This window comes from Haliotis rufescens, unplaced genomic scaffold, assembly GCF_023055435.1.
Source record: "Haliotis rufescens isolate VD_foot unplaced genomic scaffold, xgHalRufe1.0.p SCAF_6, whole genome shotgun sequence".
In the NCBI taxonomy this organism is placed as follows: domain Eukaryota; kingdom Metazoa; phylum Mollusca; class Gastropoda; order Lepetellida; family Haliotidae; genus Haliotis; species Haliotis rufescens.
The window spans coordinates 21,513,877-21,585,965 of record NW_025964334.1 but is presented as its reverse complement, the minus strand read 5'-3'; the positions used below and the strand labels follow the sequence as shown (position 1 = coordinate 21,585,965).

The 72,089-nt window shown below is 39.1% G+C and overlaps 2 protein-coding genes across 2 annotated transcripts; one reads left to right on the top strand and one right to left on the bottom strand.

The window, feature by feature from the left end:
* Positions 1–26,667: 26,667 nt before the first annotated feature.
* On the bottom strand, positions 26,668–40,457 carry LOC124150774 (microfibrillar-associated protein 1-like). Its single transcript, XM_046522841.2, has 10 exons — positions 40,109–40,457; positions 38,103–38,337; positions 37,472–37,601; positions 35,945–36,010; positions 34,197–34,327; positions 32,524–32,632; positions 31,127–31,287; positions 29,707–29,866; positions 28,252–28,341; positions 26,668–27,699 (listed from the first exon to the last, which is right to left on the bottom strand). The coding sequence occupies exons 1-10, from the start codon at positions 40,173–40,175 to the stop codon at positions 27,526–27,528; spliced, it is 1,323 nt and encodes a 440-aa protein (XP_046378797.1). The 5' UTR covers positions 40,176–40,457; the 3' UTR covers positions 26,668–27,525.
* Positions 40,458–42,527: 2,070 nt separating this feature from the next.
* Positions 42,528–65,291, top strand: LOC124150773 (membrane-associated tyrosine- and threonine-specific cdc2-inhibitory kinase-like). The gene is made up of 16 exons (XM_048385809.1): positions 42,528–42,777; positions 44,702–44,831; positions 45,623–45,720; positions 47,459–47,541; positions 47,676–47,801; positions 49,253–49,328; positions 50,312–50,434; positions 53,315–53,409; positions 55,048–55,154; positions 56,352–56,455; positions 56,890–56,931; positions 58,122–58,287; positions 58,416–58,515; positions 59,499–59,603; positions 62,090–62,237; positions 62,681–65,291. Exons 1-16 carry the CDS (start codon positions 42,688–42,690, stop codon positions 62,711–62,713), a joined length of 1,626 nt encoding a protein of 541 aa, XP_048241766.1. The 5' UTR covers positions 42,528–42,687; the 3' UTR covers positions 62,714–65,291.
* Positions 65,292–72,089: the final 6,798 nt, after the last annotated feature.

The window sequence follows — 72,089 nt, the reverse complement described above, 5'->3', positions numbered from 1 at the left end:
CCCTTATAACGAGCAAACACAATTCTTTGTGAGGCGAAATGTGATCTTTTATTCTCTATTTGGTTGGGTAATCTAGGATATAGAGCATTTATCGATTGCAGTCCTTCCTGTGTGTTTTGACAAACATGTACAGCAAAATATAGTTCTCAGATTGAATTAAATTATTTTAGAAAGAATTGTTTAATGAGTGTTTGTCGCTTAGGTCGCTATGTGTGGCTTAGTCAGCCTCAAAGTTGGATGTGCTTTGGTTAGTTCGTTTATGACCCGTGAGTGAGTGAGTATGGTTTTACGCCGCTTTTAGCAATATTCCAGCAATATCACGGCGGGGGACACCAGAAATGGGCTTCACACATTGTACCCATGTCGAGAATCGAACCCGGGTCCTCGGCGTGACGAGCGAACGCTTTAACCACTAGGCTACCCAACCGCCCCCTTATGGCCCTTGAACAGTATTTTAGTGTATCACGGTGTGTCAGCTCGGTGTAGGAAACAAGCTCAAAGTGATGCAGGGTATTTTTTTTTCAGTTATTGCTTCCAAACGTGCATTTTTGTCTGTGAAAGGATGAGGCAAACACATTAATTTGTTTCACATCCATCAAACAATAATTTTGACTTGCAAAACCTGATGACGAATTATTTTGTCTAGTTTTTGTGGAACAAATTATTTGTGTCCCAAAGCCAGCATTGTTATTCCGTAGACAGACAGAAAGCTAGATCAACAAAATGTAACTGCTCTTGTGCAGTGAAACATCGCTATTTGATCAAGTGGGGTAAATATATTAAAAAGGAAGGAGAGGAATTCTTATGACGCAGTAACTTCCACTCGTTAACACACATTGAACACACAGCGCTTACAACACACATTGAACACAGCGCTTACAACACACACTGAACACACAACGCTTACAACACACACGTTGAACACACAGTGCTTACAACACACATTGAACACACAGCGCTTACAACACATATTGAACACACAGCGCTTACAACACACATTGAACACACAGCGCTTACAACACACACTGAACACACAGCGCTAACAACACACATTGAACACAGCGCTTACAACACATTGAACACACAGCGCTTACAACACATTGAACACACAACGCTTACAACACACATTGAACAAACAGCGCTTACAACACACATTGAGCACACAGCGCTTACAACACACATTGAACACACAGCGCTTACAACACACACTGAACACACAGCGCTTACAACACACATTGAACACACAGCGCTTACAACACACACTGAACACACAGCGCTTACAACACACACTGAACACACAGCGCTTACAACACACATTGAACACACAGCGCTTACAACACACACTGAACACACAACGCTTACAACACACATTGAACAAACAGCGCTTACAACACATTGAACACACAGCGCTTACAACACATTGAACACACAACGCTTACAACACACATTGAACAAACAGCGCTTACAACACACATTGAGCACACAGCGCTTACAACACACATTGAACACACAGCGCTTACAACACACACTGAACACACAGCGCTTACAACACACATTGAACACACAGCGCTTACAACACACATTGGACGCACAGCGCTTACAACACACATTGAACACACAGCGCTTACAACACACACTGAACACACAGCGCTTACAACACACACTGAACACACAGCGCTTACAACACACATTGAACACACAGCGCTTACAACACACATTGAACACACACCGCTTACAACACATATTGAACACACAGCGCTTACAACACACACTGAACACACAGCGCTTACAACACACACGTTGAACACACAGTGCTTACAACACTCATTGAACACACAGCGCTTACGACACACACTGAACACACAGCGCTTACAACACACACGTTGAACACACAGCGCTTACAACACACATTTAACACACAGCACTTACAACACACACACTGAACACAGCGCTAACAACACACATTGAACACACAGCGCTTACAACACACACTGAACACACAGCGCTAACAACACACATTGAACACACAGCGCTTACAACACACATTGAACACACAGCGCTTACAACACACATTGAACACACAGCGCTTACAACACACATTGAACAAACAGCGCTTACAACACACATTCATATGTAAACTAGAATTTAGAGGTTGATTTACGAAACAAAAAGGTTTCAAGTCTTGTCTTGACCTGTCCTGTGATAGGGTTGTTCTGGGTGATTGGACGGCTGTTAACTGCACGTGCATTCCATGCAAAACGTGACATCTGACTGCCAATGTAAAAACACGTGACATAACCCCGACAAGAATAACTGTGTCACGACAAACGACTTGGACTTGCGTCACTATGTTGTCGACCTGCTGAATGCCATGAAGATGGAGAGAAAAGCTGACGTCCCGTTTTATGGCTGATTCATGTCCTGTGTCAGTTGGGCTGGAGGTGTATTTCAAGTGTGTGAGTGGTTGTTGTTTTGAGTCAGAGTAAGCAATAATCTTCTATGGTTGTCAATGATTGGGCGTCCGCTAAATCAGTGGTTGATATCGTGAGCAACAGTCCAAGCAGTAAGAGCACGGGGGTTAGATCCGACATTCTGACCACCAGATCACCACGTTAGTCTGTTCTTGCAACCTCCGCAAGCGCTGGGGTGTCCGGGTTAGAATTTGTCCCCAGCAACCTATGCTGGTCGTAAGACGCAACTTAATACATCGGGTGGTCAGGGGATTCGGTTGATGGTGTGTCTTAGTACCCCGGCTCGTGGATCCTTCGCCAAATCTATCACTGGATTGTCTGGTCCCGATTTTATTATTTACAGACCAACAAAGAAACAACATAACCGATAATGATTGTTGGATTGTCCTTACACTCAGCGGGTTATACTAACTTTGACTCGGAGTCTCCAAGAGCAAATTAACAATAAGAAGGCACAAATGGTGAATGTTAGCTGTGCAGAGTTGCGTCCCTTGGGCACGCCTGAATCCTATGATTGTGGGGTCGAATCCCGGTTATGTTTCTAGGTTTGTCAGCACCATACCCGTGCTCATGGGTTTCACCGAAGTGGTAAACATGTGAGACCTGCATACTTCGAGCTTTCCTCCCCCATTAAGCTGACACATCGTGTTGTAACTGGAATACTGTTAAAAGTGGCGTTAAACACAACTCACTCACGCACTCACTGATATCATGGGGGCTGTTGGGTAGCCCAGTGGTTAAAGCATATGTTCTCGTCAAAGCCTCGGGTTCGATTCCCTACATGGGTAGAATGTGAAAAGCCAATTTCTGGTGTCCCCCGCCAGGATAGTACTGCGTATAGCCATTCTCACTCACTCACTCACTCACTCACTCAACGGCAACGTCATATATCTGGAATATTGCTGAGTGCGACCATAAACAGTAAATATAAGTTGTCATTGAAAGGGAATAACAAGTAAAGGGCAGATAGCTTTGGACATTATATGAATGGACAACTGATAGTCGGTGATGACACCAGGTGTTCGCGTTTCATCAACGTTTCATCAGGATATTCTAATGCCAATACTGAGCTACAATAAATGCCATCAATAAAATGTTTTAGCTATCATACTTACCCAGGAGACCTAGCCTGCGGTATCAAAATTTTAAGGAGTGAGTGAGTGAGTATGGTTTTATGCCGCTTTTAGCAATATTCCAGCAATATCACGACGGGGGTCACCAGAAATGGGCTTCACACATTGTACCCATGTCGGGAATCGAACCCGGGTCTTCGGCGTGACGAGCGAACGCTTTAACCACTGGGCTACCAGACCGCTCCAAAATTTCCAGGAATACTAGAGCAAATGGCGCACTATAACAACTCTTCCGCTCAACTTCAGAACTTATCACCTTCCACTCAAGCTTAAGACTAACTTACAATATATGTCAAATCATTCTTATCGTGTCATGCTGTCTCCAACAGCGCTTATGAGCAGTAAATTGTACTAGAATTTAGCGCTGTATAAATGTTTAGTTGTTTTTGTTGTTGTTGTTGTTGTTGTTGTTGTTGTTGTTGTCAACATGCCAATGGCCATAATGACTCTTGGTGAGTTAAATATTTGTTCCGCTGTATGATGTCATCAATCCCCACCCACGTTTATGGCTGACATGTTCCATTATCCCATACTTCCTAAAGTCTTCCGCCGTCAGGATCTTGGTAATCTGCAAATTGATTGGATTATTTCGGAATAGTACGTACCATCATCTATCTAGATTACCCGGAAGTGACGTATCAATGATAGCCGCAGCAACGGACAAGATGTATAAAATAATGAACGTATTGCTGGTCAGGTCAACTTCTTTGGGAACATAATTTATTGAGACAACGAAAGGATGTCGATTCAGAGATAATTAATGAAAGATAAGATTACAATGTGCTTCCGTCAACAGAAGTTGCACTAAAGCTGGTGAGATGCTGTGGAAACACAACGCTAAGTGACACGGAGTGACAGACATAGAGAATCGCACTAAAGTGTCTTTTTTCGTGTTTTATATATCTACATTGGTTGATTAATACAGACAAAAGATATGTTTGAGTCTTTATATGCTGGATATAAAACGACATGAGGGTTAAAGGGTACACAAAATAGGTCATCTAGACTAGCAGATGTCATTCATTCATTCATTCATTCATTCACATTCTCATTCATTTACAGCGTTCCTGTTTATCTAATCTGAAAGTGTTATGGCACATCTACTCGCAAGAAAATTTCTAAATGCACTAATTTATTTGATGTTTGCTTCCTGGTACCGCTTCGAACAGTATTCGAGTTATAATACGACGTGTCAGCTTGATGTGGAAGAACTCCCAAAGTGATGCAGATCTAACAATAGTATTGAAATAGTCAAGAATTTAATATGTTGACAAATGCTGCTATTCTGTACATATCTGTGTGACGTCACACCGTGACATACCATGCCTTGACGTCACTACGATTAGGCTCCAACCCAGTCACGTCAGGAATACAGTATTCCGCTGTAGACAAGTGTCATAGGGCAAACCATTTCAATACTTTTCTTTAAAACGTATCTAAAATATCTAATTGTTTCAATATGTTTCAAAAGTGCACCAAAATTCTATCCCCTTGTATACAGCAAACATTCGGCGTATCCCCTCTAATCACAAGCCCCCTCTAGGCAGGACCCTTAATCCCAAGCTCTATCTGTAAATGTCAATCTACACCTCTTACGTCGCCGGATGTTACGTATGTACACATACCATTCGCCACCACTCGCCCCTTTCCGTAACGATTCGGCTTGTCCCGGAATAACACAAGTTGGTCACGAATGTACACATACGTGGGTCACTGACCTTGCACCACGTTACGTAATTCCTCTATCTACAAAACCTGACTGACATGGTGAATCAGGAGACGGGCCCAGATCATCGACAGATGCGGACGGATTGTATGGCTAGTCGTGGCGTCGGCTACGGCCGCCGTCTCACCGTCGACAAGGAGAATCGCCGTCCGACTTCCCACCAATGTGCAAGTCTCCGCACCGGGAACACTGACCACTCGGTCCCGGTGTGCGTTCTGTCACGTTATTATCAACCTGTACTCATTCGACTCATTCAAACCCATCATCAATAACTATGTCTACCGTCATCTTAAACTTCACCCCTGAGTTTTAACTTCCGTCATGACCCTGAGCTACCATTCGAGGGCGAAACGTATGCTCTTTGACACAAGTACAAAACCCCTTTTATGACGTCTCTGTTCCAGATGGAGGATCTATTTGAAGAGTGTGAGTGAGTTGGGTTTAACGCCGCTTTTAACAGTTTTCCAGTTATATCACGGCGTGTCAACTTAATGTGGGAGGAAAGCCCGAAGTGATGCAGGTATTAGACGTTTACCACTTCGGTGAAACCCACGAGCACGGGTATGGTTCTGACAAACCTAGAACAAAAATCGGGGCGAACCGGGATTCGAACCCACAATGCAAGGGACGCAACTCTGCACAGCGAATCGCGGCGCCTTAGATGACTGGGCCACCGGTGCCCCCAAGCGTATAAGTGCCACCTTCTAGAAAAATGACATTACTCACATCTACGTAAAGATACTTTCATCTATGTATGTGATATTATAATCGTGCGTATGGTTACTCAGACAGTGATATTGTCTTCTGAAGTTGCAAAGCTAGTTGGATATAGTTTATACACGCATTTGTATTAAGAATAAAGGTAATTATTTAATTACTGTTCATTTATTTAAATGTTTGGGAGCATGTTGGTCATATATTTTCATTTGGCCGTTTCGTAAATATTCAGTCGGTTAAATATTATATCACCAGTCTAGACTTAGCCTGGTGCTAGTCTCTGATCAGTCCCGTCGACACATTTAAATAAAGAGCTACATATGTCTTTTTAATGTTTAGATAGTACCACATTAAAGACATGTCAAGGTTGAAAGTCAAACAAATCAGGCACGATTAATTAAGCAAGAGGTAATATATAACTGATTCGGAACTATTGTCGATTACTAAAGTCGATAATTCGATAGTAAATGATGCTTCCTTCTACGTATACTATCATATACGTAGATGAAAGTATCTTCTCCGTATATGTGAGTAGTATCATCGACGTCGATTGAAGATATTTTGGCACTAACTCACTGAGACTGTGGCACTAATACGTTTCGTTTCCATAGCAACTATGTTTTTATTCTAGAGAAAGATTTTACGTTTTTACATCAGTTATTTAAGGATATAAATTATTTTTTTTGTGAATAAGGACTCTATGAAACGAATCGAAGCTGACTCAATTCTCTCGAGAGATTTCACCTGCTATTTTTTCTGCTCGTATTGTTTTCCCATGGACGTTTTCTATTTTCTTCTGTTCACGCAGTCAATCTACTTGGTACTCTGTTTCAGCGAACATAGCATTAGAATGTTTCCTATTTCAAATGAAAGGAAATTATTCACTATATTGCAATTGTTCTTAATTTGTCTTCGATCTTCCGAAATGCTTATACGAATGCTTGGGGTTTGGGGGGATTGGAATTTAGGGTAACCTAACAGAACTTTATTGGTAGTTAATAAAACAAACACTGCCATAAATGTCGAAAATTCTAAATTCTGAATGGTAAACCAAAGGTTTCAAGTCACAATAACTACCTATGATTGAAACTGCTGGTGTGACGGCCGTGACACCTCGGAAAGTAATATTTAAGGAAGGTAGTTCTTTCTCAATCATTTTCGGAAAGCATTTTAAAATAATACAAGGTTATCCTTCACAAAGTGCAGTTACTGTTTGCTGTTACTGCGATAGTCAACGTTTCTGTGGCAATAATTTTGGGACAGAAACAGAAAAAGAAACACTCAGACTTAGCTGCCAGAAATCTATGATTGGGTTCGAATCCCGGTTCGCCCCGATTGTGTTTCTAGGTTTGTCAGCGCCATACCCGTTGTCGCGGGTTTCACCGAAGTGGCAAACGTCCGAGACCTGCATCACTTCGGGCTTTCCTCCCACATTAAGCTGACACGCCGCGATATAACTGGAATACATTTGTTTTATGTCATTATGTAATCCCTCGTTACTCGAGGGGGCGGTCGGGTAGTCTAGTGGTTTAAGCGTTCGCTCGTCACGCCGAAGACCCGGGTTCGAATCCCGACATGGGTACGATGTATGTGGTGTCCCCCGCCGTGATATTGCTGGAATATTGCTAAAAGCGGCGTAAAACCATACTCACTCACTCACTTGTTGCTCGAGAATATCCATACCTAATGTTGAATGTATGGTGATAGTTTCTTGTGCGTATTAATACTTCAAGATAATGCAGTCATTTTTTACGCTTGATTTTTTTATGCACTCGCCCAATGCACGGCAGTTACCATTGATGAATAAATATTTGTCCAAACAAACAACAAATACCAAACAAACTACCAAACAACAAAAATATATTTTGACTTTGAAGATGTCACAATTAGAATCAGATCAACATTTTATACTAGTTTAAAAGAGTGAGTTGGTTGTTACGTCGCTTTCGGTAATATTCCAGAAATATTACCAGGTGGACACCAATAATGGGCTTCACATTTGTACCCATGTGGGGAATCGAACCCGGGCCTTTGGCGTGACGAGCGAACGCTTTCAACAATGGGCTACCCAACCACCCAAACTCGTTTAAGTACCAGAGACTAGTGGTTATCTGCTTGTGCGGGAGCCATTGACCTCGCCTTTATACTGTGTGCCTTTGGATGAGGCATGGTGTTTCATCACTATGGTTACTCACAGACGCTCGTTGCTCTACGGTAAATCACAGCACCAACCTATATGTAACTCATATTAGGTTCTATAGTTACTGTAAGTCTGGTAACAGGGGTCGTGTTGCGTTGGTGGTCTGCTGAAATCAATGCCACTGTCCTTTATGACTCCTATATTCATTAGCTCATCCGTTGCCATCCACACACATGTCAATGTACTACGCCAGACCATGTGTTTCGTCACCCAATATTGACTACTGCAATTAACCATAACCTTAAGTTACACACCAATTACAGAAGCCATCACTGCGGCATATAAACCAAGAACAATACTCCTCCCGTGATATTTGCACAAGGACCAGTTAGTTTAGTTACGAGATTCGTCGGCAAACATTGTTAAAGCCCCATACCTCAGCGTAGGATGGATGCGGCGAAGCGACTGATGGCGAGAATATGAAACCATTTCCAGAACAAAGCTATTTGTTGCATTGTGTCTGCGCAGTCGATGTCATCCGGGTCGTTTGTTCCCAAAGCGGCTGTGCGGGAAGGTTCGTATTTATTTAATACCCGTTGGTATGTCAATAGCGCCAAGGAACCTGTGAATGGAGTAAGTAGAAATATACACCTATTGCCCTTTCCCTTCTAACCAATTGAATCCCTCAACGCATCTAATATGGTTGTACATGTAAAAGCACTTGTCTTTCTCCTCGTTATAAGCATGAGGTTTGCGTTTTGTGTGTACAATTACGCGACGGCGTACTTTATGCATTAAATGTTCATATTACAATTTGAACTTGCATTAATTCATGAGGAAGTTCCTTAGCATATAAAAGGCTCGTTCATTTGTACACTACTTTCACACCATCCTATTCGGTTTTAGTGACAATAGATGGGTGGGGGGTCTTAGTTTCGCGTAGGCTGAAATGTTTTTGCGAATTTGATTAAGTAGTTTGAATTAATGAGGACAGTGTGAACCCCAGTGGTATTGTTGTTAAAGATAACTCTGTGTTGCTTAAAGCTTAAGTAAAAAAACGCAACATTCCATACACAGCGTTCACAATAGAATCGGTTACAGGGGATCTTCTTTAAAATGCTTTCAGAAATAATCACATTTATATTAAATATTAACGCCAGTTAACGAGGTTCTTAAGGTTTATTTACAACGACAGGAGGGATTAACGACAGCTACCAAACAACGTACAATTGTTCGCCTCTCCACTAATAATTGACTCAATTACGGGGATGGCCTAAATAACACATGAGAAGGCATTGGATGATGGAGACATGCCGAAATGATAGTGACGGAGAAAAGGATATCCATTTCAGATCTAATTCGAACTTGAAACCATTAATATAGATCTTCAAGCACGTCCTTTGAATAAAATATAATCATATTATTTAACCATATGATCCCGGGCTGTTTTATCAGTGATGTGATAGGATAATCATCAGTGCATGATTGGGATGTGAACCCTTATAGTGCGAATTTATAGCGGAATTATTTTGTTTTTTTGGTTAGCTTCTATACATGCATGTATCCATCATTTCTGTTTTGTTTTTTCTTATATTAAAACAAATAAAGCTTTTTTTTTATCAGCTACCTTTCTTTATTTAACTCTTTAAACAGTGTCAACGAGAATTCTGTTCGCCGACGGCTTGGTAGTAGGCTTTGTAGTGTTTTGAGCCAAGGCTCAGTCTCTCTGAAGTGTTTTGAGCCAAGGCTCAGTCTCTCTGAAGTGTTTTGAGCCAAGGCTCAGTCACTCTGAAGTGTTTTGAGCCAAGGCTCAGTCACTCTGAAGTGTTTTGAGCCAAGGCTCAGTCACTCTGAAGTGTTTTAAGCCAAGGCTCAGATCACTACCTCTAGGATGAGAACACTCCACACTCGTAGGCCATAATGACTCTCGGGCTTGAATCACTCGCCTTAATATTTCAAAGGTCCATTTTTAATTGTATGTTCTGGTATGTTTGTGTGTAGATTTATAGATTTATTGGAGACGTGTGTATTTGGTGTCGTGTGGTGTGCATGTTGCTTGAATGATACATGTGCCCATCCCCATCGTGTTGCGTCGCTTTCTTCGACATATGCATCCTGAACCGCTCTGTGCATATCGTCAAGACGTCGAGGATTGCATGTCGTATGACCACACATTTATTTCTCCATGCTTTACAAACTAACGAAAAAACGAACGGTTTTTCATTAGAACGGCCTCAATTCGGACTGATGAAAGCTTCTTGATAGTTATTCAAAGACACATGATTTTGATGCAGTCGGAATTGAACAATAGACTCTGCATGTAGCAGAGTGAGTGAGTGAGTTGGGTTTAACGACGCTTTTAACAGTATGCCGGTTATATCACGGCGTGCCAGCTTAATGTGGAAGGAAAGCCCTAAGTGATGCAGGTATCCGACCTTTACCACTTTGGTGAAACCCACGAGCACGGGTATGGTGCTGACAAACCTAGAAACGTAATCGGGGCGAACCGGGATTCGAACCCACAATCATAGGTTTCTGGCGTGCCCAAGGGACGCAACTCTGCAAAGCGAATCGCGGCGCCTTAGACGACTGTGCCACCCGTGCCCCCAATTTAGCAGAGATTTGTTAGGTTTGTTGAAAACGTTTTATCCTTTATATTTAAGACATTGTATAAAAAATCGTGTTGAACCAGTTATGTTTTGAGGTGTGTTTTCTAATGTTTAGTGATATGTTATTTTCATTTTATTTCTACATGCAAATGATTTGATTATATATGGTACCTTTCCTAGCGCGCGTGGGTAGTTTGGTTTGGTAATATGCGGTAAAAGTGCATGTTCCCTTCAAACAAACACAGGCAAACCTTTAAAAATGAAACAAGTGTTTGTGCATAATTTAAATCCCAAATGTACTTCGTGTGTAGAAACCGTAACAGACATCAATACTCTCTGTAAATGCGTTCTGCATGTACATTCTGAGATCTTACGCTTTCATTTCTTTTTTGCATTTTTTATTTCTACATCGATGGATGTTTATTTCATGAGTATTGATAACATCTGGTGTTACATAACGTATGAAATGTCTTGGTTTTGTTTGACACGTACATTTGATACAGTCCAGTGGGTGAGTGAGTATGGTTTTACGCCGCTGTTGGCAATATTCCAGCAATATCACGCAATTGGGATGGATTACATGCATTAACTAAGACAGCGAGCCTGACCACCCGATGCTGTTAGTCGCCTCTTATGACAAGCAGAGTCGCCTTTTACGGCAAGCATGGGCTGCTGAAGACCTATTCTACCCCGGATCTTTACGGGTCGATATGGTAAAGGAGTAGACATGTGACACGGGTCACCTTTATAAGGAACTGTTTGTATTCGGATTATTTCCTTGAAACCTGAATGCTTTCGACAGATGACAAATGTAACTGTTAAACTCTGTTGAAAAGAAGTGAAACGAGGTTCAGCTGAAGATCGAAACTACAGATGGTACCAGATAGTGGGAAACACGACAGAAGTGTGTTGATGTTACATGTATATTTACAATAGCATACACTGTTCAATTATGATATCCTATGACTTCAAGTATTATGAAATCAAAATCAAATATTTATTATATACTTAAGTGTAAAAGACTGAGTTTTCCGAAGATGAGGAAAGTGATATTTTCATTTCAGTGAACATAACACTTGATATTTCACTGCAGTGAACATAACACTTGATATTTCACTGCTGTGAACAAAACATTTTGACGGAACTATTGTCATACAAGAGTGACCTCCCCTCAAATTGTCTCCCTTTATTGATAGTCTCTGGCCGGTTCACCAACCGTTGACTTCCTTTTTATGTTGGTTCCCACTGACAAGGCAAAATAAGGACAGATGGTCACTCAAGGAGTTAATATCACCTCATGACGTTTGTTAATCTCTTCAAAATGTTCCGTTATAAACCGTAAATTTCTCACTTAACTCGTCAATCGAGACCTTTTGTTTCGCAAAGCGCCATTTTTGTTACTTGACCATCGTGTATTCTTTCGCTTCCAACAGCGGTCTCGGAAGTTTTCAAGAATATTATTTGTAAAAGTTGATCTTGTATATAATGATATCTATATTTATGAAACAGAATTCTCGCGACCCTAAATACTTTTTTTTACTTCTTTTTATGATTTTGCAAATACTGATCTACCTTTTAGTCGCAAATACAAGAGGTGGTGACCCGTCCCTGTGTGCTAGGTAGGGAGAATTTACGTTTCAATGTGTTACGTTTGTAATTAAATAATTAATTTTCCGGTAGACAACTACACAAAAAGTATATAATGAATAGGATATTCCACGTGTCTTGTGAAATATCATGTTTCTCTAATCGAGTGAAGGGAGAGGAGGAAATATCTCCTTTTCCCCCGTCACGAGACACATGATATATCATCTATATATTATCCGAGGGGGTCAATTTGAGCCCAACGGAGGAGTGATCTGAGCGCGAAATTAATCGACGCCCTGGCATCTAATAGAGGAAATACGGTAGTTTGTTCTCGGTGTGCAGGCAGCTTCACGTTATGGTCCAGTATACTAAGTAGATTATCTGTGGCCTCCAATGCTGGCTGTAGCCCGTTCCAGTGTAACTGTTACTCGCCCGCTATGAGTGAACTGTGTTCAGATACACTGACTGACTGTTGCCACCGAAAGTATATTTGCATCATTGTTTGCAAGAGTGAGTGAGTGAGTTGGGTTTAACGCCTCTTTTAACAGTATTACAGTTATATAGTTTAATGTGGGAGGAAAGCCCGAAGTGATGCAGGTCTCAGACGTTTACCACTTCGGTGAAACCCACGAGCACGGGTATGGTGCTGACAAACCTAGCAACATAATCGGGGCGAACTGGGATTCGAACCCACAATCATAGGTTTCTTGCGTGCCCAGGGGACGCAACTCGGCACAGCGAATCGCGGCGCCTTAGACGACCGTGCCCCCTTGTATGCAAGAAGTGAACACAATTCATAAATAATTAGGATTCACAATTCACGAGTCAAGGGTGAATATATATTAGTACTTAACGATAATTTCTAGATTGAAAAACATAATGAATGTTCATGTTTCATGAAAGTTTCTGCAATTAGCGAATTAAAGCTTCAAAATATTTTAGTGAAGTTTAGAAGGGGGCTACTAAGGTTGAGAAATGTGAAGGTAGGTGGTAAAAAATCGATATATGCAGTATAACCTGTCCTTCATGTGATCGAGGTAAAGAGGACGAATATCATTCTCTTCTTGTATGTGCTAGTTTTGATGGTGGAATTAAATATCTACCAAGGACATGCATTACTGATGTAAATATGCATATATTTAAAAAGATAATTGCCACAAACGATACAGAACAAATAAAATCACTGTGCCTGTTTATTTATCATGCATATGAAAGAGGAAATTATTTGTGAAACAAAGTTTAAAAATTACATATTTTGCCTCTACTATGATTGTTAACTGTTATTTGCATTTGAGACTATGGCCTTTATACTGAATAAAGGATTGATTGATATTTCATTGATAATGAAAGTTCATACAGGGAATTCCATTTGGACATGGACCACGTGTTAGTTTAGGTCTTCTAGTCTTTTGGTATATCTCGATGACTGTCTTTCAAGTTTAATGCTAATGGTGCGAACCTTCTTAATCTGTCAGCGCTAATTATTATTCAGTCGGAACTTGTGGGCAGCGGGCAGAGTTGCGAGTCTGGTCGCGCGCAGGGTTGCACTATCAGTTGCACAACATGAAGCTAGCGCAACGAATATTGACGTGAGACAAACTCGCACCGTGAGCTCTTAAAGAGTGAGTGAGTTTGGTTTTACGCCGCTTTTAGCAATATTCCAGCAATATCACGGCGGGGGACACCAGAAATGGGCTTCACACATTGTACCCATGTCGGGAATCGAACCCGGGTTTTCGGCGTGACGAGCGAACGCTTTAACAAATAGGCTACCCCACCGCCCCGAGCCCTTAAAAAAATATCCATATTCTTACGATGTGATGGTTATTATAGAATGAACAGTTTCACCCATTGTTCGTTATTCATATTTGATTGACCAGTGTTATCATCTGCAGACGAGGACATCAAGGCGAACTTTCAACAGGATATGGTTTCACTCTTCTATTGTTCTCGAAGTATTGTCACGTCTAAGAATTGTCATATGTTGTGTTTTAAATTGCAAATGAAAAACGAATTCCAAACTACGTCATTTAATAGCCAGCACCGTGTATCAGCGTTAAATATATATCGATAGATTAATACAGATTGATTAAATATATCGCGAAACAAATCCGACTCTAATAATCAACTGGAACCAGGCCATATATGGAAATGGATTTAAACGCCACTACCACTGGCACGTCTAAAAGTATATAAACACAATCTAAACACGGTTTGTGTATTGACAAAATGTTTCCTTTAAAATATAATAAACCTCCCGACCTATGTGTCAGTGCAGCCGGCTAGGTGGAGTAAATCCTCTTTAAAGCTGGCTGGGTGATAACACTGAGTATCTATCGGAGGTCCACGTCACGGAATATATGTCCCATATGACTTAATGGTGCATCGTTATTCATTATTTCGCTCTTGCACAAACAATATCACACGCGAGGATCATTATTCCCCGCAAACTTCACTAGTTGAATAAACAGTTTATCAAGTAGTTACATTCAAGACAACATGACAAACTATATCTAGCGTTCAATGTGTCGCTATTGTCTCGACGAGGGAATGGCGTAAGTATCCTGTCGGACAAAAGAAAGTATACAGAAAATTGGATTTAATAAAAACATTCCAACGTTATGGAAGCGTTACCAGGTTGAACACAGTTCCCGAAACACGGCAGACTTAAGATCCCAAACACAACCATGAAACCTATATGAAGTACATCACCATCGAGAAACCACTTCTTGCTTGTTTCATTTCAGCTACCATCAAACATGGGTGGATACTTTCTTTTGCCCGGCACTTTAGTATACTGTATGAATAGAAATAACATATAGTGTACCGACAATTAACTGCTATCGCTTTTAAATGTGGAATATATATTATTATTAACTGTGAGTGACTGAGTGAGTGAGTGAGTGAGTGAGTGGAGTTCAACGCCGCTTTGAACACTATCTACATGTCATCTTAACCCGGGAGGAAAGCCCGAAGTGAAACCCACGAGCACGGGTATGGTGCAGACAAACCTAGAAACATTATCGTGGAGAACCGAGATTCGAACCCACTATCATAGGTTTCCGGCGGGCCCAAGGGGCGCAACTCGGCACAGCGAATTCAGATAGACAGTTTCGAACTCCGAGCAAGTGTTCTACCTGGGCGACACACATGTACCCCAAACCTCCCTTTTGCCCAGTGTCCATTACCTATAACTTAAGTACTGGCTTCCATACCATCAGCGCTAATTACTGTTAAGTGTTGGCTTCCATTGTCTTTTGTTAATCACCTATCAGCCCCAATCATATATGTTGGCTTACTTTGTTAGCTTCTACCCTTTGGAATTTCCACCTTTTGTTATCTTATTTATTTTGTTGTCCTTACCTGTACATATATGCTGTCTGCCTCATGGCATTCGTTCACCCGATGAATGAGTAAGCATATACTCCGAATAATAAAGAAGTTGACATCCATATGTTCTCTTCCTCACATGTACATCTATCTGCTCCCAGAGACTGATAGTATACGTTGTAGTGGCACTGTGACGCCACGTATTTGCAAAATTCCATTCAACTTACTCAAGGAAATGTTGGATTTCGGCAACAAGGGCCCACTCAAAAGAAAAGGAGTATTGCTGAGTGTGACGTAAAACAACCTAATGCAACCTAGACTTCAATACGATCACCATTATTCCATGTAGACAAGACGAAAGGAAATCAGGGCTACAACAAAGTGGCTGTATGACAGACATCCAGTATATTGCTTTTACCTCTGTTCAGGGCTTTGTCTCTGAGCTCATCTGATCCGCTCGTCGTTCATTGATAATAATCTTTGGTGTGTCAGCATTTTACCCTGGGTGTCTAATGTTATCCCCAAGACACACGCACACAGAGTACCGGAGCCTGTTCCATTGAGTAATCCTAGCGCCGGGACAAGCTTTGCTGCTCAGGTTACTCTGAGTTTCCATTCTGCCCAGGAACAATTATATGGTATTGTGAGGGTCTATTATATCCAGGAACAAGTATATGGTACTGTGAGGGTCTATTCTGTCCTGGAACAAGTATATGGTAGTATGAGGGTCTATTCTGTCCTGGAACATGTATATAGTATTGTGAGGGTCTATTCTGTCCAGGAACAAGAATATGGAAATGTGGGGGTCTATTATGTCCAGGAACAAGTATATGGTACTGTGAGAGTCTATTCTGCCCTGGAACAAGTATATGGTACTGCGAGAGTCTATTCTGCCCAGGAACATTTTTAGTGATCTGGTCGTACACCCATGTATGTTCATTCATGAACAAACGCCTTCGGAAGCAATGTCACTCAATACGCTTCGAATGGCAACACTGATGGCACAGCCGGAGCATCAAACGTAAGTCTAGATATCTGTCCAGATAGTTTAAACTGACTTCATTTCACCACGCTTAACCTTTTACGTTATATCAAATTGATAGTCGCAAAAGTGGTCGGGTGCGTCACGCTCATTGGGACCCTCGATCCATCAGTAGACATTGCATATGTATAAAGGTCGATTATATATCAATGTCTGCAGTAGCTCGAGATCTATGCATAACTAATATAGAATGCAAAGCGAATTTAATGCGCGTGGCGATCTTGTTTGGTTTAATAAAGTGTGTGTAAACGTCTCTCGCTTTCGTGAGATTCCTTCGGTTATGCCTTGTATGAATGACGTCTCGCATTTTTTTATGAATGAAAAAAGTAGTCCCGGTGTGACAGAGGTCACGGTTATCCAATCAAAACGAATAAAACTAGGTCAACCTTGTACAACACACGTGTGACGTACGGATTTAGTATCTTACCACCTGTATCTTCACCATGTAAGGTAATAAAGGATATTCTGAAGACCGATTCTGCCCGGGAACAAGTATTTGGTACTCAAAAGGCCTATTCCCGCCGGGATAGGTACGGGAACAAATTTTGCCAAGAAACCTTACTGGATAGAAAAATAGTTATCCTTTGATTTCAGTCGACTTCTCATGGATATTGTGACTGGGGTGTAACACTTGACCATCTTTCCATGCAGAACATGAAATATAGGGAAGACCTGTCGCTTGGATGGAAAGCTTGTTTTGTACAGTAGTGTAATGGTTCTTCCAGCTGCACACCTTTGGGTAATTCACATATCACTGTGAAATTGATACCCCCAGCGCTTTATGAGCCTACACAAAACTGAAGTTGCAAGGAGATGTGAGTCATTTAATGGTGTTTAGTTACATTACTCTTACGAGAATAAACGGAAGGAGCTGGTAACTTGAAACTGTAATACTGTGTTCAAGTATGAAGCTATTTCTGATGATGTTACCATGTGCTCCTACATAGTCGCCATTTCCAAAATAGCGTCATGCAATCATTGTGTTGGATGTAGTCTATAAAGGATTGAATTACTTATTAAGTTGATTTTTTTTTGTTCAGTTCAGGAGGTACATAGTCATCGTATCACAAGAGGCATCAGATAACATGGTAAATGTCATGAGAAAATTGACGTCATATTATATGACAGTAAGTAACGTATGTAACGCTGTAATAAATGTATGAGATATCGATTAAATTAATCAGCCTACTTTATGGTTATTCTCCATAAATTTCACTTTTTAGTAAAAGAAATTATTGTTCTGTTTCTTCTTGCAAGGAAAAACACGATATCGTAAATGTCTTTCAGTATATTTCTGTATAATTTAAAACATGGTTTTATTCCTTTAAAGTGTGTTACGTAAATGTGTCTTTTTGCTGATATCAATAAGTGATTCCGTAAGAAGTTGTTTGTACCTCCAACATAGATATATTGTTTTGTAATAATAAAATGACCGAAGATACATTTACAAAAGCATTAAATTCGTCCCAGAATTCTTTAGCATGAGAACATTCTAAATATAAGTGGGCAATGTTTTCATTGTCTGAACTGCAAAATGAACACAGGTTGCTGTCAACCAAGTTCATCTTTAACAATACCGTTATAGTGTATATAATTTTGTATATAAATTGAATTGAAATTCTAATAGTTTTGTATCTAGTGAAGATTTCCTCTTTTGTGAAAATACATATTCCCAATTAATTTGATTGTTAAATTCTCGTTCCCACTTCCCAATTAGATGATGAAATAAAGTTATCATAAAATATACTTGAACCTTTGCTTGTCTTAAGTGAATCATGCCATGGAGGAGAAATGTTTAATTGCATTGTGTTTAGATTTGTAGCATCATGCACACAATCTCTCCATGGCTTAGGGATGTTTAAGAGCAAACAGTTATAACCTGATAAAGTACCTTTTATGCCATGCATCACTTTTAACTCAGGAAATGGAAGAAAGCCGTTCAAGTTACATAAATTCTTTCAATGGCAACCCCTTGTATACCAATTTTACAATAATAAAATCTGAAATTTACATTTATGTTTGCACGACAATGGTTGCATTAAAATTTCATTAACATTGTTTTCGTTTATTACGAACGTTTTTATATATTTGTTCCAAGCGTCTAATGTGTCTGCCCCAAATGGGTTAGTGATATGGAAGTGTTTTTGAATATTAGCGCCCAAACAGAAAATATATTAAAAGGGAAAGCCTGAAAGATGGTAGCGTTTTGGTTTAGAAATATATCGTTTGACACACGCTAAATTAAGTGAGTAAATAACCATTGTAATATCAACCATCTTCATATTTTCTAACTGGGTATCTTTCTTTCGATTACATATAAAGTTGAATATAAATGCTGTTTATTTAATATTTTAAAAAAAAACTCTTTTGGGGGATTTGGTAAAGCAGATAATAAATGAACTATAGTTTGTTTTTTTAATAAATTTTTATTCAGTATAAATGAACTATAGTTGACAATGCCAAGGTTTGTATTACGATTATTTTCCTTATCAATGTCAAGTTGAGTTTCCGCCAGTTTGAAAGAATTCTTTTATTTGTTTCCAGTCCTTTTCTCGTGTTGATAACCCAAAGGTTTTTCAAATCAGCGTTTAGTTTAATATCCCAGTACATCGAAATCTACGTTATGCCAGTCCGATGTTCAATCAGAACATCCCTGCCATTGAACCTTTAGCTTTAGCTTTGTCAGTATTAATTTGTAAGCCAGACATTCTATGGAGCTTGTTTATTGTTCTTACTGTTTCATTTAGAGACGTCGCAGACCCGTCTAGAAATAGTTCGGTGTCATCTGCATATTATATATATCTACTATATACGTGCTCACTTTCTCCAAGACTATACCTTTCATATTTGTATTATTTCTTGCCATTATACCTGGCATTTCTGCGACCAAATGAAACAAATATGGGGAAATAATATTAAAGTGGCAAAATATGGGATCTCCTTGTCTACATCTTCTTTCTTTGTCGAAAATGATGACAATTGACCGTTTTGTATAAAACAAGAAGTAGAGTTTGAAATCAAGAAATTACTCATATTTGCATATAAGTTCCAAAACCACTTTATCTAGAACATTCATAATGAATCGTTCAGAAACTGTACCAAAGGACTTTTCAAAATCAATAATATTAATAGGCCTCTCGGCTTTAATATGTTTGTTTCAAAGATGATGTCATATAGGAGTCGAATGTTACCTACCTGGGATAAATCCATTTGATTATCGTGGATAAGGAGATCCAGTGTCTTTTCATCCTATTTGTTATACAAGTGGTAATAATATTATATAAAGCATTTAAAAGAGAACTGGGCCTCCATTTTTTAATAAACGTCTATCGTTATTTGGTTTAGGGATGCATGTTATATAGGAGAGACACCAGAAATGGGCTTCACACATTGTACCCATGTCGGGAATCAAACCCGGGTCTTCGACGAGCGAACGCTTTAACCACCAGACTAACCGACCGCCCCGTCGGGTAAGATTGAAGAATGAACAGTGAGATTACAAAAAGACCTTCAAACGCCGGAAATAGAGTAGAGAGAGAGAGAGAGGGGGGGAGACAGAGAAACAGTCACGCACACTGAAGACATATTCACGGACACGCGGAGACTACACAGTCACGCACACACACACACACACACACACACACACACACACACGCACACACACTACAGAAGACTTCAGCTGACGGACGGACGTACCACCAAACCCGCCTGGTGTTCACCCCTGGTACTGTTCATGTTGAAATGCGGTTACATTTCCTTCAAAAAATGTCTACTTTACAAAGGCTACATAACTGACCAATGTAAACTGAGGAGCAAAAGAAACTATACCTCTCAGTTGTTTTTATCATGTTTGATCTTTGATTGAAAATATCTCAAGTTAGCGATTTTATATGCAAAACAATTACTGTACTGACGCTGTCAGCACTAAAAAAAAGTAGTTCCACATGTTTTTTGTTAAAAAATATTATTTGACATAAAACTATTAAAATTCTTTTTTGTGCATAATACATAACCGATGTTAGGTATCTTTGACATCTTAGCTTTGAAGAGCAATATATTTGCCTTTTTCGGGACAAATTTAAAGTATTTCAAAGATGGCAGGAGTCATGTGGTTACAATTTCATTTCTTACCCCAGTCTTCATTGAACCAATTTATTTTTACACAACATTACGCGGCCTCAGTTTACCCTTTTTTAAACTGTGGCAGGAATGAGTAATGGTTAAATAGAAATGATCAAACTTAACAACGGGTCTTTCAATTTTCAATAACATACAATACTAAGTCGGTATACTTTCTTTTGCCCCTCAGTTTAAAGTGAGTGAGTTTGGTTTTACGCCGCTTTTAGCAATATTCCAGCAATATCACGGCGGGGGACACCAGAAATGGGCTGCACACATTGTTCCCATGTCGGGATTCGAACCCGGGTCTTCGGCGTGACGAGCGAACGCTTTAACCACTAGGCTACCCGACCGCCCCCTCAGCCTAAAGGCAATATAAGTGCACTGCCAGCTAAGTAGAAAGGTTTATTCATTTTGTACAACCCTAATAGCTGCTTAACCAAAGAAGATCCTTCATATACTGACACACATTAAAAATGCATTATCGATATTTTTGTAATATTTTTCACCAAGGCCCAAAAAATCGAATTAACTTCATGTCTTTTGGAATGAGATGCCATTACGCGTTTTAGATATCGTTCACTTTTCAAAAGGATAAACTTGGTTAATAACTGAACTTTATACATTAAACACTGTGTTAATGAGTAAAATTCTGCTTGAAAACATGATGTGATTTTCATGATATGTTTCCAGGTAATAAAAGCTTTTCTGTGTTCCTCAAAACCCATTCCTAGACGCATTGTTCTGTTAACGGGCAATATATAAAAACGAATTAAGAAAATATGACATTAAACTGCCCTTTATCTTTGTTGACGAATATAAGTAATTATAGTATACTTCAGGTATTTTGGAGCTATGTCTTGTTATGTATGGTCTTTTTTCTAATATTTATTAATGATAATTTGACAAGGAATATGAGGGCGAATAAAAGAGAATTTTGTAAAAGAGACCCTTTTTAATACGAATGTATTGGTGCGTTCTTGTGCGAGAATATGTTTGTTCATATCCCACAAATTGATTTTTACTAATATTCTTAATGTCAGACTAATAAACGCGACAAAACCCTTTCCATATATATATCAAAGAGTAAAAGGGCAAACAAATGATCATAATTTTAACTTGAATGTATTGAAGCGTCCTTCTACCAAATGTGAGCTTTCTATAAATCTTTTTTCAAATAAATATTAATGTCAGCTTACTAAGGGATAAAAAAAGGGAGAATAGGTGATGACATTTCTTTTCAAAAGCAACTTGAACAATCGACTAGGACAAACAACGCTCTTCGTTCATTGGTCAAATCAGTGGAGTGAACAGAGCCGCTTTGAATGGTATTTGAGTTGCCTCACAGTATATGTTAGAAGTCACTGCCTTCGTGGGGCAGTTGATTAGAGACCTCAAGCTTCTGCAAATGATAATGACCAAATATTAGGGTTTCAATAAGGGAACATTTACACTTTATATGAAGCACAGTTACTTTTTCCCGTAAATATATGTTAATTTTGTATTACCTCTGCTTCGTTGAAAAGCCAGACATTCTGCTGCTTAGAGTGAGAGTGAGTATGGTTTTAATGCCTTTTTAGCAAAATTCCAGCAATATCACGGCGGGGGACACCAGAAATGGGCTTCACACATTGTACACATGTCAGGGATCGAACCCGGGTCTTCGGCGTGGCGAGCAAACGCTTTAACCACTAGGCTACCCGACCGCCCCTCTGCTGCTTAGAAGTAAAGAGCAAATGTGTTTAATTCCTAATCCCGGCCCCAGCAATAGGACAGGGTCTTTAAACAACTGAATCAAGATCTGGGTGCTCAGAAAAGGGAGGGGCGGTCGGGTAGCCTAGTGGTTAAAGCGTTCGCTCGTCACGCTGAAGACCTGGGCTCGATTCCCGACATGGGTACAATGTGTGAAGCCCATTTCTGGTGTCCCCCACCGTGAAATTGCTGGGATATTGCTAAAAGCGGCGTAAATCCATACTCACTATCTCACTCAGAAAAGGGGCGCATATTTTAAGAGTCATCATTTAGCCTGACTACAGGATCCTGTTTAACCCAGACAGACATGGGCTTACAAGACCTGATGGATTGGGTGTTCAGGCAGTGACTTGGTAGCCCCGAATACCTGCAAGATTGCTGATGTGGTGTTAAGCAATACTCACTCACCCGCAAACTTGGTGACTTGGCTGCATACCAAACATGTCACACTTGAATGTATTGAAGCGTCCTTCTACCAAATGTGAGCTTCCTATAAATCGTCTTTTTTCGAATAAATATTAATGTCAGCTTACTAAGGGATAAAAAAAGGGAGAATAGGTGATGACATTTCTTTTCAAAAGCAACTTGAACAATCGACTAGGACAAACAACGCTCTTCGTTCATTGGTCAAATCAGTGGAGTGAACAGAGCCGCTTTGAATGGTATTTGGGTTGCCTCACAGTATATGTTAGAAGTCACTGCCTTCGTGGGGCAGTTTATCAGAGACCTCAAGCTTCTGCAAATGATAATGACCAAATATTAGGGTTTCAATAAGGTAACATTTACACTTTATATGAAGCACAGTTACTTTTTTCCGTAAATATATGTTAATTTTGTATTACCTCTGCTCCGTACAAAGGCAGGCATTCTGCTGCTTAGAGTGAGTGAGTATGGTTTTATGCCGCTTTTAGCAAAATTCCAGCAATATCACGGCGGGGGACACCAGAAATGGGCTGCACACATTGTACCCATGTCGGGATTCGAACCCGGGTCTTCGGCGTGACGAGCGAACGCTTTAACCACTAGCTAGGCTACCCGACCGCCCCCTCAGTTTAAAGGCAATATAAGTGCACTGCCAGCTAAGTAGAAAGGTTTATTCATTTTGTACAACCCTAATAGCTGCTTAACCAAAGAAGATCCTTCATATACTGACACACATTAAAAATGCATTATCGATATTTTTGTAATATTTTTCACCAAGGCCCAAAAAATCGAATTAACTTCATGTCTTTTGGAATGAGATGCCATTACGCGTTTTAGATATCGTTCACTTTTCAAAAGGATAAACTTGGTTAATAACTGAACTTTATACATTAAACACTGTGTTAATGAGTAAAATTCTGCTTGAAAACATGATGTGATTTTCATGATATGTTTCCAGGTAATAAAAGCTTTTCTGTGTTCCTCAAAACCCATTCCTAGACGCATTGTTCTGTTAACGGGCAATATATAAAAACGAATTAAGAAAATATGACATTAAACTGCCCTTTATCTTTGTTGACGAATATAAGTAATTATAGTATACTTCAGGTATTTTGGAGTTATGTCTTGTTATGTATGGTCTTTTTTCTAATATTTATTAATGATAATTTGACAAGGAATATAAGGGCGAATAAAAGAGAATTTTGTAAAAGAGACCCTTTTTAATACGAATGTATTGGAACGTTCTTGTGCGAGAATATGTTTGTTCATATCCCACATATTGATTTTTACTAATATTCTTAATGTCAGACTAATAAACGCGACAAAACCCTTTCCATATATATATCAAAGAGTAAAAGGGCGAATAAAAAATGACAATTTTAACTTGAATGTATTGAAGCGTCCTTCTACCAAATGTGAGCTTCCTATAAATCGTCTTTTTTCGAATAAATATTAATGTCAGCTTACTAAGGGATAAAAAAAGGGAGAATAGGTGATGACATTTCTTTTCAAAAGCAACTTGAACAATCGACTAGGACAAACAACGCTCTTCGTTCATTGGTCAAATCAGTGGAGTGAACAGAGCCGCTTTGAATGGTATTTGGGTTGCCTCACAGTATATGTTAGAAGTCACTGCCTTCGTGGGGCAGTTTATCAGAGACCTCAAGCTTCTGCAAATGATAATGACCAAATATTAGGGTTTCAATAAGGTAACATTTACACTTTATATGAAGCACAGTTACTTTTTTCCGTAAATATATGTTAATTTTGTATTACCTCTGCTCCGTACAAAGGCAGACATTCTGCTGCTTAGAGTGAGTGAGTATGGTTTTATGCCGCTTTTAGCAAAATTCCAGCAATATCACGGCGGGGGACACCAGAAATGGGCTGCACACATTGTACCCATGTCGGGATTCGAACCCGGGTCTTCGGCGTGACGAGCGAACGCTTTAACCACTAGCTAGGCTACCCGACCGCCCCTCAGTTTAAAGGCAATATAAGTGCACTGCCAGCTAAGTAGAAAGGTTTATTCATTTTGTACAACCCTAATAGCTGCTTAACCAAAGAAGATCCTTCATATACTGACACACATTAAAAATGCATTATCGATATTTTTGTAATATTTTTCACCAAGGCCCAAAAAATCGAATTAACTTCATGTCTTTTGGAATGAGATGCCATTACGCGTTTTAGATATCGTTCACTTTTCAAAAGGATAAACTTGGTTAATAACTGAACTTTATACATTAAACACTGTGTTAATGAGTAAAATTCTGCTTGAAAACATGATGTGATTTTCATGATATGTTTCCAGGTAATAAAAGCTTTTCTGTGTTCCTCAAAACCCATTCCTAGACGCATTGTTGTGTTAACGGGCAATATATAAAAACGAATTAAGAAAATATGACATTAAACTGCCCTTTATCTTTGTTGACGAATATAAGTAATTATAGTATACTTCAGGTATTTTGGAGTTATGTCTTGTTATGTATGGTCTTTTTTCGAATATTTATTAATGATAATTTGACAAGGAATATAAGGGCGAATAAAAGAGAATTTTGTAAAAGAGACCCTTTTTAATACGAATGTATTGGAACGTTCTTGTGCGAGAATATGTTTGTTCATATCCCACATATTGATTTTTACTAATATTCTTAATGTCAGACTAATAAACGCGACAAAACCCTTTCCATATATATATCAAAGAGTAAAAGGGCGAATAAAAAATGACAATTTTAACTTGAATGTATTGAAGCGTCCTTCTACCAAATGTGAGCTTCCTATAAATCTACTTTTTTTCGAATAAATATTAATGTCAGCTTACTAAGGAATAAAAAAAGGGAGAATAGGTGATGACATTTCTTTTCAAAAACAACTTGAACAATCGACTAGGACAAACAATGCTCTTCGTTCATTGGTCAAATCAGTGGAGTGAACAGAGCCGCTTTGAATGGTATTTGAGTTGCCTCGCAGTATTTGTTAGAGGTCACTGCCTTGTGGGGCAGTTTATCAAAGACCTCAAGCTTCTGCAAATGATAATGACCAAATATTATGGTTTCAATAAGGAAACATTTACACTTTATATGAAGCACAGTTACTTTTTCCCGTAAATATATGTTAATTTTGTATTACCTCTGCTTCGTACAAAGGCAGGCATTCTGCTGCTTAGAGTGAGTGAGTGAGTGAGTGAGTATGGTTTTACGCAGCTTTTAGCAATATTCCAGCAATATCACGGCGGGGGACACCAGAAATGGGCTTCACACATTGTACCCATGTCAGGAATCGAAACTTGGTCTTTGGCGTGACCAGCGAACGCTTTAACAATTGGTTACCCGACCGCCACCTGCTGCTTAGAAGTAAAGAGCAAATGTGTTTATTTCCTAATACCAGCCCCAGCATTACAACGGGGTCTGTAAACAACTGAATCAAGATCTGGGTGCACAGTAAAGGGGAGCATATTTTAAGAGTTATCATTTAGCCTGACTACAGGATCCTGTTTAACCCAGACAGACATTGTCTTACAATACCTGGATTGGGTGTTCAGGGGTGACTTGGGTGACCCAGCAAAGGTTTTTTTTAAGTAGACACACGTTGCAAAAAGATGCCCAACTCTGTCTCTTACACCTCATCTTTTTAATGCATACAACGTATGACAATGATATTATTTACAATGCATGATTTATTAAAATTATTCTAAAAAATAAATCCTTGAGAATCGTCCAGATGACATCTGTATGGCAATGAATCACGCTTACTTCCTCCCACCATGAACTCTTTCTTGTGAGGGTGAAGGGTGTTAATGTTCAAAACTGCCCCTCGACAAACAATTGCCAAATATGTTATCTTGAGAACCACCATAATTTATCCTGATCTTTTTTGTGAATCCAACAAATAACTATGTTGTAAAAACTTCTTAATCATCGATATTTTCAAAAAGCAACAACTGCCAATGTTCTTCATGATCTTGACCAAAATTTAGGTTCGCCCCCTCCCTCCCCCAAATGGTAACTGTGGTCCCCTGATTCTTCCCCCACGAAAAGTGATCAGCCCCATGATAAATGATCAGCCCCAGCCCATCGTCTTGAGGCAATATCTCACAATACAAGGGGCACCTATTCATATGTATCTTTCAGAATTCTGGATTTGATATTGTGCAGCCTGATCATTGCACTGCAGTCTTTAATGCAACTTACTCCATCTCAGTCAGGTCTCTCCTCTAGTTCTTACACTTGATGCAGATCCTCTTCAATTGAATCCTGCTCCTGGAGTCCAGTAACACAATGGCCAACTCTGTTTATAGCCAGAATGAGGGCAAGTTGTTTTAGTCCCCCATTAAAAAGAATTATATTTCTGGTCCGGCTCACATCATTTTCAACCCAACAAAAGACCGAAAAATATTACTTATATTTTTTGGCCTTAAATATCTAAGATCTGAAGAATCCATCATGTTCACAGTTCAAAATGGCAGTGCATCTGTTACTTCCTCTTGACGGTGGGTTTATCAAAATGCTGCTTCATCCCGCCACCCTTGGCAGCGTGGAACTTGAGATTCTGAGCTGTGTCAGATATCCAGGGGGAATCAAATTGGGTCGTGTCCTGGTCAAGTAAGTGTGTGTACTTTGTCCGTCCAGAACGACCAAAATTCTTGACCTGCAAGCAATATTAACAATGTCAGTACCAACTAAAAATTAATACAGGCAGTACTGGGTCCAACCTTATGGAAGTTTGAGGCATGAAAAAAAGGTTACATAAAAGTGGCTGGGACAGCAAAATATGATACAGTCCTAATACCAATTCAGCCAACCCAGCCTTTAATGAAATGACTAGCCCCTAACATGTGTAATGCATACTATTTCAGTTCATTTTAACTTAGTTTTCAATCAAACCTTCCTTTGTGTGTCTTTTGTGTGTCTGCAGTAGTAGCAAAACATTCTGTACGCAAATTGTTTCGAAATGTTTGCCTAACCATTTTAAATACAGTGAGTGAGTGAGTATGGCTTTACGCAGCTTTTAGCAATATTCCAGCAATATCACGGCAGGGACACCAGAAAAGGGCTCCACACATTGTACCCATGTGGGGCACTGAACCAGGGTCTTCGGGGTGACGAGTGGCTACCCCACCGCCCCATGTAACTACAGAGTAAACCTGGTAAATACAGAATGTTCAGACACTGTTACCTGTGGTTGAGTCTGAATACATACCTGCATGACTTTAGGCAAGATAGTTTTGTCAAAGTGATCTTCCAGTGTTGGAGCGGAGAAGTCTCTCTTGAAGACGCCTTCGTCGTCGTCCTGCAACACGAACAAGAGCTACAACAACCTGTCTACTCACAAAGACAAGATTCATATCATAATAAATGACACATAACCTTTCAGAGTTTGAAATTCCTTGTATCATTTTGACACTGGAAAGATTAAAATCCTCCTGGCACAGTTAAGGTTAGTTCCTATTGCCTGAACATGAGGAAGGGCACATTACCAAATCATGTTCGTTTTAACAAAAAATACCTTGTGACGATGTTTATTATCATGATTAAAGGAAGCAGGGAATAAGATGTTTATTATCATGATTAAACAATGCAAGGAATAAAGGAACTTTCACTCATATGGACACTGATAAACACATGGACACTGCCTAAAGCATCATACGCTTCACAAGATTAACCAAGGGTTTCAGAAACTGCTTATTCTCTAACAATGGAAAAGCTATTATTCTCCAGTTAGAGTGAGTGAGTATGGTTTTACGCCGCTTTTAGCAATATTCCAGCAATATCACGGCGGTTCTCCAGTTAGAAGATGGATCAAAAGTACTCTTCTTGTTGCCACATTTAATCTGTAAAGTACACACCTGAAACAAATTTGAGAATGCCATGTGGCACACTTGACAAAAACTATATTTCTATTCCTGCCTTGTGTTTGAATTTGTCTCAACATGCTCAATTCAAGTCAAAATCTACAGTATTTGAGTGGGGAGGTGAAATTGGGTTTAAAGTCGTGTCCAAGATTATTGCACTTATATAACGATGTGTGTGTGTTTGTACTAGTCGGGACTCATGCCAATTTATAATACCAGCTCACTGAGATACCATGCCTCAGTTTAACATGAATACCCAACTCAGACACAGTATACTGACTCCGAGCCGACCAGTCCTTGTTTTAACCCCTTAATGCTGTGCGACAGCCAGGGGAACAACAAGTACCATCTTTTAACATCTTTAAACATCTTTTGGTATGACGCGGACGGGGATCGAACCCTGGACCTTCCGCTCTCCGGGCGGATGCTCTACCACGAGACCACTGAGGCGGTCGAGTAATTGAATAATTATTGCTTAAAGACCCAAAAGGCAATATTAGAGCTTACACATGTCAGATTGTAAATAAACAAGTAGGACACGACAAAGGCAGTGGTAAGAGCACCAATCCATGCAAACCTACAGAATGTATTTCAGCAGACTAAATTGCCCCCAAGGAAATAAGTGCACACCTGTATTTGAAAATACCTACAAGCTAGCATATATTTCGGTATATCCATTTGAAGAAACAGTTCTACACATCAACAGCAATCTTCAAACCCACATCCATGTGGACTTCAAAGTCAATATCATTACATCAAAGTTCTGTCACAATGATGCAAGAACAACAGTATTTCCCACTGACCATGAAGAAGGCTCCTCTGTGGTAGTACTTCTGCAGGAACTTGTACTTCCCCTTCGGTGCCTTGTTGGTCACCTGTCTGGGGTTGTTGCGGAACTCCACGCGACGTTCCTCCTCTGTCATGCCCCGCACCTTCTCAATCTCAGTCTTCTCCTTCTCAGTGCTGGAAATACATGGTTAATTACCATCACATTCCCCACCTTCACATTGTGAGTATCAGAGCTCCAGATAAGCTGCGTATCTGCGTAAAATACGCATCAGAAATGGTGTTGTGTGGGTTCGAGAGCTTTATAGGACTCAAAAATACCACGATACTTCCACAAGAAAGTGTGATGGCAAATGATCATGATGTAACTGTCATCGTGGAGTTTGGCAAGGTTGACGGAATGTCCATTTATAATTTCAAAATAAGTTGCTGTTTTGCTAATCGAATACGCAGGGTTACTTCACAATATTTTGATGATATGCACAAGTTTTATTTCTGTAGCGTATCTGTAATGTTCGTTGCGTATTTGATACGCTTGGATTTTATTTTACTGCATATTTCTACAGTTTGCAGGGACTAGATGAATAGTGTTTTTAAATATTTAACTTAAATACCCACATGTGTAAAAACTAGTGGGTAACAGAAATTTGAATACCAAGATAGAATTACTGATACCCAATGATTTTAAAATGCATGGGTAAAATACCCACAACACCAAAAGCTTATCTGGAGCTCTGGACTATGTGACCATATATCTTTGAATATTCATGAAAAATATGACAGAAGAAAAACATTGCTACAGTGATATATCCTGGTATATTTGAAATAGGAGTGAAAAAAACTAAGCTGATTCTCTCTCCTTGTGATCAGCAAACACATTATTATACATTTTTTTAAAAAGAAGATTAAGACAATATTGAAAATAACCTGTGTTCAGGAATTTCAAAACTGATTCCATTTAAAGTCCATTTATACTGTGCCAAATTCCTTTTTGCTAAGTGAAACCATCATTACCCTAGTCAATGGATCAGTGTGCAGTCAATTTTTATTCTCAACTCCCTGGAAAGTATACAACCCAAGCTACCTATGACTTTCATCCTGCATTTGCTAGCAAGCATTATTGTAAGACAAAATCCAGTTAGAAGGTATCAGTCACATTACCATCCAATCCTACCTGGTACCCATTCACTGCTGGATTACCATAGGCATATTTAGCTACCAACATTGCTTAACTTTGCCTGATTTGTGATCTGGGCGATGTTCACAGGACCACATGTCACCACGTGTTCACTGATCCGACAACCAAAGATGATTTTTAATCAGCAGGTACCTTGAATCTCTGGTTTATTGTCATCCTGCATTTGCTAGTAAGACAAAATCCAGTCCTCAACAATAAGTGTCAGCGATAAGAGAATCTCTCCAACACTAGGTACTTACTTCTCCCTCTCTTCTCTATCTCGCTTGAGTCTCCTCAACTCTCGGACCTTCCAGGTCTCGTACTCCTCCTCATCATTCTCATCATCTGTGGGCACCAGGTCCAGGGCATCCTTCATCTTGCGCTGTTCCTCCACCTCCCGCCGTGCCTCGTCCTCCACCATCTGCAGACAGCACCAGGTCAAGTATACTTGTATTTATACGACATAGGATGTATGAATTTACAATGGATAAATAGCAATACAATCAAGACTCTCAATGACTATATTCTGCATACCATGTAACTTTAAACCACAACATGCACTACTATATCATAAGGATCATATCTGTCTTAGATCTCCACATCATATCATCAATAAGATCCCCACATTTGATGGTGAAGTGAGGTGAAATGGGGTTTAATGTGCGTCCAAAATTATTGCACCTATAGAGAGATGTATGTGTTTCTGCCTGTCTGTCTGTGTGGATCTGTCCGTCCGCCTGCCCGCCCGCTTGGACTGATCCGGACTGATGTCGATTTATAGTGCTAGCCCAGTATACTGACTCCAAGCCAACCAGTCCTTGTTTTAGCCCCTTAATGCCAAGCGCCAGATAGGGTAACCCACATTTGAAAACACACTGGCTTCATCATATCAACATTACTTGACATAAGTAATTTTCTCGAGAACTCTTTCTTTGTGAGTGAGTGAGTTGGGTTTAACGCCGCTTTTAACAGTATTCCAGTTATATCACGGCGTGTCAGCTTAATGTGGGAGGAAAGCCCGAAGTGATGCAGGTCTCAGACGTTTACCACTTCGGTGAAACCCACGAGCACGGGTATGGTGCTGACAAACCTAGAAACATAATTGGGGCGAACCAGGATTCGAACCCACAATCATAGGTTTCTGGCGTGGCCAAGGGATGCAACTCTGCACTGCGGATCGCGGCGCCTAAGATGACTGGTTTACCCGTGCCCCTTCTTTCTTTGTACTTGAAACATGTGTGACATGGCGTGGAATGTTGCTGTAATCAAATAGTGGATGCTGTGTCACTACTTAGTTGTTGGTCGTGTCACAGCAATGGAAAGTTTCGAGTGTGGGTTCTGGTATAACATCCCTCCGCTATACCTATGGTCATACTGGATACCATATAATTATCAATATAGGTAGATATGCAGCAATTGGGCTGTCATATCTCAACTAGCGCTTGACATTTCCAGTTCCTTTGGTCATGTCTGCAAACATGTCTGGAACAATGTTGCAACTGTCTAGCGTCTATAGCGATGTCTACAAGTGTCCAGTGGCTGCAACCATGTCTGTAAAAATATCAGTTAAATGTCTACGATTGTGTCTGTAACAATGTCTGCAACTGTCTAGTGTCTGCAACCTGAAACATGTCAATAACAATGTCTGCAGTCCAACCTTGAGAGTCTGTTTCCTCCTGTCCTCGGCCATTTTCTTCATATCTGTCTCCTGGTCCCGATATTTCTGCTCTTCTCTCTCCTTCTCCTGGATAGTGATACGATCCCTCCTGAAGGACATGAATCAATACCACTGTGACTACTCAACTCAAACAAACATTTCCAAAATACTGCCCACCGTCAAACTATTGTTCCTTGTCACAAATCAATCTCATTAAAATCAGATCTTAGTTCTCGCTACCGCTAAACAAAGATCTGAGGACATCCCATTACGGGTCACATCAGAACGACCTTGCGCAAACTTTGACCAACCAATGGAATGACCAATAAGAAGGCAGCTTTCTCGTGCTTTATGGCACAAATTTCAAATTGAAGACTACGCTTCGAAACATATTTTGACAAATTCTCGATTACAAATTTGAAACCTGAACAAAAACAACATAGACGGTCTAGATTGTAAGGATTCAGTTGTTAAACCCGTAACTATCGTTCGGAATACCCCATGTTAAAGTTTTCGAGATTGCATGATTAGAAATCACATTCCGACTGTCACTTACATAATCTGGTAAGCAACGCACTGATCGGTCTGATGAAAGGTCGTTCTGATGTGACCCCTAATGGGATGTCTTCAGATCTCTGTTTAGCGGTAGCGAGAACTAAGGTCTGATTTTAATGAGATTGTGTCACAAATATAATTCCAACAGGTCTGTGCGACATCAATAGGTTCCTATCATTAATCAAGTTGTAAATGTTTCCACCAATGGCCGACTATTTCACTTGTTTGTAGCCTTGTGCAACAGTCAGCAATGTCTCAGCTACATCGGCAGCCTGTAAAGAATCAAGTCTGGGCCTGACAAACCAGTGGCTGACGTGATGAGCAACATCCCACAACATCGGGGAACAAGGACAAAGTCAATTCATTGACCTAGCACCCCATCCCAGGGCTCTAACCTGGAGTCCCCACAGAATGACCGGCATGAATTTTTGGGAACCTATTCCAACCCAGAATAACCACAGTTTGAACAGCATATATTTCTGGGGATCTATTCTAACCCAGAATAACCATGGTATGACCTGCATAGATTTCTGGGGACCTATTCTAACCCAGAATCACCATGGTATGACCAGCATAGATTTCTGGGGACCTATCTAACCCAGAATCCCCACGGTACGACCAGCATAGATTTCTGGGGTCCTGGGGAAATATTATGATGGGTCAAATCTTGGGTGAATCATTAAGGCCCCACCAGGGATCTATCCAGCCCTGCTCAGAGGCCGATATTCAGCCCCAAGCAAATGTCATTCAAAATTCTCAAATTAAAATTTGAAATTCCCAATTCATGTTAATATATATAACTAATACTTGTTAGTAATAGCTAATTTTACAGCTTTGTAGAGATAACCTGTATTTCACTGATAACAGAACCAATACATAGGTTTTGATGTTTAGTTTAATATTATTGAATTGATTGAAAGCTCAAAATACAATGCTTAATTACCTCCGAATTTAAGAAAATATTTAAAATAAATCCCAATTTTGACCAAAATAACGACTTTCTCCTAAATTGCATGTCAGGGGCACATAGTCTAAAATGCCACTCGGTTTAGAATGTGGTCAAACCCCTGCGGACTTGACACCAAGTTTACAGAAAAGTGGCTGAAGTTAGTTCATACTTCCTGACAAAAACAGGTTTCAGCCTCGGCCCTGTCTCCTCTTCGGAGTCAGTGTACTCCTCATACTCGGATGACTCCTCCTCGCTCTCTCCCTCCGACTTCTCGTCCTCTCGCCCCAGCACCTCCTCTTGCTGGAAAAACATAGAGCATTCTGTTATTTGCTTTTAAAACAGATTTCACAGATGGTCACATGAAATAACGTAATGCTATTCCTTTGAACCTATCCTGTGGACAGGTCATTAGAAGCAAGGCATCTGAAAGAATTGTAAATAGTGACTTAAAAATGACCTGCAGAGAAATGTATGAGAAATAAGATTACTATTATTTCACAGCAAACCTTGAACCTTTTCTTTGAAGAATATTTGTGGCCCAGAATCACATAGGATCTGACACTTCATTCTTTGTAGTGCCAAAAAGTATGTACCATCAACTCTGTTCCTGTAGGACCGCCCCCATGGTCTGGTAGTAGAGGTCAGGGGTTCAATCCCAGCCATGTCATACCAAAAGACGTTAACAGATGGTACTTGTTACCCCGCCTGGCTCTTGGCATTAAGGGGCTAAAACAAGGACTGGTCGGCTCAAAGTCAGTATTCTGTGTCTGAGTGGGGTATTCATGTTATACTGCGGCATGTCAGTGGGCTAGCACTATAAAATCAGCATCAGTCCGGACAAGTACAAGCAGCCACACACCCACACCCGTGAATGCACTTTGCTATATAAGTGCAATAATCTTGGACGCAATGTTAAATTCCATTTCACCTCGTCTTTCCTGATGCAATTTCAGGGACAGACAAAATATCTACTTATCAAGAATTCTACTAATCTGAATTACATGGTTCCAACCATTTCATCATTTACATGTTATACAATCATATAGATACAAAACACAGGAGAGTTTTGAGAAAAAGAATCACATGTGATGACTTTAATCACTTTAACATAGCACATGTTAAAAAAACAACTTGTTCATTGATAAACAGATACTACTCACAGTAACCAGCAATCACTCACAGTTAGGAAAGGTCACATTCATGTTGACAAAACGATCACTTGCAAAATCATAGCAATAACTAATAGGACAGCGTATCTAGCTGGCTTCCGGACTAGCGACTATGCAAGGGGGCTTTCAGTTCTTGTTACAGAATTGTACACTACATTATCGCGGTAGTTAGTTTATAATAGATCGTAATGGCGCACGCTTACAGACCTATTAAATATGTCATATGCAAAATGTTTCTTGTTCTTTGCTTAATTTTTATGACACATTAATTAGGATTGATCGATGCTGATTTTCTTTACCAAGTTCAGTAAACAAAGTACCTGTCATTAGCGACTCAAGGGCAGGCAACTCTATATTATGGCGGTATGGCTATTTTGTGGTGTGATACGTGTGGATTATGTTTTTTACTTCACTTCCTGTTGTGGATTACGTATAATCAGTATGCATACGACCTAGTTTGGGTCAAGGGACTTTGTCTAAACAAATGGGTTCTTTTGTAATCAATTTCGAATTGAGGTAGGGGTAATCCCACTTTAAAAACATTCCGTTAACGTGTATACTTAGGAGTAGCCTTGATGTAGCGCAACGAGTCCTGTATTCGATCAAGCGATGAAATATTGTGCTTAGCTATGCATAAGTAAACAGTCGACAGGGGGTGTGGATTATGACATTTACAGATTCCGTGATAATACAGACCCTGCGATGATATAGTCATACTATTAGTTTATTTCATCTGCTCAACACATACCTCCACTTCATCCTCTCTTCTCTGTAGTGCACGCTGCCTCAACAAAGCCCTACGACGTTCAATTTCCTGAAACACAAGAATTCATCTTTTAAGTCTATATCACATAAATAAACATATCTGTCATTCCTACACACATCTTCCCGAGGCAAGAGAGTTAACTGACTTTAAAAGTCCAGTTTCCACCCTTGCCGAACTAGGCTGGAATTCCTGGGCTCGATCGTAGCGCCACCAGTGGCTATTACCAGTCATGTCCCTTCTAAGCCTCTCCTATGGACCAATCAGATTCCACCTCTCGTTTCACTTGCGTTTGCTTCACTCAAAGTGGTGGCGCCCGGTCAGTTAGATCTGATCGACAATCAAGATCTATATTCTGATAAAACGGGTCTTACATCGCGAAATGCATCAAATCACGTGAGCACCTTGATTAAAAACATGTAAACATTTGGAAAATATCTGCAGACAACGAGTTGGCGGTGAACATGTTTTGCAAATCCTGCAGTCGACCGAAATCTGTACGACAGTGTACGAACCGGATTTCGATTTCGGTGAGCGATTTTGATTGGACTATGCATAGGCTTGTTAGTCCAGCCAAAATGTAACTCCATAATACCAGCCTAGTTCGGCAAGGGTGGAAACTGGACTTTTATGGTCAGTTAACTCTCTTGCCTCGGGAAGATGTCCTACACATCACTTTTATTACTATGCCTGAACTCAGACAACAACGTTTGTAATATCGATTACTGACAGTAGATCCAGTATTATTTCATACTGTGTAAGTGAGTATTGTTCTACGCTGCTTTGAGCATGTTGAGCAATATTCCAGCAATATCACAGCGGGGAACATCATATTGTATTGTATTATTTGTTGTTGAACGCCCCACTCAGCAATATTCAAGCTATATGACGACGGTCTGTAAAAAAATTGAGTCTGGACCAGACAATCCAGTGATTGACATCAAGAGCATCGATCCACACAATTGGGATACGATGACATGCATCAACCAAGTCAGTGAGCCTGACCACCCAATCCCGTTTGTTGCCTCTTACGACAAACAAATTCTCCTTTTAAATGGACTTTACACATTGTACCCATGTGGGGAATTAAACCCAGGTCTTTGGTATGAGCGTACACTTTAACCACTAGGCTACCCCATCCCTCCTTATTTCATATTGTATTCAAATATGGGTGTGCATGTTGATGCTGGAGAATATTTATAAACGGCAATTAGCAATTGTGGTTTGAATAAAGAGTGGCTTGACTTTGGGCATTTATCTTCGGTACAGACATTGGTACCCAATTAAAAAAAATACTCTAAAAATGCTAGTACCTTTTTCAAGTAAGTCACTCATTTGATGAAGGCACTAGTATCTTAAAGTCAGTAATTACAGTCAATTTGGTTTGTCATCAGTTTGTACTATATTTCAAGTGTGATGAAACGCATTCTATGACAAGTAAAACCAAAGCAGAATTGTACCAAAAACTATCAAATACATACATCTGGCAGAAAAAAATATCACAGCTCTTACTTCATCATCCAGTTCTTCCTCTTCCTCACTGCTCTCCTCCTCATCCTTACCACGACCTCGATCATCTTCATCCTCAGACATGTACTGAATGATCTCGGGTTCAATGACCTCCCGTCGATGACGTGCAACTCTGCAAGTGTGGTTACTGAGTTAAATGTCTGCTGAAGCTGGGTGAATCCCATGCCCAGTCCTCAAGATGCAATGTTTGCAATTAATATCTGCATTAGGTACAATGTTACCATGTTTACAACCATGATTAATTTGCTTGATCACATTTATATATGATTGTGATCAACATGATCGATGAGCATCACACATTGTACAGATACAATAAAATGCTAGGTATCCACGAATACAAAATTTACCCACCAACAAAGAAGTTACTGCAGATTATCGAAAATAAGATGTTGGTTATATTAGTTTTTTATAATTATTAAAATGCATCAGCTCACTTAAATAAATATGTACATGATGTATCAGGATATGGGTCACAAAATCATAAGTTGGATGATTTTGGTTGATCTGTAACAAACTTTGCTTATATTAACCAATTATTTCTATAACTGCAAAATTGCACACAGAGCTAGAAACAAATCACAGATAACAACAGCACTGCAAAAGTCATATCAACCTGTCATCTTCATCGTCACTGTCAACGACCTCTCTTTCCTGCAGTCTTCTTAATCTTCTGTCTTGAATCTCAGTTGCTGTAGTTTCAACTTCTTCAGTTTCCTCAACAACTATCTTTTTCTTTTGTGCAAGTTCAAACTGTCCTTGTTCTTCATCACTGCTGCTTTCTGGGGCATAGTCTGGCCGTTTGCCCGTCACATATCGTGTGACCTTAACCTTCTCCATAGCAATATCACCTGTGTGAAAAGGCAAATAGCTTCTAATTCTTTGTACATCTTTCACAAGACATCTGTGTAATCACATATTTCTGCATTGCCAAACTGTTCTAAAATAACCATGACAAGTTTACAATCATGGAGAATTTCTATATGGCAAAGCTTGGCATAAATACAAACTCTTTAATTGTCACTAAGCACTTGGTGCACCCATTGTAGTTAACATTTTCATATTTCTCTCTAAGTAAAGTGTCTGTTCCATGCCATGGTCACTTTTTTTGCCAAAAAATAGAAACTGATACCGAGGTGGGAATCCAACTCATTCACGTTTTCCAGTTCAAATACATTCTCAATCAAAACATTTGGTGTATTGAAGGAAAATGGATTTGAAACTAGGGCTTAATTCTCTTTTCGAAGGAAAATAACCAATGTGCATTCTGATGATTGTGGATGCTTGTACGTGTGTGTGTTTGTGTGGCTGCTTGTACTAGTCAGGACTGATGCCGATTTATAGTGCTTGCTCACTGAGATACCATGCCGCGGTTTAACTTTAACATGAATATCCCATTCAGACACAGTATACTGACTCCAAGCCCACCAGTCCTTGTTTTAGCCCTTTAATGCCGAGTGCCAGACAGGGTAACAACAAGTACCATCTTTTATCGTCTTTTGGTATCACGCAGCCGGGGATCAAACCCCCTAAAAAGGACATAGCTACAATTTCACCGCTACAGTGACTCATCACTGTCTCACCCACCAAACAGGACATATCTACAATTTCAAAGCTACTGTGACTCACCACTGTCTCACCCACTAAACAGGACAGCTACAGTGACTCACCACTGCCTCACCCAGTAAACAGGACAGCTACAATAAATCACCACTGTCTCACCCAGCTGGTTGGTTTGTTGTTTAACACCGCACTCAGTAATATTCCAGCTATATGACAGCGAAATAATCGAGTCTGGACCAGACAATCCAGTGATTAATATCATGAGCATCCATACACACAATTGGGATTGATGACATGCATCAACCAAGTCTCACCCAGTTGGTTGGTTTGTTGTTTAACACCGCACTCATTAATATTCCAGCTATATGACAGCAAATAATCGAGTCTGGACCAGACAATCCAGTGATTAATATCATGAGCATCCATACACACAATTGGGATTGATGACACGCATCAACCAAGTCCGGGTCTGACCACCCGATCCTGTTAATCGCCTAGCATGGATTGCTGAAGACCTATTCTACCCCGGAATCTTCACGGGTCTGTCTCGCCCAGTTAACTGGACAGCTACAATTTCATAGCTAGTGACTCACCACTGCCTCACCCAGTAAACAGGACAGCTACAATTTCACAGCTACAGTAAATCATCAGTCTCACCCACTAAACAGGACAGCTACAATTACATAGCTAGTGACTCACCACTGCCTCACCTGGTAAACAGGACAGCTACAATTTCATAGCTACAGTGACTCACCACAGCCTCAACCAGTAAACAGGACAGCTACAATCTCACAGCTACAGTATCTCACACACTACACAGGGATTCAGTGGTCACGCTCTTTGACTGGTATAATTGTGTTTCCTAATACTGCAATTGCACACGACATTGATCATGCTATCAACCACTGGTTTACCTTGTCCAGACTCAATTTACAAGATGCCGTGCTGTAACTAGAATATAGCTAGCTGTTACTTGGAACAACTAGCACATTTGTATTGAAAAGTCCTAATGTTATTCGTCATGTTCATGTTTGAATGAAAATCTTCCAAGACACTTACCTTTTTCATTCCGAATGGGAATGGCACCAGCCGTGGACTGGATAGGAACTTTCGGTCTGTTCGCCATCGTGACGCTTCTGTTACTTTTAACTGAAAGGTTGTTGACTTCTGATACAAATAGGTCTAAAACAAGAGAAAACTGACAATGTGTACGACACGATAGGTGTCAGGCGCTTCACGCCTGTCTGATATTACACGTAACTTGAGTTCTTATGGTCCCGTCCGAACCGGAGAAACTATGTATGGTGGACCTATTTAGACATAATGAAGATGATTAGGATATCTCCAGCATGAGGGTAACTAGACGCTGGACATTTTCTCGACCCGTGTTAACGGAAGTGAACAGTTATCTGCCCTTGGGTCGTTTAAATTGTGGATTTGTTTGTTAACTGAAAAGAAACAAAACGCGTTTTATGGTATGCATTCATTTATCTTTCGTTTTTATACTGAATGTTCAATATGCAATCCATACACTATGATTTTCTTTTATCACACTCCGTATTCTTCTTGAAAAAATGTACGGTTCCGTATGATTGCTTGTTTCAAGCAGAGACCATATAATTATTATATGGTCTCTATTTCAAGGAACACCATCTCGCCAGATTTCTTTGAATGACAGAGATACAAAGATGCATAGCTTCGCTGTTTTATGGCCACGAAATGCTCAAATAAGTTGTTGTTAAAACTTGCGTACCAGATTCGCTGATCGTGGTTTCGAATCCAACATTTCCGCCTGTTGTTTGAAAAATTGGGCTCATATTTTTTATTACTTAAAAGACATTTCTGGGCTTTTGTTGCAGGTTTGCACAATCGGTCTCAGCCCGTAATCCCCAAGACCACGACTTTGAGGAAATGTTGCACTGATGAATAATTAATTAAGTGATGACACCTCTCAGTTCTGGTCATACCCCATTTGTTAGACAGGGGAGGGAAGATGTGGCTTGTCAAAACATATGAGATTTACCTGTTGTGTTAATGGACCAGTCCTATTAATAGACTTAGATCAAACAAATAAAAACCTTAACTTAATGTATAAAATAATTCATCTAATCAGAAACAATAGGATTATGTATTGTTTTGTTTTCTACCCGTATAGATTTAACTAATGAACCATTTGATCATGAAAACAACGTAATATTCTTTACGTTCCCACCACATGTTTTTACAGTTCCGACTAATAGTAAATTAATTCTGGATAAAAATGTAAAGGAACAGTTTCACTTTGAATCATATTTAGAATGTATACAAAACAAGGATTTACGTAAGGAGAACTCAACCGTGGCATTTGTAATCTGACAAATGGGGTGAGACCTCAGTTCCTACAAATGATATATGTTTCTTGTTTATTGAGACTTTGTGAATATATAAGGAGTGAGTGAGTGAGTATAGTTTTACGCCGCTTTTAGCAATATTCCAGCAATATCACGGCGGGGGACACCAGAAATGGGCTTCACACATAGTGCCCATGTCGGGAATCGAACCCGGGTCTTCGGCGTAACGAGCGAACGCTTTAACCACAAGGCTACCCGACCGCCCGAATATATAAAGAGACAGCTAAGATTGGGTTGTTGGGGGATGGATTGTAGACAAAAAGTCACAAACACTTTTTGTAAACCATTATTGATTCCACTTTAATAATCAAATCAACATGTTGTCATGGTAGGCAATGCGCATACAAAATGTCGTCACATGATTTGGTAATGTGTTTCCATATTTGTCGTTGTTTCGTTTCTACAATCCCTAAATAATATCATTGACCTAACCTTTCAGTTTTAAGAGACGAAGGGTTAAACTTGAAAAAAATAACAAGTTGTTCCTTGTTCGGCATTTTTTAGCAATGAGATTCAGATGTAGCATTCAACATGTACACCATTCAGAATGATTTATTTGGGAACACTTTATGTATGATGATGATGATGATGATGATGATGATGATGATGAAGTTGTTGAGCATATTTGCCATACATTGTATATGTATGTACACCATTGATGACATATATTTGTTTTCTGGACGTCTGACATTGTCAATATTGATATTTAACATACTCAAATGAAATATATCATAAATGCTTAGCAACAAAAAGTGCTGAATAGTCTTATTTGTATTGGTGTTATTTACCTTACTTTCGAAGCGATCTACTAACAATCTCTATATTTCGGTTGAAGAAACCTTTCCAGGATTTTACATAAATCCGTTATAACGTGATCTCTCATTGGTTAGACACATGATTCACCGCGGATCAAAAGACGCGATATTTAGTTTTTAATTCTGCAAACATTTGATGTCCATAAATTCGATAGAGCAAAAGTAAATTTGTATTTTACAAAATCTTATTTACATTATGACTTTTAAATCATAACTTGAAACCTGAAGAAGTTATTTTCAACCAATCAAATCGCCTGGCTCTAAACAGCGAAAAAGACCGCGAAATAAGCAGTCGGAAAATAAACACTCTGGCTGGGACGCAAGCAAAGTCTACTTTACTGTGCAAAATAGTCGATGCTAGCAATGACAGTCTCGCATTAATGAAGTTTAGGATGTACCTTAGTTACCAACTGTACGAAATACATAGAAATAGATGACTAAGTGGAAAATGGATGCGGCTTTTTCCAGCCCAAGACCAACGCCTCAATTTTTTCAGGAACTGCAGACGTTTTCAACGAAAAAGGTTTCATTTTACTCTCAAATTAAATATACGTCTTCGAATGATAAAGTACCGTTTATTGGTAATGTGGACGTTACATGTTTCCGTAACCCAGGGTGAATTATCGCCCTGCGACAATAATCATTTATTGGTACTATTGCGCTCAGCCAAACAATTTTGACAGCTGTCACTTTTTAGTTGAATTACTATAAACATTGTGTTCTTCATACAATATCATAAATGATAGAAACTATGTTATCGTATTTGAATATGTACTTATGTATATATGTCTGTCTTGTGAAAACAATTTGGAAACTGAAGTATCGCTATCACACGGTAGATCTACCATTGTCGTCAACTCTTTTTGACCATGTTGACCAGTAATAATTTCCCTTCATATTTGCGATGCTTACCATACACCGACCGGCCCACTGACCAATATATAAATCATTTATGGATATGGGTTAGGGGTTATATTATTTTCTGACGATTTCTCCCAACTGTATGTCTGAGGAACCTGTTCCTGTTTTTACATTGGTATGATGATGTGTGGTTTTAAAGCAGAGATGGAAATTAACAAGAATATTTACAGGCCTAAATAGTAAATAGTTATAGAAGTACCCCCAAACGTGTTTGAAATTCTACTAGTGGCAGAAATGCAGTTTACCGACGCAGCCTCTTGCTTGTCGTGAAAGGCAACTTACGTGATTGGGTGGACAGGCTCGCTGACTTGGTTGATGCGTGTCATTGTATCCTAATTGCGTGGATCGATGCTCTTGATGTCAATCACTGAATTGCCTGGTCCAGACTCTTATTTACAGACTGCCGTCATATAGATTGGTAATATTGCTGATTGCAGTGTTAAACAACAACCAAGCAAGCCTTGCCCACTACAAACAGTAAGCATTACCACTGTCTTGCTAGGCTAGGCCATTACTGTGGCTTGCGCTCATTTGCACTCGCAATGGTGATCCAACCCCTCTTTTCAGTGGTAAAAAATAAAAGTTCCTATAATGATAACACATCGCAAAGCCCTTAAAAAAGGCAAATTTCTACTTATGATACCTAACTAATGGGCAGTTTGGCAAGGACTACAGGACTAGGGCCAATTTCTAAAGCTGCTTTTCGACCTAAGGAAGCTGACATGCCTTTCCGATCCAACACCCCTTTTCGATCATTAGGGTTAGCCATAATTTTTTACTATTTCTCAGTGTTTCCAATAATCCAATGAGGGTAATCCTATTATAGAGTAGTCCGTTTTAGCAAGTTTCGTCGCTCGATTGGTTACTCATTTTGATGGACAATGACAGGCATGGCTTCCTCAAAAAGATAAATGCAGAGTGTGTGACGTCGGTCGGTAACATCCATGCACAATTCATTGTTTACTTAATTGCGTATTCGTGGTAATGAGCTGCTGGATAACTGTTAAACGAGCAATAGTTGCATGCGATCGTGCTCTTGGTCTAGTGGTAGAGTGTCGGCTAATTAATGCACTAATTAGCCAAGTGGGTAAGCCATCAAAGCGCATTCGAGTCCCCACATTGCTAATTGGATCTGAAAAAGTGCGCCCGGTAAAGTACTACTCCCCTACTAGCCCTTAGGATACCTTTATAGTTTAATAAAACAACTGGTCTCGGCAAGCAGGCAAGAGCTAATTTCCATCCCCACTAAGCTCAGTGAATCATGATCTAAGACTATATCTATACTGGCAGAGATCTTGATGGAATCAGTACTCAAAATATTCAATGCTTGCCACATTACCCTTGTTTGCCCCTAATTATCTTGCCTGGAAAGTCTACTCGTACAGTACCAGCCATAATAATATGATTGTATTGGCAATATTTTCAGGTGATGCGATTAACATTCAGTCACAAATGGTGAATCGTTGAATTTCTGGTAACATAAGCTGTTGTCTTAGTATTCATGCTAGCCTCACCTTGTCTCCTAGCAACGAGGAACACCACGTGACTCCCTGCCTCCCAAACCGCCAGTGAAGAGTGCACCTCCTGTCAGCAGAATCTTCCCTCACAGACCAGTCCAGAGAGCCCAAGTTGTGTCTTTCAGGAGAGAAGAGCACTGTATCCACTCTTTCTGTATGACACAGAATTGTTCAGTTGCACTCGTACAGATTTGTCATTTATTTGGATTTTGAAATTCTATGGACTTTATTTAACATGTTTAAAGTGGAATTTTGTATTTGGAAATGTTTGGGTAAAACATGTTAGAATGAACATGTTTTGAGTAAAACTATTGTCAAACACCGATATTGAAGTTGAAGGGGCCTATGTATTACTTCAATTTATCTAAGGCTTGACACAACTGCTAAATGATGAAAAACGAAGGAACATGCAGGGGCCAAGTTTTTACTTTGAGACAACCGTAAGTTAGACGGACACATCAAAGTTTTAACACAACAATGTTTGACTGTATTCATGCATGAACTTTATAAAAGGTGCACCAGTTCATCATGTTGGTGAAGTTTATTTGCATGAAGGCTTCAGGCCCATATACATAACCATATACACACATGAAGAGCAAATGTTGTACCATACATAAATTCAACAATAATAGATATAAACACATGTTGTGTGTGGATGGGTGTGATTGATCAGTTACCCTTTTCTGATAGAATGATCACATGTATAAATGCCACATTCTATTGTGGAAACAAGTGATATATATAGAGAATTAAATGTTTGCAACCTCCACACCCTTGGCATTTATAACATGCAACACACTTACACATGTTTATTTGAGAAAGATAATATTATAATTTGAGGTCAGTATTTACACATCTAATGAGATACGGCTGCCAGTTTGGTAATGCTAAATATGATGTCATTGTTACTTGTCCTTGACCACAACTTAGCATTCCTGAGCACGAAGTACAATGAGCACTGCCGAGATCTCTACTTCAACCAGTGCTTTGAAATCATCTCCAAACTGGGAGCTGGTTCATTTGGAGAGGTAATGTAATCGTGTTGTACATCACAAAACCAAATGACTTTGGTTCTCTTTTTTTATCATCATGTTTATTTTAAGATTATTATTCAAAACATTAAATATTCATTCATCTTAAGAATCCCTTTGCTCAGTGTCTGATAAAGCCACTATAGTCCAGTGTACATGGTGTAGTCCAAGACCACTGAGAATAAGAACTAGTAGCTTGCTCCCCCAAAATATGTATTATATGTACATGATAAACCACTGATATGAATTGTTTACAAGTTGGATTTAGCTCATGGTGTCTACTGTTGTTTGCTCGCAGACCCTGGCATTTTCATATGACTCTTATTTAGATGTGTTATTTGCTGATCATATGAAAATTTTGTGGTCACAATTTGCAAATGATATGCAGGGCTGTGGAAAATCTCAAACTTTCCACACTTTCTACAATAAAAGAAATCTCCTTCGGTTGTCTATGAACAATCTTAAAGTGTAGCAGACCTTCAGCATGTTCAGTTACTTTTTCCTAACATGTACTAAATATAGCTTTGACCATGTTGACATCATAGGTATGACCAGTTATACAGATGGCGGTTTATTGTTTACATGTTCTGATTTCGATCACACTTCAGGACATGTTCTTTGAGTACCATGTATCCAGATGCGCAATATATTTTAGTTGTGGGCAGTACAAAACAGATTTCAGATGTCATAAAATAAACACCATATATGTAAAAGATATGTACAGCATGTACAGTTAGCCATTGTCTTTGGACAGGGGACCTTTTTCTATTTCTGCACCCCTAATATGTGTCCTGTATTCATGCTATCAACCACTGGCTAAACACACCACCCCCAGTTTCACACCAAATGTCACCTACTTGAAAATAGCTGTGGTCACATTCAGCATAAGTCATCATGTTGAAAAAGACAGTACTAAATATAGAAAAAATATGGTCAGTTTTAATAACTGGATGGATGTACATTTGAAAGACATAAAAATCTTACAGAATATCCTCCAATCACAGCCTGCAGATATCTCTCGATCTGCACTGAAGGCTCCCTACGAAAACCGCACTGTCCAAACTGGTTCTGATTTGGTGTAGTAGAACCTTAACAAACTCACCATATTGTGATTGTATCTTAATTTATTATTGGTAGAAGAAATAATATTCAAAGTAGCTTAGCCATGTTAGCAAGTAGAGTGTTTCTGTGATGATTCCACATATTTTATATAGTTCACAGTTACGTTTTTACCTGTTCATCCAATCCAAATGTTTGAATTCACATCATAATTATATGATGAAGTTGTCATAACATGAATAATCTTCTCCTCTGAGCTACAGATAAGCAGCATATTTGCATACCCCCCCATATTTAAAACCCAATTACTTTCAATTAACTTGTGTACAGATACACATGTATTAAATGAAAAACTCAAATGTATAAAAACAGCACACGTAAATACCAGAAAGCTGAAGCTTTTTCAGCATGCGTACAAAGGAGCTAATTTCCGAAACACAATTACAGGATAATTTACTTTCCGAGTCAAGCCTATGTATTTAGAACAGTTATATATACATCTAACATGTCTAAAACATTGTTTCCTTTTTTTTAATCTCTAAATAGAGTGATAAATAGATGAGTGAAAAAATATTGGTTACCCAGAGAAAAATGTAATAACCCAATTAAAATAGAAAGCCTAGAGTAAAAACTCAATTGCTCAAAAAGTTATCTGCAGTTCTGTCTCTTGTTTCAGGTTTTCAAAGTGCGCAGCAGGGAGGATAGCAGGTTGTATGCGGTGAAGAGATCACAGGAAAGATTTAGGGGAGAATCTGACAGGTCAGTTAACTGTTCAGTAATTATGTTGATATATCAAATTTTGGAGACGTTATTTTGATCGTAGCTGTACAAAGTCACTGTCATCATGGGTTTAAGTTAGCATGATTAGCTCATTCATTAATCAACGCTTGCAGGCGCAGAAAGTTGGAAGAGGTAGCCAAACATGAGAAACTGCCCCCACACCCCAACTGTGTTGGCTTCTTCAAGGCCTGGGAGGAGAGACAGCATCTGTACCTGCAGACGGAGCTCTGTATGCTAAGGTAATAATAATGCATCTTTTTGATGTGCTTGACTGAATAAATGACTCCATGCAAAAGTTCATGCTAAATGCACCACACAATTCAGGGTTGTATCTAGACCTGCTCAGAAGCCTACAATTGGCCCCAAAGTCACCAGCAAGACAGTACATATTCCAAACTTGAATTTAAGATTTCCCAATTCCTTAAAGCACAAAAATCAGAACATGTTCAAAATCCATTTCCTCCCCCCCCCCCCCCCAAATTTGCATGCCAATGCCACCCAGTTTGGAATCCTTGATAAATCCTTGCAATTATTACCCCTGTCACTGTACATTGTTTGTATAAATTCATTTTGTGTGATTCTCCACTCCCTAAGTATAGAACCCAAGCTGCCTATATGGGCAATTTCATCAGGTACTCATAATTGTAGGTTGCATGTTGAATCCCAGATTGGCTCTGTTTTTTATCTGTGGTTTGTCAGCTCCATATGTGCTGATGGGTAACTTGGTTTTCACCAGTCGTATCATAACAAGCTTATCACGTCGGGGCATTGGTGGCCTAAGGCATTGCCACTTGCTGTACAGAGTTGGGCCCCTGAACAATATGGATCCGCTGATTGCAGGTTTGAATCCCAGATCAATTTCAAATTTGTCCCTTTGTCTGTCTGATAAGCATCTCACTCGCTGAATCTTGACTTGCTAATAAGTGTACAATGTTTAAATTATGCAGCGTTAGAAATTGGTGCTAGTCCTGTAGTCCTTGCCAAACGGCCCAATAGTTAAGGTATCCTAAGGACTAGTAGAAATTTGCCATTTTGAAGGGTATTGCTATATGCTATCATTGTAAGGACTAGTGGACTAAACATGTTAGTTTCTACAGCTGTTATGTAGTATTTGTTTGGTTATTTAGAGCTCCAGATAAGCTGCGTATTTGTGTAATACCCCCCAAAACTATTCAAAACCCAATTACTTTCAATTCACTTGCATACATAAAAGCATGCATTTAATGGAAAACTCAATTTTGAAAACAGCATGCGTAAACACCCACAGATGCTTTTTCAGCATGCGTACACCGGAGCTAATTTCCGAAGCACAATTACGAGCTATTTTCCTTTCCGAGTCAAGCCTATGTTTAGAACCGTTATTTTACATCTAAAACATTATTTCATTTTATTTTTTTAAATCTCAAAATGCTTACTCATTTTTTGGGGGGGAAAAAACAATAGAGTGATGAATAGATGAGTAAAAAAAATATTGGTAACCCAATGAAAAATGTATTAACCCAATTAAGATAGAAACCTTTGAGTAAAAACTCAATTGCTCAAAAAGTTACCTTCAGCTCTGGTTATTCTTGTTCTCGTTTAAAGCCTTCACAGAGTTTACAACTGGTCCATATTTGTATTGACTTAAGCAGGGTCATATGAGTCTGATGTATTTGTCTTGTGGTTAAGGACATGTACACTTTCTTTGCAGCCTGAGTAACTTTGCTGACTCGAATCATGAGATTACTGAGACGACTATATGGAACTACTTAGTAGATCTTCTCATGGTAAGACGTGATAGCGTTGTGTATTTAACTAGGAATTGAGTTATCTTTGTGATGAGCCACATTCCATCATCAAAGACTACAGTCCAAAACAAAACATATTCAGTAAAGAACCCATTTAAAATCTGTCAGGAAATGTTTGCTTCTTATTTATAAACCAGACCACAAGCCAAGTTCAGGCTGCCTTAGCTGAACGTGCTGATGTGGCATGAAGCAGTGTTAAAAACTCACATGTTACAATTGACCATGTTGACCCTGTGAACATCCAGGTTAGGATTTGTCTTCAGCAACAGCGTAGATTGATGCTCATGATGCTCAATCACTGGATTGTCTGGTCCTGACTCGGTTATGTACAACTGGAATATTTTAAAGTGTGGCGCTAAACAACAACGAATGTCAATATCTATCTTCAGCATTGTATCTATCTTCAGTCTTACTTATGTTTTGAAATTGAAGAGGAAATTAAAATTAAATTGGATTTTTTCTGAAGTTCTGATATTTAACTCCTGCATTTCTGCATTTCCCTCTCTATCAAGTGCAAGGTTTGTAAGTGGAAAAGAACTAATAATAGTAATGGGTTATTCCTTTCAATGTTTGTTTTTTTGTTTAATAATCGAGTCTGGACCAGACAATCTTGTGATTAACATCATGAGCATCGATCTATGCAATTGATTGGTTGGTTGGTTTGTTGTTTTACGCCGCACTCCGCAATATTCAAGCTATATGACGGTGGTCTGTAAATAATCGAGTCTGGACCAGACAATCCAGTGATTGATATCATGAGCATCTATCCACGCAATTGGGATCGATGACATGCATCAACCAAGTCAGCGAGCCTGACCAACCGATCCCATTAGTCGCCTTTTACAACAAGCATAGTCGCCTTTACATCAAGCATGGGTTGCTGAAGACCTATTCTGCCCCGGATGTTCACCGGTACTATGTGTGTTTGTGGGATCTGAAGTGTTGATGGTGTTGACTTGCAGGCAGTGAAACATCTCCATGAACACAACCTGATCCACATGGACATTAAGCCAGACAATATCTTTGTCTCTTTCGACGGGGTCTGCAAGCTTGGAGATTTCGGATTAGTGCTAGATTTATCCAAGGTAAGGTATTATATATTATATGATTAACAGATTCCTTAATCCCTAAAATCTGAAATGTGGAAAGGTTTCTGTTCAGAGATATTATTTTATTGATGAGTCTGGCTGCTTCAGGCACTGTGTGGCTTTGCTACCATGTAAACACTTTAATACTGTAATTGTTTAAATAAAAATATTTGCTCATACTATCAACACACTTTCTTACAAAAAAGATAAAAGTTTTGAAAGGTCAAATTTGATTTTTGTCCTGTCGCCTAAAATTGAACCTATTAATATTAGATTTTGAGTTATAAGGATCCTTGACTTTCATGTTGAATGTCCAACACTCTACAATCACCCATTTGTTACTTGCAGTAAACAGTTCTTTGTAAACACTTTACAACCAGATAGAATATAGGATGCCAGCATCCAGCAGATGGCGTTTGATGACGTTGTTTACTCGATTACCGGTACTGAAAAGCAAGTTTTCTAACGTATATGAGGCAATCACAAGGTGGACTTCAACAGATGTCATTTAGAATTATAATTATTATTATTAAGCAGTGATTTATAGAATAACCCACGAGGTACGAGTGATTACGGAAAATATGTCACGAGTGAAATTAATGTTTTAAGTTCCGAGCTTTAGCGAGGAACTTAAAAGATTAATTTCACGAGTGACATATTTTCCGTAATCACTCGTACCTCGTGGGTTATTCTATTTATTACCCATAGTCATATTAAAGACATGTTTCAAGAAAAAAACAATGAACTGTCGCTGATCAAGAAACAGCTGTTTTGTATCAATCCGCGTGTGAAAAAACACTGTCCACTCACTCCAGCCGCATTACTCAATCAACAACGTCTTGCTACGCATAAAAATATAGTTCTGTTAACAAAACTTGAAAGATCACATTATTGCAGTTATATTTCTGTCTGAGTTACACAGCGTACACTATCTACCATTGATAAAAGAAGACAATTTTCAAAAAAGGCTTTTTAATCAAGGCTTGTTTTGACAAGACCTCTCATTGACAAGACAATAGCCGTCGTGCATCACCATGGACATGAATTTTTACATTGAGAAGAGGAAACACGGAAAACCTGTCAATTTTTTCATGTGTCATTCGGTAAAAATGCAAAAACCTGTATCAACAACATAGAAGGAATGTACAGAAGTCATGTTTGATTGAGAAAAGTTACGACAAGTAGGTAAACTTTGAAAAATACGATTGCTGTCAGTGTCGGAAAGAATGACCCGACTTGACCCAGATATGAGACAGCTGAAACCAGGAATGACAAGAGAACCGGCGTTACAGTTTAATCCGGACAACAAGTTTAATGAACATCGTTTGTGATTTGAGACAAGTGTGACTGATGGGAAACATGTGCATGTGGGATTTTAGGAGGACTTGTCTGAGTCAAACGCGCTTGTGGAGTGGACACACTCAGATAACGGGAGTTTGTTGATATTTTAAAATGTGATTCATAATATGGTCGAATACCTGTTGATAGACTAACACGGTATCTGGAGACTTGGTGACAAGCTGTCCGCATTCACGGAGTTCATTTAGTTCAATGTCGGACACAGGATCACCTCGCTGGGGTAAGTTTTCTTTTCCTTGTATTTTTAATTATTTTTGTTTTGATTTCAAAACCTATTTGAGTTCAGCAAAGTGCATCGATTTCGCAACCAGATGTTGGTAATCTTGTCGCTAAGGTAGCACTCGGTGCTACCCTTGATCTCCTTCAAAGTACGCATTTCGAATTCTGAACCGTCTGATTTGCATGCCGAAATGATAAATTTGCAAGGAATAATGTTTAGTTGCACCTTTCCTGCGTCATTAACCCTCATAGTCTTATGGTGCCCGGACGTCAGTCAGCCTACATACCGCTCAGCGCCGTACTGTGCTGACGTCGCGGTTACAAAAACGTATAGTATACATTGTATAAAAAAGTGTCGCGTTCTTATTTCTTCACACAATGTTACAAACTTAAATTCTACGAAATGGCGTATGTTTATAATGTCTTTCGGAAAGACTAACTGTTGTTGCAAAAGGAATTTGTTTTTATTTTTATGCCATCATTGAAAGTGTGAGTAGTCTTATTTTTCGTGTTTTTCTTACCAGTAGCCTATAAATTTGAACTAAGTTCATGTCAACTTGTCAAATTTAGTCTTTTTCATTGTGTTTTCCTTTTCATTGGCAGTTATCGATGTCATCATCGTTCACAAAGGCAAACCTGTCTATACAAAATCCGATTTGGGGATTCGTGTGGTCGAAAGATTCGCCAAACAGCAAGTCCTCTAACACAGACGCAAATCCGGACTTGGTGGTGTTGAGTTTTAGCGCACTAGAAACAGTTTCTGGCAACATCACAATCTGAAACTTGGAACTTCAATCTGGCCATATGCAGTTTTGACAACAAAGACATGAAATGTGTTCAGAGGTTGAATTATGCGAATAACTCTTCCTGTCAGATCTCCGTCTACTTTCACGAGGTCATTTAGTTTGACAGGTGTCAAATGGTCAGCCATGTTTGTTTACAAACAATGCAGACGTAGTTTTGTTTTTTGTAATTACGCTTATTGTAAACTAAAACTCGTGCGAAATAAATGCTTTATTCATTATACTGTGAAATCATGTGGTTGATATGAAACTATGTTCTAGTCTTATAAATCTCGATTAAGTGAGATTGTAGCACGGAAAACATGTGAATGAATGCTCTGGATTTGTGAATGAACTCAATGAGAGAAAAATAGTCCCGTGGACCAATGAAAATTGACATTTGTTTAACTGACCAATCAGCTTCGAGAATCACTAATTGCACACTGTGCAAATATCAAAAAGTTATTACACTGCATATTTGAGCCCATATGGGTAATAATGTAACTTACTGTTTCAGAGCCTTGATATGTCTGAAGCTCAAGAGGGGGACCCCAAGTACCTCTCTCCTGAACTAATGGAGGGCAAGTTTGGAAAACCTGCTGATATTTTTAGGTAAGAATGTCATGATTGATGCCAAATGTATCTTATTACACTTAAATTATGTGTATCAAAGTGTTGACCTTGTGTATATGGTTTATTTGTGGGAGATCTTGTGTAACTTTAGTTAGTTCTGTTACAATGAATACTATGACAGTCTGAATGAAATAGACTGACCCCTTATCACTGCTAATTTAGAATTATCACTGTTTGTTTGCGCTTGTGTAGTTCAGGAGGTTTCGAAAAGAAGAAATAGCATGTCATATAGAGAATTGTCTTGTATTTGTAGGAATTAGCACCCATTGAATTGTTACAGAGTAACATCAGTGCTATTTATGTCTCCCCCAGAATGGAGGGAGACATATTGTTTTTGGCACGGTTCCCGTCGGCGTCGGCGTTCCCACCGTTTCTGGACCATAACTCAGAAACCGTTTAATATTTTTTCGCGAAACTTTGTATACACATTAACCCAGCACTGAAGTGGTGCCTTTTGCTATTTAGAGATTTTTGACATTTTTATTTTTTCTCGTTTCCATGGAGATAACTTGAACATAGACTCTGAATGGGGGTAAGCTTGGTTTCCGGACCATAACTCGGAAACCGTTTAATATTTTTTCGCGAAACTTTGTATACACATTAACCCAGCACTGAAGTGGTGCCTTTTGCTATTTAGAGATTTTTATTTTTTCTCGTTTCCATGGAGACAAGTTGAACATAGGCTCTGAATGGGGGTAAGCTTTGTTTCCTGACCATAACTCAGAAACCGTTTAATATTTTTTCGCGAAACTTTGTATACACATTAACCCAGCACTGAAGTGGTGCCTTTTGCTATGACAGTTTTCATGACATCACATATGTCATTGTGTAGAAGACCTGCAGAGTCAGATACACGGGCAATTACATCACAGAGACTTTCCTTTGTGCCATATAACATTGCTACATCATTTCTGATATGTTGGGATATTAATATATTTGTGTCCAAACTCTATTAGTACTTTAAGTGGATTTTCTACAAATACTTCAGTAACAAGAAAACTGTGCTACTTAGATGACTACACTGTCAGGTGGGTAAATGATTGAGGGATTAGTGGTGTTGATTAGACGCTGAAGTGGTGCCCATTAGTTGTTTGAAATTTCTAGGAGTTCTATTTTTGTCTCTGTTATTTAGTAATGGAGGGTGGGAATGAAGAGATGGGGTTTAACGTGAAGTAAACGAATAAATGGGGGTTAGGGGAGTGGGGGGAGACATATGTTTTTATGAGTAAAAACACTTTCTAGTTAGTATTGTCCTAGTACATTTCTTGTACAGTTTAAGAATTAACTGTCACTGCTATTATCACATATGAATCAACTGGCCTGAACTTGTCTCTCAGCATCATTTTTAGTTGATCTGGTGTTACTATTATTAGCTGAAAGTGCTAGAATGTTACTAGACTATTCCTGCTGACTTGTGGAAGCTGTTGTCGTGATGATTTTACAGATATTGCTGTGAACATGGTGAAGGAAGATACAGTTTTGTATATAAACTAAAGGGCATTTGTCTCGGACTAATGGACTAGTGGGACTGTCTGTCCCTGTGAATTATGTTTACCTCTGTCAAGTTAGTCTGTCACCAAACTGGTGTTATAACTGTGTTCATTGTTCTTTGTTTAGTTTGGGAATGACAATGTTAGAAATGGCTAGTGACCTTGATCTACCACGTGGAGGTGAGGGTTGGCATATTCTCAGAAGAGGAATCTTACCAGAAGAATTCTTGCGGGGTAGGAATTTCAACAAATTTATCACACATGAAAGTTAACCTCTATCATGTATGGCAGCAACAGGTGGGCCTGGTCATCTAAGGCGCCGCAATTCGCTGTGCAGAGTTGCGTCCCTTGGGCACGCCAGAAACCTATAATTTGTGAGTTCGAATCCCAATTTGTGGGTTTGTCAGCACTATATCCGTGCTCGTGGGTTTCATCAAAGTGGTAAACGTCTGAGACCTGCTTCACTTCGGGCTTTCCTCCACATCAAGCTGACACAGTGAAATAACTGGAATACTGTTCACAGCTGCATTCATCTCATCTCACTCACTCTATCGTGTATCAACTATGTAAGTAAGATGGTTGAATTATTCATGACTTTATATCTATGTTTCACCTAGATCTTGTAGATGTTAATTAATGTTATTGCTAGTAAACAAAAGGCTTAAGAACTCCACAATATTGATAATTTGTGCCCTATTGTTTCTTTTTCTTGTCTCTGAAAATTATTGGATAGCAACACTAGCTACAGAATATGGATAAAAAGGATTCAACTGAGTGTTTTCATCCCCTGGGATTTCAGCAAATGCTAGTGGAATGTTTTTGGTGAACAAATGTGTCCATGCAGTGTAATTACACTCACAAGAGAGCCAGTAAAGAGAAGGCTTTGATAATTAGTTTTACATTACAGCATTTATACCATCTTGAAGTACTGCTGTTCATAATAAAATAAAGTCTTTCAGGCATGGAAGTTGGCTTTAACCCAGACTAGTTTTGTTAATGTTTTCTATGAATGGACACTCAGAGCTCCAGATAATTTTTTGAAAATCACATTTAAAGCCTTGGGTTAATATTTATACAGGTGACAGACTGGGAGACATCTTTTGACTGAGGGGCGGTCGGGTAGCCTAGTGGTTAAAGCGTTCGCTCGTCACGCCGAAGACCTGGGTTCGATTCCCAACATGGGTACAATGTGTGAAGCCCATTTGTGGTGTCCCCCGCCGTGATATTGCTGGAATATTGCTAAAAGCGGCGTAAAACCATACTCAGTCACTCACTCACTCACTCTTTTGATTGATCATGCCCTGACAGTTTGATTAAATTTAACACAACCATGATCACTGACGTGTTGAATTACCTAAGACACTTCCCACAGTTGTTGTATTGACCACTAGGACATAAGCCCTCACTGACCTTTTTTCAATATGTTTGCAGACAAGACTTTTGACCTGAAGTATGTCATCAGTCAGATGTTGGACCCAGACCCAAAGAGTCGACCCACTGTAGATCAGCTGTTGGCTTTCCCATGTGTGCGCAAGGTAGGAAATAGTATGCTCAAGCAGATCTCAAGGATGTATTCTATTTTTTGTATATTTTATCTAGTATAAAATATTGGCATGTAGACACATTTGTTTGTTTACTTATCATCTTTGAATACTTTGTCATATTATATAGATTGCTTTGTTTGTTTAGCTTCTCTAGCCACATTGTTGCTAATTGTTGTGTACATCTATTTATCAATGAATACATTTTTTATGTTATGTTTATAAGCATGTGCGACTGTTAAGAACAAATTCTTTGTGTTTTTAAGTTTCACCTCATAGTATGTCTATGCAATCATTTGACATGCTTTTGGTGATAAAAATTTAGGAATCTGACAAGTTTGAGAAGTTGACACTGTTGTTGACAGTATAGTCTAGATATCTCTCCAGATGTTCTGTTCTGGTTTAACAATCTGTATTCTGTATTTTAGGTGTGGAAAAGAAGAATGCGGGACTACATGATCAAAAGTGCTGTAAGAACTATTTCATTTTGTTTGAGAAATTTGGGTGCCAGTATTATCGTCTGCATATTTAATAACATTGAGAACAATGTTTAACTGACGCTTAAGCCTCTTACATTTCAACATAATGGACCGGCATGTGATATGCTTAGAAGTAGTGTCTGAAAAAGATGCATGAACACGACATGGATTTATCTTGACCTTTAATGGTCTGCAGCAAATGTGGGTACCAATTCCTAAACTGAAATGAAATTTCCCTAATCATGCTGTTATATTTGCCAGTATAACTAATGTTATGGCTTGGTAAGGTGACTCGTATTTCACTGATAACAGAGGTAATAAAGGGGAAGAGGATGTAGCATGTTTAATGCTTAGTTTGACATAATTGCATTGAATGCAATTTTAAAATACCTCTGAATTTTGGAAGCTAAGAACTTAGTGTGGAATACTGGATACACCCCTGCTCTATCCCGTGCCTGGTAATAATTCTGTTGGGAGAGGTGAAATGTCTTCCTTCCTGCCTGACTGTCCAGTAGAATATTTCATTGCTTGTAATGCTACACTGACAATTTTAAACGAGACATTGATATGTGACTTACCCGAGAGTAAGAGCTATCTTTGTAATGATGAAGCTATAAATAGTAAATCACAAAGTCTGAAAAAATGATAATGATTATCTGCTCTGTCATTTATTCACAAATGTGGACATACAGCTTTATGATGGGCTACTTACATTGAAGGACCTGTGAAGATCCAGGTTAGAATAGGTCTTCAGCAACCCATTTACTGTGCTTGTTGTTAGAGGCAACGAACAGAATCGGGTGGTCAGGCTCACTGACTTGGTTGATGCATGTCATCATATCCCAATTCAAGATGTCAATCACTGGATTGTCTGGTCCAGACTCGATTATTTACAGACGCCGTCATATAGCTGGAATATTGCTGAGTGTGGCGTTAAACAACAAACAAACAAACAAACAGGTTACCATGGTTACCTGGCTTGTTGAGAGTAAATAGTTCAGACACTGCTCAGAAGAGGGGAATATTTCTTTATGTGTTAAGAGGAAGACAGAATTATGCAACAAAAGAAAATCATGCTCACTTGATTGTTTTATGGTCGTCACAAAATATGTCACCAAAATCAAAAACACACTTCTAACAGCTAGTTGGCTTACTTTACTTATATATGTCTTTTCTGGCAGGTATCTCAAGTGAAAGCCTTCTTCTCTTCATTCTGGCACGGTTTTCTGTTCCTGGTGTCGATGCTGTTCTTCCCTGTGACACGGTTCTTCCCCCGTAAGACGTCCCGCATTTCGCTGCCCAGTGACAGCACGCAGTCCTCCCATGCAGACCACAGCATCTCAGATGGTAGGAATGCTGACAATGGCTATAAACTGGAATGAATTTTTACCCATTCATTTATGGACACTTGATCTGAATGTCTTAATGATGATAAAGTTTTAAATACTGATGCAGTCATGTAAAAATATTTCCAGATGACTGTTTTGATGATTACGACATCAGCATCACCAACAACTCCGTAGCAACACCTCTGGACTGTTCGTCATCATCACAGGAAAGCTTTGCTATGCCTTTGTAAGTTGTCATTGGTATCTGTTCTATTCAAGGGGCGATCGGGTAGCATAGTGGTTAAAGCGTTCGCTCGTCACCCTGAAGACCCGGTTTCGATTCCTAACATGGGTACAATATGTGAAGCCCACATGCCATGTCTTATGTTACGGAAATAATGTTTTGTATGAGAACTGTTAAATCAAACTCCCTTACTCTCTCGTGATGTTGAAAATCAAGAAGTGATAAATTATTGAAACATAGTGTTGGAGTTTTAGAGTGTATCACAACATGATATTTACTCAATCAATAAAGACGCAGCCACCTTGGGGCCCTGGTGCACGCTGCGAGACATCAATGAGTTAGCATTACACAAGTGCCATTGGGTAATTTGCTTATCACATGACTGGACCTTTCTTGTTTGTAAACAAACATGCTTTTTCTGAAATCAGAGCAGACTTGCCTAATGCAGGCCTTACAGTGTGCTTTACATATTGTGTTGTATGATTTAAAGATATCTTACTGCAACAGTGTGGAGCTTGTCTTTATATTTTTATCCATCAAAGTGACCGTATTGCTAATTCTTCATAGGGCTTCTGTGACAGCACGTCACGCTGTCATAGAGCCTGTGGCTGAGGTACTAGGCTGGCCGCAAGGAACTATGGGTAGGAGAGTGCCCTTGATGGTGATGAAAGTGTATGAAATGATGCAAAAGCAAATAAGGGAGGTAACTGAGAAGCAGCCTCTTTCTTGGCGAACTTGCATTTTGGAATTACGAAAATATTTCAAAGGTATTTGGCAAGTGTATAATATAAAAACATGACAAAACTCGCTATTTAAAATCACCTGAACTACCAAGGATTAAAACATGATATTGTGATGCGTATCTTGGAAAGAAGGAACCTCAAGTTAACCGATATAGTAATACCGTTAATAACACGCACTCTTAAAACAGAGTGAACAAGATAAATGGAAATGTTTGTACCAACATGGCTGCTTTCTGTGTTCAGCCACCCAGCACCAAGGCGAGCATTCACTACCCCTGTTCTTCGACATCGACCGAATAATGTGCCTACTCCACTCAGCTCTTCACCAGTCGTGCCTTCCAGACAAACGTAAGTACACAGAATCTACACTTCTATCAAATGTATGCACAATTGCTATGGCCATGGGTGGCCCAGTTGGCTTTTGTGCTAAGTTCTGTCAGCACCCTACCATAACATGTAAGTGATATGGGGGCGCCAAAGACCCGGGTTCGATTCCCGACATGGGTACAATGTGTGAAGCCCCTTTCTGGTGTCCCCCCGCCGTGATATTGCTGGAATATTGCTAAAAGCAGCGTAAGACCATACCCACTCACTCACTGTAAGTGATATGTCCAAGAGGTAAACATCTCCGTCACACTGAAATAATGGGAAAAGCAGCTTTAAACCCCACTCACTCACAAAAATTTCGTGTACCAAAATATTGTGTTGATGACGTCATCCCTGTCAATAATCTTGTTATCCTAATCTATAGCACTACTTAGTGGGAAAGGTTAAGTTCAGGCTGGTAGACTTTAACTCTTTCAACACCAGTCAACCAGAAGTGTTTACTGCTGGGACACCGAGTTCCCAGAGGCTCTTGTGTGATAGATGAAGCCAACATTTATCAAAGAAAATACCTGCTTGTAAAATATATTTGCTACTACATGTTATACACCATTTGAAAGGTCTGATCCTATGGTTTATAAATATGAAAGTTATGTTTTTCACATTATTTAAAATAATGCATTTACAACTTAATTAAATTCGTTGTAAATAAAAAATGTACGCTAACACGTTGTTAACATCCAGATTAAGGACCAAGGAAGCGAAAACTTGACGATTTTTCGGCAAATATATGATTTCATAATATCCACGTACCTATTTCTATTTTATTTTCATTGTTTACGTTATTGGAAAATCATTTTAAAAAGACTTATAAATAGTCTCTGTCATCACCCATTTCCCGATAACAGCGACTGTCCGCTCAGTAAAATGAAGAAATACCCCCGTTTTCGAGGTTTCGTATGAATAACACGTTCGTCGAAGAATGGCATATGACACATCGCTGGAAAGCTTATTCCTTCATCTACACGCTCGTAACATCGACTGGTTTTTTTCCGTAGTTATAACAAGCGATTTCATTGGATTAAAATTGGTTTCTAATGACGCTTTCTTGCTGAAATCTGCTACAAGTTTCGTGATTGGTCAATTTTGAGCACGTGACCTAAGGCAGCCAATCAAATTACAGCTGTGATACCAAGCTCGTGTTCGATAAATTACAGAAGTTTGCGAAAGAATTTTGTTAAATCGTGTTATTCTGAACGTTTTGAGCAGGAAATCACGATATATATTAAAAATATGGAACTTCGTGAATGTATCGTGCTAGGTTACGAGCTGTGACAAAGATTTTTCATGCATATATTTTTGCATTAAACATCGTGTCCGAGCCGAGAATTCAAGGCGACGAAAGCCGAGATGTCATTTGACTTACATTACACGCGATCGCACGAAAAGATGAAAATAATAACTTAGATGTAAGTTTGATTACTTTTAGATATATTTTTGTTGATTTTATATATTATTTTGTATAATATATTTAAAGATTTGTTTAAAACGTCTTTATTTTCCTCTTTGACGTGTTCGATGTGGACCTGTTGTCGAAATGTGTGTCTGAGAATTTTATTTTCAATAACATCGCGGGAAATAGTGAATAATTTTTTAATTTAACGATAAAAAATGTTAAATTGAAATGGAATATGTATTTCAGACATTGTGAAATGTGATAGATTTAATAAATGAATGATATTACAGGTAGGTCCACAAAAGTATAGTACTATTTTGACGTGACTACGGCTTGGCCGGATAACCGGCCTGCGGTGTCTGGGGACTCGATGCTTCTTGGCCGGATAACCGGCCTACGGTGTTGAAAGAGTTAAATAGGTTGCAAAAACAGGAAATATAAACTACAAGCTCAAATCAAGAAATGTGTTAAATTACCTTGGATGTATATTAAAATGACGGAAATTATGACTCATGATTAACCTGTGATTGGGCTCATCTATAAGAGCCAGTTCACAGGTAATTCTCATGTCAGAAACGGGGCGGTCGAAAGCCTAGTGGTTAAAGCGTTCGCTCGTCACGCTGAAGGCCCAGGTTTCGATTCCCGACATGGGTACAATGTGTGAAACCCATTTCTGGTGTCCCCCGTCGTGATATTGCTGGAATATTGCTAACTCACTCACTCACTCACTCACTCACTCACTCACTCACTCATGTCAGAAACACTTCAAGATTTCATTCCCTGATTTGCAGCCTTGTCACAAACAAGTGTCAACCATTGACACATTGTTTATTATGAAACTACCCGTCAACATGATCTGATGGATGTCATTTAACAAACATGTTGATATTGAGTATATTTCTAAAGTTCAGTTTGATGATGAAGCTGAGTGAGAACACATTGCCAAAACATGCCACTGTTACATTAATCAAGTAATGCGTTCACACATAAATTTATTTAATTAAGTACCTCAGATAGGGTCCGACTTTGATGTAATCATTGGTTCTTTCTGCAGGAGGATTATTGGGAGTCCCTGTTCGAGCCTAGAGACAAGTATAGACAGTGACCGATCACTTACTCCGGTCTACAACATCGAGGGGCCCTGCCTAGAAGATCTTGAAGAAATTGCAAAGCCAGGCATCGAACCAAAAAACCTTCTAGGGGTGAGTTGTTTTCAGTGATCTTGGTTCCTAAACTTTGCCTGCATCAGCAAATAGTAACTTGGCGGGAATTTGTTTGTACTGTAAAAGTCAATCCCTGAAAACCAATAGCTATCAGCTTTTAGATGTTTTGAAAGTTTTCTTGTGTGTAGTAGTTCACTTTTTCCAGACCCATGAAAATCCGGGTTAAAAGGCCTTCAGCAACCTGTGCTTGTGACTTTGCTTGTCATGTCTTGTTTTTTTTAAACTTTTGTAAACTTTAATGGTTACTAGGCTTCATATTGAATTTCATTGAACAAAGAAATGGTAGCTGTACTTTAGAACCTTGAAATGATTTGATTTAAAGAAAAACAACAGGTTGTGAATATGGTGATTCAATTGTGTATGCACGATGAAGATGAGACTGGCGTGATGTGTATTTCATTTCTTGGTGTAATGCTGTGCAGATGTTCGAGGCTGCTAGTGACGAGGAGGATTAGATGACCTGCTGCTGCTGCTGACACTGCCTGCTGAGTCCATGACCCCTTGCCCGCTGTGTTCATATGGTGCTGTCTGCTGATCACTGCCCTACTGCTGCTTTATCCCACTGTTGTAATGTCTCGTGTAAGGTTTAGGATTCCCCCAACTGTCTGCCAATGTGCTTGTGAGGCTACGCAATATTAACTCACAAACTCTAGGATCAAGTTGACAAGGATTAGCAGTTAACCATATGCAAGTTTCTTAAGTTTATGTTTTTCTGATGGGTTAGGTATCAATATATTTAAATACAGATAATTTTCCATAATTCTTAGGAGAATTTGAACAACACTTTGCCTCATGATGAGAAATTGTACTGACTTTATTGTTGTCGTTCTTATTCGGGAAAACAACATTTGGACCTGAAATTGTCGGAATGGATTTTGTGTGCAAGGCATGACTCTGTATGAAGAATTAAAAGGTGAAGTCACAAATAAAAGGAATCTGAAATATGTGAATAATTCTTTTAAGAACAGATAATTTTTTTTCTATTATGAATTATTTTAATACCCTTAAAAATAATGGAATTGAAGTAGTGTGTATTTTACTAATGGTTTGGTAAATTGATTTACATATTAAGTATCAATATTCATAAACTTGTAGTGATGCAGTGTTGACATTAGATATCAATTGTTACATCAATATCAAGATAAATGATGACATCCAGAGTTGCCAGCCCCGTTAAATATATTTAACGCCTTGCACCATTCAAATACTCAGTTACCTAGATCTCATGTGATTCCCATCACTTAGGTCACAGTTTTTAGTGTTTTAGGTTCACAGATTTTCACTGGAGCAATGAGCATACCTAGCACGGGTTGACCACAATAAGAAATTCATGTAGCTCAATATTTTGTTTTATTTGGCATTACATTGTTTGGGTCAGTCAGTTTAGTGGGAAGAAAATAAATGCTAATTCTGTTTTACGTGCAGGATGTTTAGTACTTGTACTGTAACATACTACAAACAATGCATTTGATCAGCTTTATTTAAAAGTTCATAGTTTCTTATGTTTGTTTGCCTTGATGTTTATGCTGTTTGTATTTTATTTCTGATTGTGGCTTTTGGGAGTGGTCGAATCTGTAAGCCAAGAAATAAAACAAAGTGTCACTTAAGGTTTTAAACCAGTTCTTGAATGAAGGGATTTACATGCAACATTTGTACAAAGAACCGACCTGTCGCCACTGACCATGTCTTCCTTTGAGGGACATTTCCATGTGTTCATGAAAAACTAGTCACTGTAGACGCACAGCAGTATTTTAAATTGAGCGTGAGATGTGAGGGTCCTCGTCATAGCCATGCTAAAAGGTAAAGATTTAGGGGTCCCTAGATTCAAATACTTTGGGAGAAAACCCCAAGGAACCCACGATCCACTTAATTTTGAACACTGCACAGTATATGATTGTATAGATGTAAATAATAGCTATTAGTAATTCTATATATTATGGATTAACTACATAACCAGTGACACCAGTTAATATTGTGTCTTTATACTATGATTGTGAGACCTAAGCATTATTAACCTTAGCAATACCGACACTGTTGAATGTCGGCCTCGCATTGTATGCTTCGCTTTATGCCACAAGAGTGTTCTATTTACTACTGCCTCTGTATTAATTATACCTTTGAAGAAAATTTGACCGTTTCCCCTTAATTTTCTGATCACGTATATTTAAGAGATAACCTTTTTTTGCATGTTCAGAGAGTTCACATCAGCATGTATGGAAATGTGGGTTGGGTTCTTTTTAGAATTTTATTACAAATATATGTTATTCTTCTTCATCATATGTTCCTGTTGGTGGGTAAGCAGGTCTGGTAAGGGTAAGGACAACTGGTGAAAGACAATAGCTTCTGGCAAACAAGGAAGTATGGGTTCTGTCAAGAGATTTAAGGTTGTATTTCTCAAGCCTGGGGAAGGGGATGTAACCTGTTAGTTTATATAAGTCATAATCGATAATTCCAAGTGTCAGGGGGGCGGTCGGGTAGCCTAGTGGTTAAAGCGTTCGCTCGTCACGCCGAAGACCCAGGTTCGATTCCCGACATGGGTACAATGTGTGAAGCCCATTTCTGGTGTCCCCCGCCGTGATATTTCTGGAATATTGCTAAAAGCGGCGTAAAACCATACTCACTCACTCACTCACTCACTCACTCACTCACTCCAAGTGTCAGGTGAGTTGTCTTTATTACCCAACATTAAGATTAATCGACAATAGCTAAATGTCATAATTTATTGAATGTTGTGATGAGTTGGTAGTTTGCAAAATGTTTTTAGAAAAGCTCTTCAGGCAATCAGAATTAGTGCTAAAATGCCAAAACTAATATCTACTGTACCTGGTAAGATCCGGGTTAGAATAGGTCTTCAGCAAACCCTGCTTGCCCTAAAAGGCGACTATACGTAATGTAAGAGGGGACAAACTGGATCTGGTGGTCAGACTCACTGACTTGGTTGATGCATGTCATTGTATCCCAATTGTGTAGATTGATGCTCATGATGCCAATCACTCAGCAATATTCCAGCTGGTCTGTAAATGATCGAGTCTGTTCCAGACAATCCAGTGATTAACATAATGAGCATCGATCCACGCAATTGGGATACGATGACATGCATCAACCAAGTCAGCAAGCCTGAACACACGATCCCGTTAGTCGCCTCTTACGACTTTTTCTTGTATGTTTATGTGTAACACTGACATTTCATCAGTCGTTCCTCCTTACATCACCTCTGCCAAAACAAGGTATATCAGTTTCAAAGGACAATAAACTACTTACCATGTGTATTGGAAAGAAATTGATTCAAATTACATATCTAATAGGTTATATCATAGTTCTTGTGTGAGCTAAACTTTTGACAGCAGCAGAAAGCCAAAAAAATGCTTGAGTGTCGACAGAAGACCAAGGGTGGAAGCAATTCAATGATGCATTGCTTGGTAGTCAAAAGGCGATTGAGGGTATCACGATATGCAACAATACTGACTTGTAATTATTTGGTAGTTGTGAACATTGGTAACCTTTGCCTACTTTGTTACAGCATTTGAATTAGGCCGACAGTCCAGGCATTCCTGCCATAGTACCGATAGTAAACTGTGATAGATTGAGAGGGTCCATGTAGCCACTCCTTGTTTCCACCTACAACCACCACCCCACCTTTTAATTTCTAACACTGCATTATCAGTTTGTCAGGTGAAAGCAGGTGCTAGATCCTAGATTAAGGCGTTAATGAATTCTTGAAAGTGAGTTACATAACGATATTTTATCCGTTTGGGTGTGGAGTTTGTTAAAAGGCCACTGAATGGGCCGAATGTCATGACAATGCAGGGGGACTTTGTGGATCAATGTTGCCCTAGATTAATGTCTGTCTAATGTGTAAGTAACCTCATACTACTGGGTATTACTTTCTCATTCTCTGAGGTGGGGAATTGGACCAAATGTTTGTCATTTTTCATAATTGTTGCACACTTTGTTAATAAATAATGTAATAAATGTATGTCTTTTTCTAACCAATGACAGTGTGAGTTACCAGATGATGCATTCCATGTTTGTATATAATTTGTTTTTCCATTCTGGAGTAACGCTCAAACTGAACTTCAACGAGTTACAATCCAGGCAGGTACCATCTCAGTGTTGTAAAGAACCTTGTTGCTTTCATTGTCTTCATGGTATTCTGTGGATCATTTGAAAAGTTGCAAAGATTGACAATATGAAGACAATAGGGGAATTAACTAGTTGTAAATTAGTATGGCGTAAGTTAAATATTGAGAGTGTATGTATTGAAAATACTTAAAATCAGTTAAACTTAATTTGTTTGACATATTTGTATTCATGAACTTTATATGTGTATATAATTCAAGCCTCATCTTCAGTTGATACTCTCTTGACAACAAATTTAAATATTGAGAGTGTATGTATTGAAAATACTTATTCAGTTAAACTTAATTTGTTTGACAAATTTGTATTCATGGATTTTGTAAATGTATATAATTCAAGCCACATCTTCAGTTGATACTTTCTTGACAACAAATTGTAGATTATAAACAATGTGCCAAAATTATTTCCCTTATGAGGACTAAGGTTCACCTAAGAGTAAGTAAGGATTCTTCAACATGTATTCATTATTATATTTTACTCGGCTGTAGATCAACCATTCTTTGCCACACTGTATTTTCTCCCTCAATAATCATTGCAAACAAGACAAGGCATGACATTTAGATATTGAGTGTTTTCACCTTGCCTCATGGATTTATCCAGGTTTTCCCACCTGGTATTGGATATTAAGTTGAAGCCAAATGTCCCTTGATGTGTTCAGTTTGTGGTTTTGAGATTCTCTTGCTTTGGCATGTCTGTGTATTTAACTGAATGAATTTATTATAGAATACTTAACTCCCCTTCATTAATCTGATGTGATCCATTTGTTCACATTTTGCATTTAAATTATTCCGTATTTAGATATTTTTCGAAGATGTTAATTAGATTTCCCAGATCCAGGTAGGGTGCACAAGGAGACATATGTTAAAGATTCCTGACCCCGAAGATCCGTGTTCAATTCCTGACTGGGTACAATGTGTTAAGCCCATTTCTGGTGTGCCCAGCTGTGATGTTGTTGGAATATTGCTAAAAGCTGTGTAAAACCATACTTACTAAGAATTCCTGGATAAATCCTGATCTTATTTTTGTCCTGTTGTGTAAAGATGCTAACTGCTGACTCGTCAGTTTGTTTTTGTTGACATGTATTGTGTATAACAAGAACATAGTGATATATTTGCGGACATTATGCGAGACAAGGAACAACCATGTATATGTATAGACTTGACATGCATGGACGATGTATAGCTGCAATGATGGACTCTTGAAGAGTATGTATCCAAGTGCTGTAAACATGAAGTAAGTGCTATAGTGCGCCTTGTCAGATGGTGAAACTGCATGACTGAAAATATTGCTGTATGTATTACATCCTCAATTATCCTGTGTATTGTATCTCCTATAATGATCTGTACAAAATAACAAAAGTTAAGAACTACCATTTTCTTTCATAGTACTACAGTTAATGTGAAAGAATTGGGTGATCCTTAACTTCTTTTGAGGAATACATTTACTCTGGACCCGCTTGTTACCAAGTTTTGAGCACATTTTGAACTCTGTACTAAGTTAGTCATGGGAGAGATGGTGATGTCACTTCTGTAACAAAGCTATGGTGGTGAATGGGTCCATGGTAATAGAATGGAGATATAATACACTGGATTATAAGGGATGGACTTTGTAAACCACCTGCTTCCCTTGTATTGTCTCTATGTATGTATGTCAAGATTGGTAGATTTTGTAATTTCAGACAATTCCCAGGGCAATATTTTCATAATTGACATTTGTTATGTCAAAATTTTGACACCCAGTTGACATTATTCACAAATAAAAGAAAGGAAATGATTAAGGTGTTGTTGTTTTTATGAAATGTTGTTATCTTTCCGCATGTGATAACCTGAGATGGCTATATTTCCAGAAGAGTGAGTAGATTTGATATTACTGCTTGTGGCAGTCTGAAGGAATCTGGCAAGTCAAACCTGTGACATCATTCCCTCTGGTCACTTGCCCACACGCATTGCACCAGTCAGACACAGACCGGTGCCTTAGCTTATGTTTTTCAAAACACCTTAACCTGATTTACATTCTGCATTCTTGAATATAATTCTGATGTCAAAATACCTTTTAATATAGATTAAAACGTATCGCCTAAACACAACTTCCTTCCTATCACTGGCGTGCGCAAAATGCACGACTTGGGTGTGAAATTGCCCTTATTGCTCGGAAAAAGGCATAACCCCTGGATGAAAACCCGGATGCAAATCTGGTATAAAACGGGTGCTAAAATGTTCTTTGGCATTGTCACATTCAGCTGCCCAAAGTGGTCATGCCTTGATTAACATTAGAACAGAGAGAAAGGGCAATGGGAATGTTGGATATGGGGGAACCTCGGGCCCATGTTGATGGGGTAATGGACTGTCCGAGAATGACGATACTGAGGTTAGTCAGCCGGTTTGGGACAGACAGGTGGAACAGCAGAGAGGCCTGGTTGCGGTCCACCCAGAGCTAGTACCCCTCAGGAAGACCGGCATTTACGGCTCCTTCCCCTAAATACAGATACCTCACAGTGACGCCATCGGGACGACATGCTCTTGGTCATCCCATCAGCAGAAAGACCGTGACGGCATACCAACCGTCCAGGGGCATGACGTTAACGCGTGAACATCACTATTCGGTTTCACTTGTAATTGAAACATAACTTTGTGTAAACTACAATGTAAGTCATTCTTACCTTCGCAAGTTTGGACTTCCGCCTTGTTTGAATACATTAATATGGCTAGAAGTCTAGTAGTCTGGACTTTTTTTAACTTCAACAGAAAATCAAGTCGCTGACTCAAACAGATGACTGTGGACATATTTGTACTGTTGTAAGCTGGGAAAATGAGCGTGGGACAAAGCAAACTCTTGTTCAAATGCTAGAAAACATCGATCTAAAACTCTCTAAAAGGAGTATTTGTTGACAGTTGTATCTTACCTGTGCATACATGTCTGTGTGAAGATACGGGGTAGAATAGGTCTTCTGCAACCCATGCTTGCCGAAAAAGGCGACTATACTTGTCGTAAGAGGCGACTAACGGGATCGGGTGGTCAGGCTCGCTGACTTAGTTGATGCATGTCATTGATCCCAATAGCGTGGATCGATGCTCATGATGCCAATCACTGGATTGTTTTGTCCAGACTCGGTTATTTACAGACCGCCGTCATATATAGCTGGAATATTGCTGAGTTCGGCGTTAAACAACAAACCAACCAACTGAACCATCGTTAGACATCAGAATTGTAGTGGCACCAAACAACAGACATATATCCATCTGCTGGTGAGCAACCTCGGCTGCACGTTAGAAACCATAAAACACAGAACGTAGTCATATGGTATTCATAAACCATCACCCATTTATAGTTCGGCTGTGCCATCGACTGTATGTTCTTACGTGTCGATTTCCAAATTGAAACCATACGTTAACCCAGAAATTACGTAATAGAATTCTGTGTGAAACCAACAAACAACAAAGAAATGTTATAATGTTACAATTGTATTATAACATTTACTAGGTTTGCAAATCAATATAAATTACTGCAAATTAATCACAATAGAATGGCAGTACAAATTCCAATGGCAGTTCAATTACAATGGCAGTGGTAATAGTATCAAAGTCAATAATAATTATATACACTGTTTATCCAGGGTGAAAAGATGATCTTCACACAACCGCTGGTCTTGATTTAATGTGAGATGCGAGAGGCATATATAGTCTAAATCCCTTTTAGAAGTTTCTATACAGTGCTGGATTAGTTTAGTTGTTCTAGAACATTCCAGATCACACTTGACTCCAAAAGCATCTAAATATAGTAACTTCCACAAAAGTGCTTAAATTAGATAGTTATAATTCCTGACAACTAACCATTGTCAAAACACAATGCAAGAATTTTCAAGGGAAACAATTTGAAAGGCAAAATTGTGATGAAAACTATATGAATGGATCACTAAAAATCAATGATGACGTTGGCGAAAAGGGTAAGCATGTCCTGCTCTTATGGAGAGGGATGCAAGGTAGATATTACGTCCGCTTCTATACACCTACTTCATTTACTTTCGACAATAATTCATGGCTATTTGGCATGGTTTTCTTACTTGGTTTACGAATCCGCCAATCAAAAATTTCGCAAACTTCTTTTTATGTCACCCTAATGAAAGTTTCATTTCAATTAACAATTTATAATTTATTTTTTGTTTTTACATTGGCCACAGGCTTAAGAAACAAGTAAAGATCAAGTTCCATGGTAATTATACTTTCTAGACATAACTAGGATACAGAACAGAACAGAATTTATTATATTTTGGTCTATATGGTGAGGTGAGGTATAATGGGGTTTAACGTCGCGTCCAAGATTATTCACTTATGTAGCGACGTGCATGCACGTGTGTGTGTGTTTGTGTGACTGCTTGTACTAGTCCGGATTGATGCTAGCTCACTGAGATACCAGGCCGCAGTTTAACATATATGCCCCACTCAGACACAGTATACTGACTCCGAGCCGACCAGTCCTTGTTTTAGCCCCTTAATGCCGAGCGCCAGACAGGGTAACATCAAGTACCATCTCTTAACGGCTTTTTGGTATGACGCGGCCAGGGATTGAACCCCGGACCTTCCGCTCTCCGGGCAGACGCTCTACCACTAGACCACGGAGGCGGTCTGGTCTATATGACCTATAGTACAATTGTAGTACAACATTCTAAAATACACATGAGTGTTTAAGAAAGAATTTATATTAACATATGTCAAACACATGCTTTAGATAAAAAGCAACAACTCTCATTACCTCAACACTATACATGTTTAGCTTTACAGGAATATATCTTACGCGAAGGTAGGATATTTTTCACAAATATATAAAACACATGAATTTTCTATGTTACCTCGGTTACATGATTCCCAGGTTTACTGAGAAAACAATATTTGAAAAGCTTGACTTCCTTGTTGATAACATCTACATACATTTTGGGGTAAGACATTCAGGCAAAACGGGCTCCCCTTCTTGTTGATCTGTTTCTTTATGAATCGGAATTCATGTTCGGATTGGCAAATTCAAAACAAGGTAGTTTAGCCAAGAAGTTTAACATAAGCTTCAGGTTTATCGACGATCTATAGGAGACCAGAGAAACCGCCTCATCTGTGCATATTTAGATGTATACATGCAGATTCAGAGTGACAAAATAATATCCACTAGACTGGATGGCAAGCGGCGACTAACGGGATCGGGAGGTCAGGCTCGCTAACTTGGTTTATACATGTCATCGATCCCAATTGCGTGGATCGATGCTCATGATGTCAATCACTGAATTGTCTGGGCCAGACTTAATCATTTACAGTCTTAATAGCTGGAATATTGCTGTGAGCGGCGTTAAACAACAAAAACCCACACTGTAATGGTCTTTTAAGTTCTTTTTGTGTCATAATAATCTTGTTTTGGGACAGTCTCTCAGGGTCTCTTTGGGTTGTGTCTCAAAACTTAAAGGAATTAAGTTTTTCTCCGACGTTGAACGTTTGAACTGGTCCCTTACACTGCACAGCGAGTAGTGGAGTCACGCTGTGGCATAGATAGTGGCGATACCGTCTAGTGATTGACTGGATAGGGAGACAAGGTCATGTAGCATAATTTCCCTGTATGTTTACTGTTACCCCTCCACAGCTAACCGTGTATGTGGACCATACCACGTAGGTCCTACATGTGTGTGTTAGAGAACGGCGACGTGGTTACAATCGT

Bases quoted from the DNA above. Each gene is read 5' to 3' on its own strand.
- LOC124150774 (XM_046522841.2), bottom strand. From the start codon at position 40,175: ATGGCGAACAGACCGAAAGTTCCTATCCAGTCCACGGCTGGTGCCATT. The intron at 36,011-37,471 runs GTAAGAGCTGTG...CTTGTGTTTCAG, and splicing joins AGGAAGAACTGGATGATGAA to GAAATTGAACGTCGTAGGGC. The intron at 28,342-29,706 runs GTCAGTGGGAAA...TTCGTGTTGCAG, and splicing joins ACAGAGGAGCCTTCTTCATG to GACGACGACGAAGGCGTCTT.
- LOC124150773 (XM_048385809.1), top strand. From the start codon at position 42,688: ATGACTAAGTGGAAAATGGATGCGGCTTTTTCCAGCCCAAGACCAACG. The intron at 56,932-58,121 runs GTAAGAACTATT...CTTTTCTGGCAG, and splicing joins ACTACATGATCAAAAGTGCT to GTATCTCAAGTGAAAGCCTT. The intron at 59,604-62,089 runs GTAAGTACACAG...TTCTTTCTGCAG, and splicing joins GTCGTGCCTTCCAGACAAAC to GAGGATTATTGGGAGTCCCT.